The 72089-nt window shown below is 31.0% G+C and overlaps 2 protein-coding genes, 1 long non-coding RNA gene and 2 pseudogenes across 9 annotated transcripts; 2 read left to right on the forward strand and 3 right to left on the reverse strand.

Moving 5' to 3' along the window:
* The first annotated feature begins 6478 nt into the window (after positions 1 to 6478).
* On the forward strand, positions 6479 to 20423 carry LOC111300022 (serine decarboxylase-like). Its single transcript, XM_089757930.1, has 6 exons — positions 6479 to 6807; positions 7304 to 7342; positions 18529 to 18724; positions 18820 to 19011; positions 19109 to 19247; positions 19857 to 20423. Exons 1-6 carry the CDS (start codon positions 6537 to 6539, stop codon positions 20421 to 20423), a joined length of 1404 nt encoding a protein of 467 aa, XP_089614056.1. The 5' UTR covers positions 6479 to 6536.
* Positions 20424 to 26367: 5944 nt separating this feature from the next.
* LOC149519598 (uncharacterized) lies at positions 26368 to 27531 on the reverse strand. 2 transcript variants are annotated; one of them, XR_016340921.1, is made up of 3 exons: positions 27421 to 27531; positions 27170 to 27289; positions 26368 to 27064 (listed from the first exon to the last, which is right to left on the reverse strand). It is a non-coding gene; the product is annotated as an uncharacterized LOC149519598 (long non-coding RNA). The 2 variants fall into 2 exon arrangements; XR_016340920.1 differs by having other exon boundaries at positions 27170 to 27528.
* Positions 27532 to 37192: 9661 nt separating this feature from the next.
* Positions 37193 to 37666, reverse strand: LOC149519599 (lysine histidine transporter-like 8 pseudogene; annotated as a pseudogene).
* A 19747-nt stretch (positions 37667 to 57413) lies between these two features.
* Positions 57414 to 59140, forward strand: LOC111301866 (chalcone synthase-like; annotated as a pseudogene).
* Positions 59141 to 59737: 597 nt separating this feature from the next.
* On the reverse strand, positions 59738 to 67439 carry LOC111298850 (transcriptional corepressor SEUSS-like). 6 transcript variants are annotated; one of them, XM_022893584.2, is made up of 11 exons: positions 67211 to 67439; positions 66561 to 66745; positions 65343 to 66091; positions 65141 to 65260; positions 64836 to 64884; positions 64308 to 64522; positions 64148 to 64216; positions 63311 to 63408; positions 62342 to 62435; positions 61470 to 61539; positions 59738 to 60915 (listed from the first exon to the last, which is right to left on the reverse strand). In XM_022893584.2, exons 3-11 carry the CDS (start codon positions 66081 to 66083, stop codon positions 59951 to 59953), a joined length of 2421 nt encoding a protein of 806 aa, XP_022749319.1. In that variant the 5' UTR covers positions 66084 to 66091; positions 66561 to 66745; positions 67211 to 67439; the 3' UTR covers positions 59738 to 59950. The 6 variants fall into 6 exon arrangements, with proteins under 6 accessions (XP_022749319.1, XP_022749310.1, XP_089614507.1 ...); XM_022893575.2 differs by having other exon boundaries at positions 65343 to 66450; XM_089758381.1 differs by having other exon boundaries at positions 66544 to 66745.
* Between the last annotated feature and the right edge of the window lie 4650 nt (positions 67440 to 72089).

Consider the following 72089-nt stretch of genomic DNA (forward strand, 5'->3'; position numbering starts at 1 on the left):
GTTGAGGCATTACTTATGGTGGGCTAGTACGTGGGGTAAATAGGTTATAGGTAAGAAATATAGTTATTAAATTGTTGCCTTTCAAAACCCACAGCTAGAGTTTCGTTCTCCTTTTTCTTGGGCATTCTTTTTACTGTTGATGACTTTTCTCCTTCAAACTTGCCATTCTTGATGGCATTTTCAATGATCTCATTCAAGATCACTATGTCAGCAAAATTTTTAGTCTCATTTCCTATCACCTTTTCATAATAGGGCAATTTCAAAATGCTCATAAATAGAACCATTATCTTTTTTTCAATCAATGGTAGTTGGACCTGAGCAACTATGTCCTATCATCTTTGAGCATATTCCTTAAATGACTCGGTTGCTTTCTTCTCCATACTTTGCAAAAAAAGTCGATCTTAAGCTATATATATGATATGATGGTATTGATTAATGAAAGAGTGAGTCAAATCCTTCTATGATTAGGTATGGGTCTTGTCCAATTGGACATAGCACTTTACAACATAACTAGTTAAACTATCTTGGAATACATGCATGAATAACTTCTCATTACTGGTGTAAGCTGTCATCTTATGATAGTACATTATAACATACGTGATAGGATATTTTATTCCATCATATTTCTCAAACTCTATTACCTTAAACTTTAGAAGTATGACCACATCTGGCATTAGACAAAGCCAAACGTCATCCATGGAATTATAAAAATCAATACCTTTCACAGCTTGTAATCTCTCTTCGAGCATGTTCATCATGTAATCAGCTTTAAAGTCCTCTAAAAATTCAGTTACCTTCACTTTTACTTTTCTTTTTGGATTATCCAAATTAGGAACTTGGATCGATTTAATTACTTTTTTAGTGTAGTTTTGAATATTCTCTTCGCTGGGTGCAAGTAGCATTCCCAAATAAGTATAGCTTGTAGGAAATACGGAGGAAGCTTTGAGTAGATTGGGCTTGATATGGGCCATAGCTTGGAAGATATAAAGGATCAGTAACTTCATATAAAATATCTTCTTCTACTGCCTTCTCTTTATTCAGCTTACCCAAAGCTTTAAGGATTTTGTTCAGTTCTCCATTGATTTCCTCCTAAGCTTTTTCTAATTTCTCAACACGACTCATTAACTTGTTCCAATGTTAAGTTATCTTTGAACCTTGTGTACCACAACCTTAAATTAGTGGTCTTATTATAGACTAACATGATTAAAAATTTAATTATGAATGAATGAATGCAATGCAATGCATGAAAAAGAAAATATTTGCCCCTTTAAAGATTTTCAATAAAAATGAAGTTTATTTATTCTACAAAAGTCTATTTTACACTAAGTTTATTATTCTCCACTTGTAAAAATGTTTAATTTGCTCATACTGCTCTTTAACCTCTTCAATGAAATTCAACAAACACTGTTCATGTTCTCTTTTTAGTGTAATCACTGTTCGTAATGCCTTGGCTTCTTCAACCATTTCTTTTACCTTGATCACTGCCTTACTTATTGAGTTGCAAGATGCTCTATGTACCTTTGTCTTCCCAAACCTTCTCTTTTGCCAAACCATGCTTGGCATGATAGCTCCATATGCTTTTTTGTGAGTCCCATGATATGATCCTTTTGTTCATTGAATTTTTGCTTTAATGTTTAAGTATACCCTTTAAGTATCTCATTTTCTTTTTGAGTTTCAACACAATCATCCTCCTTCTGAGAACATTCTCTCTTCAACTTTTCATTTTTATAAGTCAAATCAGTGATATTTATTTCTTTAGCTTTCACCTGGATACGTAATCTTTTATGCTCTTAATGCAACTCCATTAACTCCTTGAGGGCATTATCACAATCTTTAACAATCTTTTTGACTTTACTTTTAGCTTTTAACTTTTTGTGTTGTTGATGAAGTTCGACCAAATCCTTAACTACTGTATCATGCTCCTTAGAGATCTTGTGGACTATGACTTTGAACTTTTCTGCTGTGTTTTTCCATTGCTCTATTTCTTCTTGAAGTCTTTGAATCTCTTACTTCATCTTGTCTTTCTTAACTTTAAATTCTTTTCTTGTAAACTCTAACTCTGAGGTTATCTTATCCAACTCCTGATTCATTATTTGGCAATGATCTTTGAGTGTAAATACAACCCTTTTGCCCTTTTTGGCTCTCCATACCAAATACACATGAGTAACTTTATTAGTGAATGATCCAAGACTTACTCTCTTGGACTTTTTCCATGCCTTGATCACATTATCCACCTTTTACAGTATTTTTTATTCACTATATAGAAAATCTAATTTAGTGAGTTTGTGTTTTATGAGGACAAATTGCTCAGCCCCAAACTGTCTTCAAACAATAAATGGTGCATAACTTGTTTTTTCTCATAAACCTAAAAGTAAGACTTCAGTCTCATCCCCACATTGATATAACATTGGTTCACGATTCATACATGGAACTAACCACTTCACTTGGCTACAAGTAAGGCATTGTAGCAAGACCATCCATTCCTTATGGTAGATGGAATGCAACAAAGTCTCCATCTAGTTCAAATGCAAAATACACATTTTAACCAATTACATTTTGTTTCTTAGTGATAAATGAGCCATAACTGTTTAAAAAGATATTCTCATTAACATTGAAAACATAAATAGAAAGCAAATCTTTGTATATGGTAGATGGAATCTATCACACATAAAAAAACAAAACATAAACTAATAATAAAACATTTGTGGATGAAGGAGCTAAAACCCAAATGAATAACACATTTAATATATCAACATATTTTCAATCAAGATCTAAATGAGATCTAAAAAAAATTTTAAAAAATAAAATATTTGAATGCAACAACTAATACAAAGTAGAAAATTAGGTAATAGATAGTAAACATGCCTTTTATTGAAAAAAAAAATAGATAAACTTAATAGTATGAAAATTAAATGATAGACATTGAAGCTGATGTTGGTTGAAATAGAAAAGTATTTACTTAAAGCTTTACTATATTGAAATAAAAATTGGAAAATGATCTTTGCTATTGAAATATGATAAAGATATCAATTATGACATTTCTTATGTATAAACATCACAATAGTTATTAAAAAGATATTCTTCTAAATTTGATTAGATATTATAACATTCATAATGTTAGAAACATGATTTTTGAAAAAAAAATTTAAATACTTAATTACAACATTTTAATGAAAAAACACAATAATTGACTTACTCATTTATAACATTTCTATGTGGTAAACACTATAATTACCATATTTTAATTGCAAAACATATAGTGATACAATTACAGCTATGTTTAAAAAAACACAATAATAGCTAGTTATAGAATATATGAAAAACAAATATATATATATATATATATACATCAATTACTACGTTTTGTTTAAAAGATACATTGTAATTAACTTAAAATAAATTTTAATTTTAATTTCAGACTTGCTTTTCAAAAAAATAATATAGAAAGAAGAAATCTTTTATTTAAGTTAAATGTAAAATTCAAGAAACTTTTTATCCAAAATCTTAAAATACCACAAGAAGAGATGAATTTCTAATTCTAAAAGTTTAGGTACTATCAAGAATCTAACATTTTGTTCAAAAATCAAATAACCCTAAACTAAATATAAGAATCAAATACCCCATCAAAATTTTAGAAATTTTTTTTTGGATTCCCTTGACGCTCGTTAAAAGGTTTTATAACACGAGCCAAACATATGAATTACAATTAGGCATTGGAAAGTAAGGCCAATGGCAACCACCTATAAATAGAATATCAACTCCTCATTCAATCTCCATAGATATCTACAATCATTTAACAATTATATTATAAAAAAAGAAATATTTCATCCAATACTTCGCATTTCATTTAACTTCACATTTATTCACAAATTTCACGTTTAGTTTTCTGTTGTGATATAAAAATTCATGGCTAGGGCCACAGAGATCAAAACAGTGCTGCCAAACGTGAAAGTAAAGATGGAGATCTTGATGGATAACTTTGTGTTGTAACGGTTTTAGAGCCACCTGATGAATTTGGTAATGAAATTAAAAAAAATTGAAATCGCCACCAATCTTTTTGGCTAGGTGCGATTGGCCACCTATTAAAATTTATCCTTTTAATAAGACTTTAAGGTTAATTAAAATTTATTAAAAAAATAATTTTAAGGTTTACGAAACAGTCTAGGTTTAGGAGTTGGTTACACGTTGAGAAGGATTAGAACCCTCACAACGCCCATTTGAAATGGTACCAATTAATTATGTGTTATCCACTGATTTTAATAAAACAGTCTTAGTTTCAATATTTGAAAAAAGAAAAAAAAATTTCCTTGACTTCTTTTGTTTACTAGATTTGTTTTTTTTTTATTTTTTTATTATTGTTCAAATTTTATTCCAGAAAAATAAACTAGAACTTTTTCATTGAAATAATTCTTAAAATGTTCCAATACATTGGCAACATTGAAAGAACTCTTTCTCACCTAGAGATTTCTCAAGTATCGCTTCTCAGAATACCTTAAAATCTTATCTTCGGAGGCTCAAATTTACTTTTCGTAAAAAACTATGTCATGTATACAATGCAAATGCTAACATGTTGATGCACACATTTTATTTTACTCTTTAGAAATTTTATTGATTTTTATTATTTTTATTATTTAAAACTTTGAAGAGAAAAAAAAAGTTTTATTATATTAAAAATTCTCTATAAATATTTCAATACACTGGTAATATTTAAAAAAATATTCTCACTTAGGGATTTCTTAAAGCATCTCTACTTTGAATACTTTCAAAATTTCATCATCGGATAAAATTTTCCTTTTCCTCATTTTTTATTACTTTATTTTTAATTTATTAGTTAATTTTTATTTATTATTTTATAACAGAAAGGAAAAATTTTTTATTATATTGAAAATTTTTTATAAATACTCCAATGCACTGGTAGTATTTAAAAAAATCTTTTTACCTAGAGATTTCATAGGTATCACTACTCGGAGTACTTTTGAAACTCATCGTCAAATAAAAAATTTCACTTTTTTTCTTTTTTTTTTCACATTTTTTATTATTATTTAATTATTATTTTATAAGGTTTATTTTTAAAAATAACAAAATTATCAAAAGTTTTAACTATATATTTCATTATTTATTTTTATTATGATTAATTATTTATTACAATAAAAATTTATTCTAGCAAATTTAAACTTTTTAACATGCATAAACATTAATAATAAAATTTAAAACAAAAAAATAATATTTAAAATTTTAAAAAAATTAAAAAACAATTTTTTTTACTTGAACCAGACCGGTCAACAGTCCGATCAACATGGGTCTAGGTCAATCTGGTGGGTTCAGTGGTTCAGCTCCAATTTGGTCCAATTTGGGCTGATTTAGCTAGGCCGATCAAGGGTTAAAGGGTCAGGTCAGGTGTGTAGATCCTAGGTTGAGTTGTGGGTTGATGTGTAGATCTTTGGGTATTAAAATGACATCGTTTTGACGCTTATTGAAACAATGTCATTTTGGCATTTGGCAGTTTCTATAAAAGCCCTTTTTTTTTTTAGATCATTTCCTCATTTCCCATAAAAAAAAAAAACTCTCTTTCCTTCCTAGACCTTCTCTTTTTACCTCTCTTCTCAGTTGGCTGCTGTCCACCTTGTCGAACCCCGTTAGTGGTTGTTGGCCATCATGCCAATCGTAAAAAATTCCCAAAACTCACCCACAAATTCTTTTCCCCTTCCTCTTTCCAGATCTTACCTCTCTTTTACCAAAAGAGATCCTAAGTTCTCTAGATTTGCTTTCTAACTTTCTACCAAACTTTTTTTTTTTGTATTTTGACTTGCATTTTTTAACTAATTTTTTTTTTTTTGCAAGGGCTCTCGGTCCTAGGTTCGCTATTCCTAGGGCACTGAGTTTTTTAGTTTGATTTTTTGTTTTTGTTTTTTTTTATAGAATACTTTTTTTGTAGGGTTTTTCCTTTTTTTTTTTTTGGGTCAGACATAGAGCTTTATTTAGAGAGTTCCAGCCATGGCTCTATGCTTGGACAAGTGGCATAGGGCTTGGCAGAGGGGGGTGCCACACCAACCTCCCTCTGCTCTTTTGTTTTTTGCTTAGCTTTGGCCCTATGCCAGGGTAGGTAGCATAGGGTCCTAGCAGAGTGTAAGTGCTTAAGGTGTGGATGTAAGGGGTGAACAAAGGTGAACAGGGGATGGACAGAAGTGAACAAAGATGGACAGGGGGTGGCTGGTGCTGTGCACGACAGCCACTACCTCCAACCCTTTTTTTATTTTTTATTTTTTTAGCTTTTGTTTTTCTTTGTTTTTGTATTTTTTTAATATTTTTTTATTTAATTAATAAATTAATATTAATGTAAAAAAATAAATAAATAAATAAATAATAGGCTTTGAGCTTAAAGAACAAAACTAGACCTCAAGCCTGATCCAAATCGAACCTTAAGCTTGATTAAAATGAAATTAGGCTTTGGGCCTGGGGACCTGATATAACTGACAAATATTAAATTGAGACCCAATTAAAAGTTTGGACAAATTTGGTTTCTACACTTTGATCTGATGACTGTGGTGGTGGAACCATTGCCTCTTGTTGTTACGACCGCCATTAATAGGCCTAGTGAATCCGAGAAGGAGGAAGAACTAGAATTCATGGAGAAGCCGGTGAAAAAAAACAAGAAGATTGTGTGGGGGAGGAATGTGCACAGCACATGTCTGGCAGTTATAGAGCCAGAAACTAACAATGAGTTCACCGATGACAAGGAGGCTTACATGGCTGCCATCGTGGCTAAATATTGTAGAAACCTCATAGAGCGGACCAAGCACCATTTAGGTATAATAATAATAATAATAATAACAACAATAATGTTTAACGCAAGCTTTAGTTTGAGTTCATTTTCTATTTCATTAGGAGATTCGATATGCATTTAGTTCACAAAATAAAAGGGTAATTATGTGCCTTAATTTTTTAACATTATAACTATTACCAAATAAATGGTGAAACAAAGAGAGAGGTTTAACGTTCTTTTTGTTTCTTAAAGGATTACATTCCCTTTTTTTGGGCATTTAAAAAGTTGCTAAAATGCAAAAGCAGGTAGTTGAAACTAAGCAAAATCGTAATCAACTAAAAATGAAGAAATGAATAAAATCTAATACCGATTTTATAATAATTGTTTTATGAAAAATGTAAAATCATGCATTTTGTTCTACAATTATAAATGCAGTTTTTGCTTTATATGTTAAATTGTTAACTTAATCTTCCAATGACTTTTACTTAAATTGATCTTCCTTGAAACATATGGATTATTAATTAAAGTAAAACTTTTTAGGCTATCCTTATAATCTGGACTTCGATTATAGTGTACTAGGTCACTACAAGAAAATGAAAGATTAGTGACAGTTTTGTAACTGTGTTTCACTTACAAATGCCACTAGCTTTCGTATTTTTATAAAACTTAAAGCGTTTTTTTTTATCAAATAGCAGTGTTTTTACTTATAAACGCCACCCAAGATAAAAATTAGCAGAGTTTATCTACTAAAACACCTTGAATAATCCTCTTTAAAAAATTAGAGTGATTACTGAAGACATTTTTTGATAAAAAAATACCTTGAATAATCTCATTATAAAAATGGATTAAGGGATTACTGAAGACGTATTTGGCAGACAACATCTTGAATAATCCCCTCATAAAATAATGTAGGTGATTATTAAAGGTATTTTCTATAAGAAATGCCTTCAATAATTTCGCTAAAAAATTGAAGAGGATTATTGAAGGTATTTTGTTAAAAACACCTTTAATAAATATCCTATCAAATTTTAAGGATCAAATGGTTGTTAACCATAAGGTCATAAGTTCGATCCCTCCCTTTAGCGTTTTTTGAGTTTTTGAAAGGATTAGTTATAAGGGATTATTCAAGGCATTTTCTAGGTAAAAATGCTTTTAATAATCCATTTAAAAAATTTTGGAGAGAGAATATTAAAGGCATTTTCGACAGAAAAATACCTTTAATAATCTATAGAAAAAGTTTGGAATAAATTCTTAAAGGCATTTTTAGCCGAAAGCGCCTTCAATAATCCATTCTATAAATTTTTATGAGGGATTATTGAAGGTAGTTTTGATAAAACAATGCCTTCAATAATCCATGCAAAAAATTTGGAACAGATTCTTAAAGACGTTTTTGGCCCAAACACCTTTAATAATCCATTCAATAAATTTTTATGAGGGATTATTGAAGGCAGTTTTGGTCAAAAATACCTTTAATAACATTTTGTTATGGATTATTCAAGGAATTTTTTGGCTCAAAATGCCTTCAGTAATCCCATCAAAAAATTTTTTGTTTAATTATATATGTGAAGTCAATTGTAGGTTTATGTCCAGAAAACATTTGGTTTATATATGTGATACTACGAATTACATTTTAAAATTTACATTATGAACATTGTTGTATTTCAATAAATTGACCACACATCCAAACTTAAAACTAATAATGTTGCTATATAAATATACTTTTCTCAAATAATCATAATCAATATATGTGTATTCATATAAACAAATATATACCATTAATAATAAACTAATACCCCAATCTACAAACTTAAATTATCCATTTAACATGGCATGTTAAAAATATTATAACAAATATTCTACACATATTTACACTCAACCAACAATGTCCAACCTGAAGGTTTAGCAATAAATGATAATACATACTCACACCACTCTTTACGAACTTCATCAAGTTCATCTACCGCGAGCTTTCTTTACTTTCCCACTAAAAAAAATCAAAAGTAAATGTTAATAAATGAGAACATAATTTAGCTTTTTTTTTTAAGATATAATGACTTTATGAAATTTGTACTAACCTTGAATGGTGTGGTCATAAAATCATATAAAATTATCTCCCCCATAAAATGAAGGACATAATATCCACATTCAGTATATCCGGGTTGATGAGGTACCTAAAATATAAATTTAGTGGGTTTAGAAAATATATATCTACACAAACTCAACATAAAAGAACAAATTTCACATTTACCGATAATAAGACCCATTTAATCTTTGCCTTCTTATCAAATGCAAATATTACCCTAAATTAAAAAGAAAAAAATTACTTAATACATAAATAAAATTACTTATGAAGAAACATAACATATATAATATAATAACAAGTAATACCTCTTTATAAAAATTTTAATTTTGGAGTTAGGCATCGCCATTGATTGAGCAAAATTAAGTATGGCATTAAGAAATTGGTATCAATCACAATAAGCTGCCAATGATGACTGTAAAATAATAAGAATGATATACTTAGATTAGGTATCATATTAGATTCGGGTAAGGTTCGAATATATATTTGTATGAATATAACTTACTATCCATTATACAGGAGCAAGTAATAATCAACCTATTTTTTCATGCATTCAATCACATGATTAGCATGAAAAGTGACTGTGCCACTCTGCTCAATAATGAAATTAGGGCCAATGAATCTAAATTTATGAGTCATTTGTCTCGCATTGACCTCTCTATATAGGAAGTTACATGATAACAATCAACAATACTAGTTAGTAATACACCGTAGTATAGATTAATACATATTGAGTTTGCATATTTGTATTTATAAGCTAACATCATATAAGCAACAATATCAACAACTGATATTTTATCCAGTTCACAAAATTCTTTAACCTCATCCACACCAATGTAAGAAAATGATGGTTTATCAAATACCTATCATCGGACTTAATGGTTATGCAGTTTCCTCTGGACAAATGATAAAGTGAATAATTAGATAACTCATCCATAGTAACCCAAGCATGGGTCATACTCTAAGTCTCAACATCCTGCTACAATATATAATGAAATATAAGTATTAATACCAAATTAATAAATATAAAAAAGAAATAAATACTAGGTGAATAAACAAAATCATACTTCATGGCTGGTACTGAGGGTTGGGTTTACTGTCTGACTTGCAACGAAAGCTTGTCTTAGGTGGATGATGCTATCCAACTGGCCTACAAGTATGTTATGCAGCATTGCTACCAACATGGCCTTCAAAGCAGTGAGTTTTTGTTATTGCTCATTGAGGCATTACTCCTGGTCATCAAGTCATTGCTGTTGTTATTCAATGATAGCTTCATATTGTGCATTTGTCATTCGAGGGGTTTTGGGTTGATTACTAAAAAACTTTGATGGCAACAAAAATTTACCAACCCTACGAACTTGACCATGCATTTCTTTAGCTCTTAATGCTAAAGACAATGGATCTTTGCCATATTGGGTTGCCAACTCACTGAATTTAACTTTACCAACATAATCATCCTGAAAGACAATAATAAGATGAGCTACAACAACAAATCTATACAAAGCTATAATATAGTCAAGCATACAACCATAATGCCAATCATATATGATTTAATGAGCAGTTATACATACAATCTTTTTAGCCAATTCTTCGATTGCTTCATCTGTAAAGGATCTAACCTTTCGAAGATGTCTTTGTTTTTAGACATCCCATCTAGAAACTTCAGTGTCAGAGCTTGGTAATTCCTAATAAATTACCTAATATAAGAATAAGAATCTGTGAAATGAATGTTCATAAATATTCATTTATGAGTATAAAACAAGTGTACAAATAGTTATAAGCTCAAACTTGCTATTTGCATATCCTTTTCTCACTGTTCAATGGTGATATATTTGTTTAGCCCGAATGTTCTTTTGGTTTTCTTTGATTTTCTACAAAAGAAAGAAATTATGTAAATCACATATGAAGATATCAAATATATTGCATAAAATCTTATAAACAAATTTTTTGTAATGGGTTTGCATACTAAGAAATCTTTCGATAGCAAATCTTGAACAAAATTTCTCTAATCTTTAACACTTATAACATCTGCATATGATGTAAGTAGAACAACCAATACATCACCTTGATCAACGAGTGGTAAAATATATTGAGTTGTCAATTTGCATTTAAAGTCTCTAAATGCTTTCCTAACAGATTGCAACACAAGCTTTTTACACTCAATTGGGACATCAAACCGTTCCTAAATAATTTAACACAATTAGTATGAACACATTGAATTTCAATTAAATGATCATTTAACAAATTTTATAAAATAATTGAAAAAACATACCACAATCAACTTCCCAATACCATCATTTATATCATTAGAAACTCATCGCCAATTGGTGTACGTAATTGAAATGCTACTACAGACAATGGTACTAATATGAGTAGCTAGCTTGGTAACTCCATCAGACACAAGCTGCCAACTTTGATTAAAGTCTACATGAATTTTTATGTCACTCACTTTTAATTTGTTTATTTCGTCCCCTTCCTTTTCTTTTTTGGCCTACATGTGTGTCTTATGCATGTTTAATAGAAAAAGAAGTATGTTGCTTAGAGTCATAATATCTATAATTTTGATCATAATTATATGAAATACACCAAACTATTTGTCTAAATTTCACATTTTATGTAATAAAATATAACTAATATCATACTACAAAAACACCATTCAGCAAACCAATTAGCAATATGTTCAAAAATACCATTCAGCAAACCATTCAGAAACATCATTCAGGAAACCATTCAGCAATATTATTCAGCAAACCATGCAGCAAACCAATATCATAAAATACCATTCAACAAAACAATATCATACAATATCATTCACCAAACCACAATATTTAAACTAAACTACACAAAAATACTATACATGCAATGAAAAGTGCTTGGACGACTAAGGTTATGATAAAATAAATAAAAAACATATATGCAAATGTAAATAGTAAGGAACCAAAAAAAAATACATCTATCAAAGAATATAAATAATACAATAAACAAAAAAATAAGGATATACCGATAAACAGAGAGGTGCACAGTGTTGAGTTGTTGAAGATCGACAACGACAATAGAGATAAAAAAACCAAAAGTCAAACTAAAAGTGTTTAGGGGGTTTGGTTTGGTTGATTAATACAGCTTTTAATCATTCTCTGTAATAGCAATTTGTGATTCCAAAGTTCAAGACAGGGGAATGAATATAAAAATAATAAGTAAAGGTATTTTTTTGGTAAAAACGTCTTCAATAATCCCCTTAAAATTTGACTACGAGCTTATTGAAGGCGTTATTACGAAAAAAAGCCTTTAATAATCCTAAAAAAATTTTAAAAGGAAATTATTGAAGATATTTTTTTAGAAAATACCTTCAATAATCCTATCCAAAAATAGTAAAAGGATTATTGAAGGCATTTTATAAAAAAAGCCTACAATAATTTCTTTTAAAAATTTTGAAGAGGAGATTATGAAAGGTGTTGTTAGTCAAAAACATCTTCAAAAATCTTTTCATTAAAATTTAAAGGGATTATTGAAGGCGTATTATGCAAAAAATGCCTTCAATAAATCCTTTAAAAATTTTGAGTCAATTATTGAAAGCGTTTTTGACATCTAATAGATTCAACTCATTCAAAATGATAAGTACTTCTTATAGTACTTGGTCAGTTGTATTGATTCCATATAATTTGACACCACGGATTACCATAAAGCAACAGTCATTTATCTTGTCTATGATAATTCTAAAAAAAAAAGGTTCAAGTAATGATATAAATATCTACTTACAATCTCTTATTAAAGAGTAAAAGTAATTATGGGAAAGAGTTAAGACCTATGATGCATAAAAAAAAACTTCAATATGTGTGCTACTTTATTATGAACTATTAATGATTTTCTTGCTTATGCGAATTTATCTTATTGGAGCACAAAAGATCGTTATGCTTGTCCATGTTGTGCTACGTAGACATGTTCAAAATAGTTACCTAATGGTAGGAAGTTCTATTATATGGCACATCATCGATGGTTAGATGATAATCTTCGATTTAGATTCCCAAAACATCTCTTTGATGAAACTAAAGAGTTGAGGAGATCGATATTACCAATTAGTGGGTCTAATATCTTGTTAAAGTTAAAAGATATCAATTTCACTTATAAAAAAATGACTCTACAAGAAAAATAGTGATGTAGATCTTTGAGGTGTCTGGCCTCATATTACACAAATTGGTGATACTAATACTTAAGTTGGTGATCTTAATGTTCAAAGTGATGAGCAAGACGATGAAAAAAATAACCCCAACGAGTTTGAGTTATGGAAAAAAAGAAATATCCTTTTTTAGTTGCCTTATTGAGAATATAATTTATTACATCATAATCTTGATTTAATGTACGTAGAGAAAAATGTTTTCAAAAATTTTATCGGGATAATTTTTAATGTGAATAAAATATCAAAAGATGACTTAAAAAGTTGGCTTGAACTAGTTGATATAGAGCTTTGCCTTGACCTTCATTCGAAGTTGCTTCCTAATGGCAAATGTCGATTGCCTCCTACCTATTTTGGGATTTTTAAAGCTAAGAAAGATGTTTTTTGCAAGGTTTTGAAAAATGTAAAAGTTTCGAATGGCTATGCGTCAAATATATCGAGATGTGTGAATCTGAAGGAGCAAAAACTTTTTTCATTGAAGTCACATGATTATCATATTTTGGTATAAGACTTACTTCTTATTGCTTTACGTTCATCAATGTCAAAGCAAGTCACTTCTATGATAATTAAATTGAGTAACATATTTAAAGCTCTATGTGGAAAATGTCTAAATGTGGAAGAGCTTGACAAACTTGAAGATTGAGCCATATTACTTTATGCCATTTAGAAAAGATTTTTCCTTCAAACTTCTTCACTATTATGATGCATTTGGTTATCCACCTTCCATATGAAGTAAAAGTCGATGGACTGGTTTATTATTGATAGATGTATCCTCTCAAAAGGTATTATTTATTAATAGCTTGATTAGGTTGTTGTGTTGATCATATCACTCTAGTTAAAAGTATATATGACAAATGTTTTATGCAATAGGTTTTTGGGGAGGTTAAAGTCTTATTGTCACAACAAACACTATCCGAAAGGTTCTATTCCTGAAGGATATTTAGCAGAAGGGTGTATGACATTTTGTTCTCGTTATTTGAAAGATGTTGAAATGAGATTTAATAAACCATTGAGAAATGTTGGTATGCAGCATACTGACTTTGCCTACAATTATCTTTTTTCAAGTTTTGGACAATCAATAGGCAAAGCTGAAATGGAGTTAGATAATAAATCTTGGGCAAAATCATATTGATATGTTCTTTTCCATCATGACTCAATTGAATCATTTCGCACGTAAGTTTTTTTACAAGGAAATAATTCATTCCATTGAGCATAATTTATTGTATTTTTTGTTATTGTTAATACTTTATCATGACGCTTTGTAGTGAGTATAAAAATAATTTAAGAGTTCATGCACATTATCGATGATCAAACCCTCGAGAGCTTGATAAGTTGTTCACCGAAAACTTTCATAAATGGTTAGGAGCAACTGTAAGTAATGCCATACTTCCCATTATGAGGAATCTACATAGAATGCTTACGTTATAACTGACATTAATAACATATATATATTTATTTCAACTAACATTAATAACGTATATATATTTATTTATTTCACCTTTATAGGTTTGGAGTGGAAGGCTTGTTAGTGAAGAGGTGAAGTGTCTTTCACAAGGTCTGAATAGGATTATGAAATGATACAAAGCTTTTATCATCAATGGATTTAGATTTCACGCTAAATCTCATGAAAGATTTAGAAGTACATAAAATTTAGGAGTTGTTATTACTTCATCAACTACTAGCTATGCTAGTGTTAGGGACACAAACCATTTAGAGGAAAATGTTGACTATTATGGCATGATTAATTACATCATTAAGTTGGATTATTATGGCAAGTGGAAAGTTATCTTATTTCGGTATGATTGGGCTGATGTGAATAGCGTGAAGGGTATTAAAAAAGATCAATTTGGATTTACACTTGTAAATTTTTTCGATTAATTCACATTGGACATCAGCTCATTGATGAACCTTATGTTTTTTTATCTCAAGTCAAACAAGTTTTTTATTTTGAAAACCCCAAAGAATTATGTTAGTTTATTGTTCTTCGAAACACACCTAGAGACTTATTTGATATGGGGTTAGATACAAAAAATGATGTTAAACATGGAATTGAATGTTATTCTTTTGCTAAATAAAACTTGGATGAAAACATCTCCAGTACCTCTGCTCATTGGGTCTGTAAAGATGTTAATAAAGACATTTATGAACCATGATGGATCATTTATATTTTATAATTCGAGTGATTAAGACATAATGTAATAAATGCTTGTATGTAATTAATATCGCATTCGCTATTCTATATTTATAGTATTGTAAATCATACATTATCTTTTGATTTAATTAAATTGATATGTTCTATATATATTGTTCGTTATGATTTCTTATTTTATCAATGTCTTTATATATGTTCTAAACTAATATCTTTTACATATTCATTTTAATGATGCAGGTAAGCTACAATGCGGAGGAGAAGATTGAAAGGAATACATATAAAATATATTAGTTCAGAACCGTCTACGGCACCTGTTGATATTGGCTATGGATTGAATCTTTTGGAGGGGAATGAACGTACTATCAGTTCTAACTCAGTCACTTCTAACCTTTTAACTGCTATTGGATCTAGTAATACGGGATGTCCAAATTTAGATAATATCCCGTCAATTGATTCTGCTTTAAATTTAAATGCAGGTATCATATACCTCATATTTAGAATTCAATTATAATGATTAAAGTATTGGCATTTTACAAATTGATTTTTTATTTTTTGCAGTTGACAACAATGGTCAACAGAAAGACCAGAGGCCGGACAATTTCCAAAGAATTGTTTGCATTGCCTCTGAACAAGCGTATTGTAGTGTCTGCAAACTTTGATAGGTAACTAATTGGTGAAAAGGCTTAACTGTTGGCTGGATTTCTAAACATGATTGCCGGTAATGAAATGAAATTGCCTATCATTATGAAACATGGCATAAAGCTCCAATAGAAGTTAAGGCCGATGCTTTAAACTTTAATGAGGTATTAGTATAATTAATTACATATAAAAATATAATTATTTTACATTTGGTTTATTGATTCAAACTTTTCTTATTGTATTATTACAATCAAGATTTATACTTAAAATACCAACTTTATTTGTGCTTAAGTCATTGGGAAAGAAATGAAAAGACTATAAGCATAATTTGAAGAATAAGTATTTCAATCGAAATACTACTGTAGAAGCCACAATGAAAAATTTACCTCATAATATGATTAGGTGGTAATATGAGCAATTAGTTAGATTTTGGTTCTCAAGAAAATGAGAGCTACTAATTTATAACTTTTAATATTAGTTTAAAATAATAAAAGTGTTTTATGTTTTAAGTTGGTAATATTTGTATTTCTACCATATACGTAATTATTTTTTATGATAGAAAAGAGAACAGATTAGGATTAGTAGCAAAAATCAACAAAAATATAGCCACATAAGTGGATCAAAAAGTTTTGTAAGAAATCAAAAAGAAATAATAAGTTTATGATTTTAAACTTATTCGATTGAATGAACTTTTTATGCCGTTAAAAGGTAAAAATGTAAATTAACAGTTATTGTTCTGTTTTAATAGTTTTGATAGTTTCAATACATGATATTAAACTTATCAAAAGTATTGAACTTAGTTTCCACGGTTGATATACATGAAAAAGTTATTGTTTACATCTATTTAGGACTTTTTGTACCGTTAAAGGTAAAAATACAAAATTGTTGTTATTGTTCTATTTTAACAGTTTGGATAGCTTCAATACATGATATTAAACTTATCTGAATGATTGAACTTGGTTTCTACAGTTGATATGTGTGAAAAAATTATCATTTACATCTAGTTGGGACTATTTTTGTCTTTTAAAGGCAAAAATACAAATTAAACTTTTGGATGGCTTTTCCCAACAGATGGCTTCAATCCATAATATTAAACTTGTCCAAATAATTAAATTTAATTTCCATGATCGATAGGTGTGAAAGGCCAAAATGCTTTTATTGTTTACATTTGTTTAAGACTTTTGTGTCGTTAAAGGGCCAAAAATAATTTTATAGTTATATTTCTATTTTAATAATTTAGATAAATTAAATACATGATATTAAACTTATTCGAAATTTTGAACTTGATTGATAGGCTTGATATGCATGAATAAGTTGCAGTTGATATGTATTTAACAATAACATATGTTTTTATATAGGAGATTGAGATGGGTAATAAAATTGGACGTATGAAACTATTTTGCCTAACACACATAAAAAAAGAGGGATCTTACTTGAATATCGAAACACAAGAAATTGTGATAATTTGTAACATCTATTTTAACAGAAAGTAAATATTTATTATCTTTAACATATTATGAATTAATCATTAAACTTGATAGTTTTATCTGATTAATTTACAGGAGAAAGCTAAAGAGAAAATGACTGCTGAGATTGAATTAGCATCTGCTAGTTCTATCAACATGCAAGAATTGAAATTTTGAATTTTCACAAAAGTTGCTAGAAAAGAAAAGCATGGACAAGCCTTGGATTGCGTCCAACATCATCTACCTACTATGGATGTAGCTCTCAATAATTTACATTCTAAACAAGTTAATCTTCACGAGACATTTCCATATTGAGAGAAGAGTTGCAAACTATACAACAACGTTTCCAGCAAATAGAAGCAAAAAGAGAACAGAAGCGTGCCAAAATTGAAAAACGTGCTAAAATAGATCAAGAGCATGCAAAATTTCAACAGTTGCATGATCGATTCGATCATCTTATGAATTTTGTGTAACTACAATTTCTAGGAACTAATCTCGGTGGTTCACCAACTCAGGTATTATATTTAGTAAATATTTATATTTTTTTAATATAAAAAATAGCTTATTATTAAGTGTTAAAACTTGTATGATATTATTCAATAGGTTCTTGAACACACTAGTGACTAAGGTGAAAAAATTCTTTCATCAAATGGCAATCTTCCAAATTTATGTAGTCATCAATTTAATACATTTTAAATTTTTTTTATTAATGTATTAAAATAATTTGAATGTTATTATACTAATTGTTAAACTTTGTATTAATTACATGCATATTTGAACGTGAATTAAGTATTTATTAATTTCAATTTTTTAATTTAAGTTCGTTTTTTTTTTTAACATTTTTTATTAATGAAAATAATAAATATTAAAAAAAAAGTAAATTTCTTAATTTCAAGGCGTTGGTACCATAAAACGCCATTAAAAGTAGCGACATTCTTACAAAAAAACACCGTTAATATAGTGGTGTTTATATCAATATGATACAAATGCTGTTAATTTAGTGGAATCTTATGATATAAATGCCACCATATTAGCGATGCTTTTCTAATACAAATGCCACTAAATTAATAGTGTTTTCTAGATACAAACGTTTCTAAAATAGCGACATTTTATAAAAAAACGCCATCATTTTTCCCGACGCATATATAGCCGATTCTTTTAGTGATGTTTTTTACAAACGTCGCAAATCTTTTGTTGGCATTTATAAACACCACTAAACTTTTAAAAAAACACCACTAAACACCTAAACCCTTATAGTGACTCAGTTACAGCATTTCTCGATCAACAATCTTGGAGATCCATTTATTAAGAGCAACTATGGAGTTCATTCAAGGCAGTTTGAAGTTGGTGTGTTTGATTGGTTTGCCCGTTTGTGGGAAATAGAGAAGAACGAATATTGGGGTTACATTACAAATTGTGGCACAAAAGGAAATCTTCATGGAATTTTTGTTGGGTTAGTGCTTGTTTAAAACTTGGTTACTTACGTTTCAAACATTGTAATCTTTTTTTAATTGACAAGCGCAAGTGACTGATGATTGGTTTTTGCAGGAGGAAAGTGTTTCCAGATGGGATTTTGTATGCATCACGGGAGTCACATTACTCTATCTTTAAAGCAGCAAGAATATATCGAATGGAGTGTGTGAAGGTTGATACTCTAGTCTCGGGTGAGATTGATTGCAGTGATTTCAGAGTTAAGTTGCTTGATAACAAGGACAAACCAGCTATAATCAATGTTAACATAGATCTCTCTCTCCCTCTCTTTCTCTTGCATATATACATCCTCACACTGTCACAGATTTCAAATAAGAGAAATAACTTATTAAATAATGTTTACTGCAGGAACAACTGTCAAAGGAGCTGTAGATGACCTTGATCTTGTGATACAAACCCTTGAAAAATGTGGATTTTCACATGATAAGTTCTACATTCATTGTGATGGAGCTTTGTTCGGACTCATGATGCCTTTCATCAAACGGGTAAGTTTCACACGTACAGCCTCTATTTTAATGTGGATTTGAGGGAAGATAGCAAAGCTCGGTTATCAACCATCCTTTCCATCACTCTTACCTTGTGAGGCATAAGCACACTGCTTTTGTTATGCCAATTTATAACTTTTTCGCGAGTAAGTTGTAGAATGTAATATGGCACTTGTCTCCTCTGGATTTGATTATGAAAAACTGAATTAGGCTAGATGAAGTACTTCAGGATTTGGCCTGAAGAACAGAGATGAAGTACCATAAGAGTCTTTTATCACTGTTTATAGTCCGTCTATATAGTGTTGCTTAGATTATTAGGACTTTGTACTTCCCACCATAGGTCAGTAGGAAAAATTATGTGATTCCTTTTCCTGCTTTGGGTGAAACACCACTAACTTTCTAGTAAGTTCAATGTTTGTTGACATGTTTAAAAGAAGCATGAAGGAATGAACATGGCTATTAAGCTTGTACCCTTTCTGCAAGTAGATGATGAGTTTGTGCATAATCTTATAAGTTTGTTTCTCAAACTCTTATCGTATTACGTCACATGTTGTCCTGTCTTATGGATGTTATTACCTCTTGAACCTGATTTCATTTGGTGGTGAACAGGCACCAAAGGTTACTTTCAAGAAGCCCATTGGAAGTGTAAGTGTTTCAGGCCACAAGTTTGTGGGTTGTCCAATGCCTTGTGGTACTCAGATCACAAGTATGGAGCACATCAATGTGCTCTCAAGCAATGTTGAATACCTTGCATCAAGAGATGCTACGATCATTGGAAGTCGGAATGGTCATGCTCCTATTTTCCTGTGGTATACTCTCAACAGAAAAGGTTACGAAGGATTTCAAAAAGAAGTTCAGAAGTGCCTCAGAAATGCTCACTACTTGAAGGACCGATTGTGTGGGGCTGGGATCAGTGCTATGCTAAATGAACTCAGCAGTACGGTTGTGTTTGAGCTGCCCCGGGATGAGGAGTTTGTTCGAAGTTGGCGACTTCCTTGTGAAGGGAATATAGCACATGTGGTGGTGATGCCTAATGTGACCATCGAGAAGCTGGATGTCTTCTTGAATGAATTAGTTGAAAAACGATCAATTTGGTATCAAGAAGAACATGTTCAGCCTCCTTGTATTGCAGCAGATATAGGGAAAGAGAATTGTGCTTGCACTCTGCACAAGTAACGAAATATTCTTTATTATGATTGAGAATTATTCCTTTGTTTTCTTTTAACTTGACATTTGATTTTAGTGCAATCTAGATTTGATTCAGAAGTTTTTCCTCTTAATATAAGGCTTTTGCATTATTCCTCTGTTCCTTGCATGTATCGTTTAAATGTTCAGGTAAATAGCAATACCTAACAAATTTCTTGTCTATTGATTACTGCTTTGTGTCATCCAAACTATCATACCGTATGCCAAACCTGATTATTTTAAACATGACAGACGATTCACTAAAACAATACCAAAGAAGATGTAAAAGCAATACGGGTTACAATCTTAACAAAAATTGTACGAGTTTGGCAAAAATTAAAAAAAAAAAATTTGTATTTGATATGTCATAAGATTTTGACATAATAATTTTCCGTATTTTATTTATGTTTGACACAATACAAGCACAATAAAGATACACAAATTATTATGTCCACTAGATGCACTTCGAAATAACACTGCTAATATTCTGTTTGTGATCCGAGTAGTAGTACTGTGAAATTTATGTTTGAAGACTGCTAGGACTTGAATTTTTAGTCAAGCAGATATCCAGATAAGCTCATGTAATGATATAGATTTCCCTTAAGAACTGATGTTTACGTATGAACATTGCTTGTTGCTTTTCATAAAAACTTAGGACCCAAATTTATGGGCGGTAAAAAAAATCAGAATTTGTTAGGGTGACAACTTTCTTATCCTTGCCGTGTAGTCTACCATTATTCACTCCTAGTCCTAGGTTGAATTCCAGGTGTGTCCAGTCCTAGCCTTGTAATCTGCCATTGTTAGGCTGAATTTCAAGTGTGTCCGGGTTAAAAGCATTATCATGAGATTATCGTTTCTTATGCAGAGGCTCATCTTTATAGGTACTAATGAACTTGTTTATATCACAAAGATGGATATACTCGAAACAAACTGCAATTACTTGAAAATTCTGTTCTTGAATCCATTCAATCATGCTTTTTACACTTTTTCCTGCCTTTCATCTGTTTGCTTCATTCTTGATCCCAGTATGAAAAGTTTCACAGTGGCTCAACCATAATAGGATACTTGTTTTTTGGCTGCACAGAATCATCTCTCTCCAGAGGTCTCTTCCTGTGATATTGAATACACTGTTATAATTCAGAGACAACTCTTTAATAACAAAATGAACAAAATGAATAATGATTATTCAACTTTAAGTTCTATCTCAAATTGGTTTACTTTTTTATTTAGTGCTTTTGTAATTCAAAAGCTTCTGATATCAACCTACTACTCTTCCTTATTAAGCATTTAGACATATTAGAGTTTTATTTGTTAAGCATTATATCATCTTACTTGTAAGTGCAGACCATGTGATGGATGGAGATGCAGATTTCCAGTTTAGCCTGGTTCATTCCAGGGCACATTCGCGGTCCACAGCCCAATCCCAGAAAGCTGAAAGGCGTTTATAGTTGCCTGTAATTGAGTAGTAAGTTTGCATCTGAGAAGAAAAGAAACTTCCGCTGTTGATTGCTTACATAAAATCTGGAAGGATCCAACTTTTGAAGATAGGACAAAGTTTCAGGGTCATGGTGGATGGAAACAACATCCAGGTTAACTGACCAACCTTTCCTGATGTTGTAGCCTGGAAATCAAGCAAAATTAAGCGGTATAATTAGCAATCTGGCACCAAAATCATACTTCTGTTCATTTGTTACATTCATAATAAAACAATCAATCTAAAAGTCCCGGCCAGCTTTTCTTGAATACCAGGGTAAAATTGTAGCCCTTGATGTAATAATTATTTCAAACTTAGTTATTTGATAGTACAAATGTAATATCATTATAAAAAGAAATAAAAAAGAATTATATCATATATATGCTTACATTATTTTTTTAATATTTTGATCGATATGACAAAAAAATATGAAATAAAAAGTTTTCTGTAACATAGATAATGAAATCACTGAAATAAATTTTTAAGAAAATATGTATTTATTTAAAAATTATATAATATTGTGCAATATATTTTTATATATTTCATTTTGTCAATTTCTATTAAGCAAGAAAATATTATAAAAAAATATTATGACATTAACATCATTGACATAAATTTCTGGTTATACTACCGATATATCAAACATAATTATGAAAAGATAATTTTATATTTTATATGTGTTTCATGATTTCAGGTTGTATTATTTAAAGTCAACTATTTTTTTTAGGTTGAAGAAGTTATTAAGGGATTTAATTCGTTGAGAGAGAGCTTTGGAAAAAAGTTGAGAGAGAGTAACGCAGTGATGTTGCAACAATTGAGTGAACTGGAAAGAAGTAAAGTGGGTATCAGGATTCAAGAACAATAATAATGATATGTAGTACGAATAGTTAAAAACACATGGAAGTGGTAGTATGTTCCAAAAGTGTTATTTTTGATAGAATCGGACAAACAATAAAAGGAAAGGAAAGGGTTTGGGTTCCAAAACACATGATGTGATGGGTTAAGCTTATTGATTTTTTTTGGGGTTGCAAAAAAGTTTCCCTAAAAAGGAAAGGAAAGTTCCAAGCCGTCGCATTGCCCTTTGGATATTTTATGAGGCAGTAACATCAAATACAAACAAGTCGACAAATTTTGGGCAACATGGGGATAATTATTAAATAATTAAAAATACAAAGAGCCGTTTGTTTCACAGACAAGCAACCAACCACATGATTCCATCTCAATCCAATAGAGAACCTTCAAATTTCCCCCTGGTGGCTTCTTTGCATGTTCACAAAAGATTGGCTGAATCAAACGCCATTGCCCGGCCCTCTTATTTGATTTGGCATGACAATCGATTGATTGAATTTGGTTAAATGTTTTGAACCCTACAATCCAAAATATTTGTAATGCCACGCCTCATTGACAATTATAATGCTTTAGTTGAGTTTGATTTCGATTCTATGTTTGGTTTAAAGATATAAACAAACAAAATTTTTGATGAATTATTCGTGAATATATTCGATTTATATTCGTTTATATTTTTTTATTAAGCTTAATAAATGATTTTAAATAATATTTATATATTCGCTTATTAAACAAACTAAATATCAACAGAGGTCTATTTGATTCATTTATATTCGTAAATAAAATTATTTAAAGTTCATTTAAAGCTCATTCATTTATTGTTCATTTGTTGTTTATTTGCTGTTTATTTATAATAATATTAATAAAATTATATTTTTATCTTTTACTTTAATCCTATTTTAAAATTCATTTATATTTGTTTAGATTTGTTTATGTTTGTTTAGGATTTATTTGTTTAAATTTATTTGTTTATAATTTGTTTATTGTTTATGAATATATTCATTTATATATATTCGTGAATAAGTTCATTTAATATTTACAAATAAACTTATTTAACTTAATTGAACACATACGAACCAAATACGAACAATTTATTATTTAAACAAATAAACATGAACAAACAAAATAATTTTCTTAAAAAATATAAACCAAACATAAACACTTCTAAAAAATAAACTAACAAACCACAAATATATTTTCATTTATTCATATTCAATTTATTTATATTTCTAGCCAATTTTGTGTTTCAAATAAGATGGTTTGATGGGAAAGGTCGGACTTTGAGATTGTATTGTCTGTCAATCAAACACTATTCTTAATAATCAGTAGCAATTTTTAAAGTTAATATTATAATTGATTTGAATTATAATAAAATATTTAATGTTATATATAAATTTTAAAAAATTTTAATATGATATTTAAATTATATTTTAATTAATATGATACTTATTTTAATATGATTTGTTTTCAAATAATGACATGTAGTTGAAAAGATTTTTTAAATATTATATCAATTAATAAATTATAATTTAAATATTTTATTAAATATTTTATTATATTTCAAAAATTATTCATAACATTTAGATATTATTACTAATAATTAAAATTAATAAACAATCAAATAAATATTTTTTATATGGATATTATAAAAGGGTGTTTGGTTCACAAAATCTTGGATTTCAAGAAAAATGTAATATTTGAAAAAGTATGATACCCAAAGAAAAGTTTGATTTTTAGCACATTCCATTTTTAGATTCTTGTATTTGGTTGGGAAGATTCTGCATTTGTTAAATCATGTATTTTTATCATAATATCTTTGACAATCTTATAAAAAAAATTCATTTCATTTAAAAAAGTGACAAACGATGCCTTTATCATCAAATGAATGGAAGATTTTATATATTTTTATAAAATTGAAATTGTACCAATTATTGTATTTATATAAAAAAATGCAATAATGGATGTGAAATTTTAAAAGATAATAATACACAATTACAGCCTTTAATTAAAAGAAACATTGTAACTGAATTCATTTAAAAATTTAAAATACTTAATTACAATGTTTAATTAAAAAAATGTCATAATTAAGTATTTAAAATTATTATTTATCTCAATTACAGCATTTTTTTAATTAAATGATGTAATTGTGTATTTTTAAATATTACCATTACTCAATTACGACGTTCTTTTAAATAAATGATATAATTAACTACTTTTTTAAATAATTACTTAACTCGATTACTGCATTTCATTTAAATAAATGCCATAATTTACTCTTTTTTAAATCATAAACCCTTTGACTTTTAACCATTTTATTTATTCTACATCTAAACCCTCAACCAGCAAACAAAACGCTTGAACCAAGAATTACTATTTACATCGTCCAACTACCATTGCCGTCGTGTCTCCCTCACCATCACGACTGTCGCGTAACATAACTCTAGTAAGTGATTTTTTTTCTTTTACTCTTTTATTAATGGTTTGATGCGTTAGTTTGGATTATTTGTATTGCATTTGCAAAATGATTTTTTTCATATTTGGATTATGTCGTTTGATGCTTTGTTCTCTATTTTCTATTGTTTGGATTACGTGGCTTGATGCTTTGTTCCCTTTCCTATTCGCAACATGTAATTTTAACATGAAGTTTTTTTTTTCTTCCATAGATATATGTTTACATGTAAAATATATTGATTATTTGGGATTGGATGCTTTGTTCCCTTATTGCAACATGTAAAATATATTTGTTAATTTGGATTTACATGTAAAATATATTTATTGATTTGGTTAGTTGTTATACGATAATACAATTATAATCAAAATCGCAAGATAGTACAACTCAGAAAAAATATATCTCCTCCTGTCAAAATTGAAGAAATCTCAACTGACACATTCACCTTAAAAGAGAGAATGTAAACACTTTATTTAATCTTGGATTATTCTCAAATCTTGAGTTAATTTGGGCTTTAAACTTAATCCGTTTGATTTGATTTGGATTTATTAATTAAATATTAGGCTCGTTATATTTTTGGACTCAATGTAAGCCCATTTATTTTTATTGTTTTATTTATTTATTTTTGTTTTTATTAAAAGATAAAATGGGGATAAATGAAATGATAAGATTGGTGTTTGAAATTTGGAGTTTGGATGAAATTTTTGAAATTCCATTGCTTCTTGAAATTAAAATTCAGATTGAAAGGGATAGGATACTCAGCTTTTGAATTGAAATCCTATCTTCGTAATCTTTATAAACTGTTGTTCACAGATGGCAAAAATGAGGAAAAGGAGAAAAACTCAGAAATTAGAGAGAAAATACAGAGAGCAAGAACAAAAATAGAAGGCAATCGACCAAAGAAAAAATCATCTCATCATTTCACATCTGCCAGCAATAATACCTCCAATACCTAACCCAGTCACCTAAATCGTCCTATTTTACCACCCATGAACCACCAATGCTAGCAATTTAGCCTGGAACGATCCATCAACCTAGTTTCTAATCCCAACAAACCAATTTTCAGAAAAAAAAAATCCAACATTCAACAAAGTCTCAATCAATAGCAAACATAGTCACAAGCCTAGAAAGCTCCATAATTACACAGAAAACATAAAGCAACAAGAAACCAAACACAAAAAAGCAAAGTAAAGCTCCACAATTACACAAAAAGCATAGAGTAACAAGAAACCAAACACAAAGAAGCAAAGTAACAGAGAATCGTGAGAGTTTATCCTCTACCAAATCTGCTACAACCATAGCCATTGAAGCCAACTCGCACCTGAAAACAAAAAAACACAAAGCCACACACAGAAAACATCCACACTATTGTTTCTTCAAACTCAGCCTATAGTGTCTTGCTGATCATCACAATCGCCATCATAACCTGATAATCACTACAATAAGAATCAAGCCCTCAATCACCATCTTCACACCATTGCCCAATCTCACCATACTTCAACCATCACACCTTAACACGAGCATCACCATCAATTAAACCACCGTGGCCAGTAACTTAATCCTAAATCACCAAGTCAGTCACATAGAATCATAGTCTACACAATAAACCATCATACAGCAAATTCAAAGAGCAACAATAAACCATTGATACAACAGGACACCATTATCTCAAACCACACTGCCTCTCCAGACCCAAGTTCATAATTTACCGTCATAGCCAACCCACGTCTGCAAATAGAGAACAAGGAGAAGCCAATCATCAACCCACTTCCTAACAGTGGAAGCACCAATCTTCACCAACAGCCCATCTTGTCATTACCATCATCAAATCTCTAACAAACACTTAACTAGTCTCAGTAAGCCCTGCCAACGCCAAGCAAAAATAAATAAATAAAAAGGTAAAGTCAAAAACCAAAGGAAACCTAGAAATAAAGAAATTTTTTCTGGGTTTCGGTTAGGTACTCCTACAGGGGGTTTTGGGGCTTCCAAATAAGCGACAAAGCAGCCAAGACAAAGGGAAAGAATATAGTGCGAAACAGTAGCCAAAGGAGCAATAGAAAGGGAGATTCGAGCGGTTGAGTCCATGACCTGCAAAGCCCGATCTACGAAGTTAGAGACATTTTCACAAAAAAAACTAATGGCAATACGTGAAAGAGGAGGCCGAAACAAGTTTCTGGGTGAAACTTGGGTCTCAACGGTGGCTGATGGTGATGGCATACAGCGACGACAGCGGTGAGAGGTCATCGTTTCTGGGTTTTGTCAGCGGTGTTCATATGCTGTAGAGAAAGAGAGAAAAAATAAAGAGGACACAGACCAAATGGAAATCTGATGGAAAAGGCAAATTTTTAGACTTTTATATTCATGTGAAATGATGCCGCTTCATTTGTTACAAAGTCAGCTGACCCGCGTGTTTTGGTTGACCCGACTCGAATCGATCGCCACCCAAGCCTCTAGTCCATGTCCTCAAGCCGACCTAAGCCGATTGTGAGCCGTTCTTCAAACTTTTTCATTAGAGTGGAGCCAAGCCGAGCCAACTTCTTGAGCTGAGCTGAATTTTTTTGGTAATTTTTTCTTTGTTTTTGTTATTTTGCTTATTTAATATTTTTTAAGTTTGTTTTTAAATAAATAAAAATAATTTCAAAAAATAAAAAGAGTTAAATGGGTAACATTGTCGGTAAATGTAAAATATATTCTTTTATATTAAATTGTTTAAGAAAATATTCGACTACAGACTCAATTTCATTTTCAGATTCTTCATCAATCAGGACTTATAGAATATGGATATTATATCCTCAATTTCATGAGAGAGATTGTTATGTATGATCTAATAAGAACACCATACAAAGTTACTATAAATATCATTTACTAACTAATATGTTTCAATTAAACATATATATAATTATGCAAATTGATTGACATTAAGTCCTTATATTTTGTTAATATTGGGTGAACAAGGAACGCTTCATGCAAGATGAAATTGATTAAGTCTATAAATAATGGTGTGACTACATATCCACATTTGCACATTGAGGATTACGGACAACCAATCAATTGTAAATTTATACAAAAGCTCAACCCTTAAGCTTGAAACATTAATCTTAATAGGCACCACGGCCTCTGTTCCAAATGCCAAATTAGAAAGAGTTTCTCCTATATGGACTTTTATGGTCATCCTCAGAGCCTACATGACACCAAGAAGCTCATCAACTTATCTTTCATTGGCTTTATCTAGTCTATTTTTCAAAGCTTTCAATATCACCTTGTTAGTCACTTTAGCCTAGGAATTAGACTAAAGGTGGACAACCAACATAAACCTCAAGTTGATGTGAAAATTAGAATACCACTCTTTGAACCTCAAATTTTCAAACTACTTGCTATTGTTTGTTATTATGGATCAAGGTAAGCTAAATCTATAGATTATGTTCTTCTTGATGAATTTTTCAACCTGAGTTTTCATTGTTGTAGCAAGGCCTCGGCCTCAAGCCACTTCGTTAAACAATCAATTGCTACTAGAAAAAATCTTCTCTGTCCTATGGTCAGGGTGAAAGGTCTGAGGACGTCCATTTTCTATCATATGAAAGGTCAAGGATTGATGATAGGAACTAGTTTGGTTGATGAGAGATGTTGCACATGAGCAAATCTCTGGCATTTATTATACTTTCTCACCAAGTCGATCACATCTTTCCTAATAACTTGCTAGTAGTAACCTTATTTGAATACTTTTTAAGTGAATGGCCAAGGTCTGAAATGATTTACACATTTCTCTTCATGTATTTCCTTGATAGCATAGTTGGTTTTCTCATCATCTACACATCTCAGGTAGGACAAACTAAAGGATCTCTTATATAATTTTTCATTAATCATAGTTTATTGATAAGCCTTCCCCATCAAGACTTTAGCTCAGACTTTATCTTTAGTTAATTCTCCCATTGTCAAGTATGCTTAGATCAAGGTTATCTACGATTCTTTCTTCTCATTTTGTCTGAACAATTTCTTCTCAATGCTTTTTTGTGCTAGATTTTTTACTAGGACATGGACTGAGCTCTCCATTATCATCTTCGAAACTAGCTTAGAAAAAGAATCTATGAGTGTGTTTTTTGAACTCGACATTTTTTTTACCTCGACCTTAGATATGGTGGAAAGGTGTGTCAATGTTTTCTCTAAGTATGTTTTTATCCCCTTTTCTCTTACTTGAACTCATCATTTATTTGGTCGATCACTAACTGCGAATCACTATATACAATAATGTTTTTCACATTCAGTTGGGCTACCAATCTTAGACCAACTATTAATGCCTTATATTCGACCTCATTGTTTGAAATTATAAATCCAAAGCTTAAAGGCATACTAGAACTGTAAGTTTTTCAAGCTGATCAAGATTTGGCCAGCCACACTTATATGGCTAGTGGCTACCCGTCAACAAAGAGTTTCCATATTTCTTCTTCTCTAACTTTCTTCGCCTCTTCAGGTTTTTCATCGATCCTAGCCAATGTGCATTCCACAAGAAAATCTGCTAGCACTTGTGACTTCAAAGCCAATTTAGAGAGTATGTGAAGGTCGTACTCACTAAGTTCTACTACCTATTTGATTAGTCTTTTTTACAATTTTAATTTCTACAAAATTTGCCTAAGTGAATGATTGGTCATTATATAAATTATGTAAGCTTGGAAATATGGTCTAAGCTTTCTAGCTGATGTGACTACAACGTAAGCTAATTTTTCTATATTAGTATAGTTATTTCTGACCTTATTAGTTCTTTACTTATAAAATACACTGACCTCTTTCTTTTTCCTTGACCATTACCTAGTTGATTGCCTAGTCAGTGGTAGCCAAGTATAAATATAGTATCTCGTCAGATCTTAACTTAAAGAGAATAAAGGGGGGAAGAGAAACTTTTTTAGCTCTTTGAATGCTTTCTGACATTGATGTGTCCATCTGAAGTCATAAATGTTTCTAAAATTTTTAAAAAATGGTAAACAACATTTTACCGATCTAGACATAAATCTACTTAAAACAATTATTCTCCCTATTAATCTTTGATCCTCATTCGTTGAGGGTAATGCTCTCATTTCGAGGATGGCTTGAACCTTTTTTAGATTTGCCTCTATGCATCTCTTATTAATCATATAGCCAAAAAACTTACCTAATGTGACTCTAAAAGCATATTTGCTTGAGTTAAGCTTTATGTTGTATTTTCTCAAGGTGTTAAAGGTCTCTTTCAAGTCTTTTAGGTGCTCATTCGGGCTTTTGTTCTTCACTATCATGTCGTTTACATTCATTTTCATGTTTTGACCAATCTGATTTTTGAAAACCTTATTAACCAACCTATGGTAGGTCGTTCTTACATTCTTCAAGTCAAAGATCTTTTTCAATAATAAAGGTAATTTTTTCTCATATTTTTTCAATATTTTGATTTTGTTGTAGCCTAAGTAAGCGTTCATGAGACTGAAAAGGCTATGCTCAATACTATTATCAACAAGCTGGTCTATGCTGGAGAGAGAAAAGCTATCTTTTAGATAGGTTTTATTAAGGTCAGTAAATCAACGCACTTTTTTCATTTTTCATTGTGTTTCTTTACCATGATCATATTAGCTATGCACTCAGGGTAATACACTTTCTTGATAAAGCCTACTTGTAGTAGTTTGCTGACTTCTTCCTCTATAACCTTTTATCTCTCTAGGGTGAAAGTCTTCTTTTTTTCTCAAATTGACTTCATGTTTGGGTTGGTATGTAACTTATAGGCCATCACTTTGGGGTCAATCCTTGGCATATCAGATGGTGTCCAGGTAAACAGATCGACATTATTTCTTAAAAGTTGAATTATCTATTTTTTATGGTCGAGTTTAACTCTATTTGCATATATTTTTTAGGTTATTCTCCCGAAACAATATAGAGATGAGGTCTTTCATTGGTTCTGGTCTGTTTCGTCAATCTCAGGTCTTTAATTAATTATTTTTTTCTATTCAATTAGGTCAAAATTATTTCTTATGAAAGGATAGATCCCAATGTGGCAATTAGTTCATTGTTAGTAAGAGGGTGTGTAATAGAAATGTAAAGCTTGAACAAAATAAATATTTTCATTTCATTTTTCTTTGGCTGGCTTAATAGCTCAGTCCCGTTGACACTTATATGTGCCAACTTAAAGGCTCGACCTTTGGAAGATCAATTCAAAAATTGTAAAAAATCCATGGCTTGTACAAGTGTAGAGCTTAAGAGCTCAAAATGGTTCAAAAGTATACCTTTTTTAGTTTGATTTTTTTATATTATTGCTACTTACCCTTACTTTTTTTATTTTTTTCTTGACTTTAACCCCTTCGACTTTCTTTTTCCTTTTCTACCTCTTTAGTCCTAGCTGGTCCATTAGTTTGCTTCTCAGTCTTATCTTTCATCATTGTAACATAACATTGTCGTGCTGTGAACTAGTCTTCCCTAACTTCTTTGATCCCATTGTGTGTTGGGAACTTTATTTTCAAGTGGGGAGCCAAGCTTATGAGATGCATAACAAACTTAGTTGGTTAGCCTAGTATTATTTATAAGCTAATGGAATATCTACAATCAAGAACTCTATAACTGAGGTAACTATTTTCAATTCTATACTTAAGGAAATCAGTAGCTTGATGATCCCTTTGATCAACATTTACTTATTTCCAAATTCGATCAGTGTAGTGGTGATCGATTGTAATTTATTTTCCATAATTCTTATCATCTTTATAGTAGCATAATACAAGATGTTAGTCGGGCTCTCATTGTCAAACAAAATCCTTCTAATCATATAGTTATAAACCACTAATGTAATTACTGTGGCATCATCATGAGAATGTTGGATTCCCTTTAACTATTTTTGATTCTGTACCTAGGGAAATTAGTAGCTTAATGATCCTATCGACTGGTAACAACTCATTTTCAAATTCGAACAGTGTAGTGGTGATCAATTGTAAATTGTCTTTCATAATTCCCATATTCTTCATGATAGCATAATATAATATATCGATCAAGCTCTCGTTATCAAACAAAATCTTTCTGACCACATGGTTATAAACCACTGACCACATAGTTATAAACCACTACTGTAATTACTATGACATCATCATGAAGATGTTAGATTCCCTCTAAGCCTTTCATATTGAAGCAAATAGGTCCATCATTTCAATCTTTTTCTATTTTGGTTGAGAAGCCAACTACTATAACAAGGCTTTAAATAATTTTTTTTTACTGAGGTAGAGTTTACCCTAGTAATTACATTGATTATGCCTACAATAGGTTAGTTATCTACAGCTTGGCTTTCATTTACCTCTTTCTTATTCCTTTAATTTTGACCCACCCTATTGCCTTATTCTTAACACTCTAGGTTTTTTCCCATCTTTTTTTTTTAATCCCCCCTTTTATACTCCCCTCTGCCCTGACCTTGTTTTGCTCGGTGAACAAATCTGCCCATCGACCTCTTCTGATTAGATTTTTTATTTCATTCTTTAGATTGACATAGTTTTTTGTATTGTGACTAACGTCTTTATGAAAAGTATACCTTTTGGTCAAGTCTCCTTTTGTGTTTTGTCTCAATGGCTTTGACCTTCTAAGTTTTAGATCTATTTCTATTTACATTAAAATTCTCTCTTGAGAAGTATTCAATGCAATGTAGTTCCTTTCTTTGTTTGGGCTCTCGGCCTTGTGTCATCTCTCTCTTGGGGGAGAAACATAAAATTTCTTACCTTTTTTTCAACTGCGAAAGTGGGATGAGCCTTTCTCACCTTAGTTGTGTTTTATAATAGCTTTAGCATTTATTTACTTTTTAATCACAAGTAGGATGTCACCTAGCATCTTTGATGGCTCTAAAGACAAAGTAAGCTTCAAGTGGTACTCTCTATCACTAAATTCACTAGTTCGAAAGGCTATAATAGCATTTGCTCTAAATCTTTCACTTGTAAAACTTTTGCATTAAAATGCATAACATAGTATTTTAAAGACTCATTTTTGCCTTGATGGATTGACATTAGGTTTATGGTAATTTTTTTGGTCTACTGCTATTGATGAAATGAAAAAAGAAATAATGCTTGAGCTCTTTGAATGTGGATTGAGGCCACAGTACCAGGACTAAGCTATCTCTTTAAGGATTGTGGCTAGTTTTTTTACACATTAAGGCTTCGTCTACACCCTACATCATCATGTTAGTTCTATAGAGTTCAAAATGATCAAAGGATAGGATGTACCATCATATGTTTCCAAAGTCAACATTTTGAATCCCTTTAAAGGCATGGTCTTGTCAATCTCCTCGGTGAAAAGCGAGATCTCTAAAAACTTTAACTCATCTTCAAAAGCAATAACTTTCCCCTTCAATTATTTTTCCATGGCTGTATTTTGGCCTTTAGGTCTATGTTCGATAAGGGTTTTAGGTCAATCTGTTTGGATTTTTTTGTGGTTGTACGAGAGAGTTGTGACTAGGATAATGGTGATAAATGAATGGCGTGGCATGTTCTTCTTCCTTAGAGGCTGAGCAAGCCTTAACTTTTTTATAGCTTGGTTATCTTTTTATTGGTTGTTTGCTATAGGTAACCAAGTTAGGTACCTTTGCGGCTTGAAGTAAAGTTATGGTTTGCAATATTTACTTTAGGGCTTGAATTTATTTGGTCAAGGCTTAGAATTGTTCCATGATTGATCATGCTTGTGCCAACACAGGTCGATCTATATGTTTGGCTATTGTGGGTTTTGGTCTCGATTAGGATGATTATCTCTCTTTCATTAGCTCTCTTTCTAAATGGCATGGTATTTAGCTCAGCTGAAAAAAAAAATGCACTATCTGGCACACCAAATGTTAATGCTGAGCTCTGAGCTAAAAGTTTAAACCCTAAAATTACAAGGAAAAAAAAAGAATGGTTAAGGCAAAGGTAGAGTGTGTTCCCCATGTTTGCATTCCGATGCTTAAGTCAGAGGTCGATATAATGAAGGTCGAAGGAGAGAAAGTAAGAATGCAAGGATAGAATAAGATCCCTTTTATAGTACTTTAATGGCTTCTATTTATAGGTAAAAAGTGAAGGGTTTGTGAGGCCAAATGGTGACATAGCTAAGCTGACTTGGCACTATACATGTTAGGTCGGCCTGACATCTCAAGTCAATCTAAAAGTCAAAAATATCCTGAGCTATCTGCTAACAATCTTTAATGAGGGAGATGATCGATATGCCATTTAAACCCAAAAATACCCTTAATATATTTCTTAGGACAAACCTTACATGAAATTTTTTAGGTAAAGTTTGTAAAGTTTTTTTTTTTAAATGATTTAATAAAAATTTTAATAAAAACTCCAAACCAATAGATTGATAAAATTTAATATGAAAATTAATAACATGTAAAAATATTATTAAAAATATTTTTTATATTTTAAATTTAATCGATATTTATTCAACGGTAAAAATTTTATAAATATTTTTACTAAAAATTTTATAAATATTTTTCTAAAAATATTTATCTAAAAATATATATCAAAATTTATTAAAAAATTTTTAAAGTTTATACACTTAAATTATATAACGAAAATTTTTAATCAATCTATTTTGATTTTGATTTTAATTTTGATTTAATTATATTTTAATAAAAAATTTTATAAATTTCATTTAAAATATTTTATCTAAATTTTTTTCGAATTTTTTGTACCCGATTATATTTTTCATGATCTTGTTTTGTAAAAATAGCTACACTTTGATGACTTCTGAAAATATTATTTTTTACTGCATCATTTCTGCTATTTGTTTTGCAAAAGTAGCTACACTTTGATAGCATCACGCAAAAACAAAGCAACTGCATAACAGCCACACGCAGCTAAGGTAGTATTTATTTTCTATAGTACTGCCTAGAAAATAGATGGTAGTAATTTATATGTACTGTTTGCGGAATCGTAAATTTGTTTTCTTCTAAATTCGTATTTAGGCGTCTGCTAGGTATGACCAAATTAGTTAAACAAACCTAGAATTTAATTTTCACTTTTTTAAACTGACAACAAATTCACATATTTATACATGATTGGAGATTTTTTTTTTTTGACTCATCTTTAACTTTCTATTTTTTTAATAAATTGGTTTATTTTATTCAAATATTAATTTAATATCTATGTGATGTGTGAATTATTTTTATTTATTTAAATGTGTATAAATATATTTAAATATAACTAATAATATAAGCACGGGTAACTCAACACGACAATAAACACGATTACCAGTTGAACGTGATCGAAATTCACATTATCAAATTTTGATACTCCAAAAGCAAATAAGAATTACTGGTTCCATCAAAAGCTTAATTAGATCAACGGTCTGCCTACTTCATCAATTGGGAAACCAAAGCCAATAACAATCCTGAATATGTCGCCAAATTATATAAATATTTTTTAAAATAAATTTCACAATAATTTAACTATATTTTTTTAAAATTAAAAATTTCAAATGAAAAGATATACTATTTTTTAAGTGAATATTTTCCATGCATGTATGGAAAATATTCATGGCTTCTTTCTATCATCTTTTAATTTTTGTACTTTAGTTACACCAATCGATAGCTAATTCCGATCACAATTTGAAAAAACGCAGTGAAATATTTCATTTTCTTTTCCTTAATGAAAGTTCTTTCTTTCTTCTGATTGCCACCATTGCAGTCTACTTTTAACTCTAAAATTCATACGAATCAGTGATTGAAAGATGTTGATTCAAGGGGTTGACCAAAATCAACTAGAATAAAAAAGTTGAGATATTGTGGAGATATGGATATGCGAGATATTATCTATTTTGATATGAAAGTTTTACAATTTTTTTTCATAAAAAAATATCTCACAAGTTTGAATTTAGATCTTTATATATATACAATTTCTTATCCACACATATTTCCAATGACGTTTCTATCAAGTCAAATCTAACCACAGGAGTAAAATCACACCAAATCATCAAGTAACACTTAATAATTCTCACGATCATTGACTAGTGACAGCTTTGATATCATTTGTGAAGACTCGTATTCAATTTGAGAAATATTGTCCATTTTGACATGAAAGTCTCACGATTTTATCTCATAAAAAACGTTTCATATGTTTGAGTTTAAATCATTACATATATATATTATTTTTATCTACACATTATTTCAATGTGAGATTAAAAGCATTATAGATATTGCCAACAAATTTTTAGCAACTTAAAAGTTGTATCATATCTCCATTACAACCTTTGCTCCTGCAATACCCCAAGGCTTGTCTACTTTCTTGGATTCACTTTTATTTCTTGTACTGAAATCACTTTTATTTTGAATAATTTTCTCTGCCTTGTTGGTAGTATTTTTTGTGAAATAATACCTACCATTAAAAATATATATATTGATTTTTATAGTTAAAAATAAATTAGTAAAAAGAGAGATTAAATAAATAAATAAATATGTTTAACTCATATATTTCGTGAGATATTGAGAAAGTTATATAACTAAGAATTAAAAAAATTTTCTTGAAATTATTCTGATTTTTTTTTTCACATTTGGTTAATGGCATTAAAGAGAATAACCATATATTTTCCGTATCATTTCCTTTGTGAAAGTTGTTCTGTAGCTTTCTCTTTTTCCTTCCTTTCGTAAAGCATCCCCAATTCTATTTTCTCTACTTTGTTACCTGGTCTTTTGCTGAAGAGGATTTTGACAGATTAATACCCTTGTTTAAAGTCGCGGACGGCGGTAATGGATTTCTTTTCATTTATTTTTTATTTCAAAGGTTTAGGTACATAATAAAAGTAAATTAAAATATCTGTCACAATTCAAAAACTGTTATACTTTTAAGATTCGGATAGCTGAAATTTATAAATAATACGAAGTAGTTATAAATTAACTCATTGGAAGTGAAAACATACTTTGAAAACCTAATGACAAACATGAATATTGACATATATTATTTGTTAAAATAAGAAGTTTTTCCAAGTTGACAGAGTGAAATCTGAAATGAAATAGGTCTATACCTTCCTAAGTAATGATCAGTTTTAGCGAGGCTTGAAAAAGCTCACTTCAATACCTGTGTCAGTCACAACATAAACCCCGGCAGCTATTAGTACAACGCTAAGAACAGTGCCTGAGAGCCCCAGCCCCAAATTCAGCCACCACGTTAGGCTATACTTCTTAGGCTTCTTAACTTTTAGCCACGTAAAACATGGAAAAGCAAAGGTCACCGGCACTGCAATTCCTCCTATCAAACCAGCTAGACTGCCCAAGAAAGGGATTGCCACTGCCACGATAAAACAACCGTATCCGAACATGGCCCTGGACACTGGTTGGAGCCAACATGGACATGGCTTATTCTTCCTTTTGGTGTACTTGGATTCCATGTCATCGAACATCGGCATCCCATAGATTTGGAATGAGCTGGCAGCATTGATTATGACAAATAAGCTTGTTAATGCTGGGACAGCTTGTGAAGTGCACGTCCGTGGTACTGATAAATTGTGTAGACACCTCATTTTGTTTAAAAATTCTTTTAAATTTAAAAACAGACTTCAATCATAATTGAAGAATTTTTTAAATTTAATATCAAAATCAATTGGCATTAAAAATGATATGTAGAGATTTTTTGGATTTAATTTCAGAATCAATTCACATTAAAATGATATTGAGAGATTTTTAGGATTTAATTTCATAATTAAATCAAATAAAATCATAATCTTAAGGAGAATTGATTTAACATAAATTTTTATATAAATCTGTGATCAAAGTAGAATGAGAGGTAAAAAAAGAAAAAAAAAGATTTTTTTTAGGTTTCTAAAAGGTTTTGTTTTTTTAGAAAAAAAAAAATCCTAGGGATCTTAGTTTTCTGTTTTTGGGAGGAATCATTCAAGCAAATTTTGATTCTTTTTTTTTGGGTTTTATGATTTTTATTTCGTTCTGAGTTTGATTTAATTTGCTCTTGGGTTTCCTAAATTTGGGTTTTAATTTTTGAGTTTGATTTCATATTTTGTTGAATTTCTAAGACTTTTGTTGGGGTTTTCTGTTAGTTTTGATATTGAAATTTCTATTAGGTTTCAAGAATCTAGACACTTTTTTAGGTTTTTCTGGGTTTATAATGAACTTTGCAAATGAAGTTTGAAGTTTTTGCTTGAACCCGACGACTCAGATGAAGATTTGCGCTTCAAACCTGACCCGATTGTAGGTTTTTCTTTTTTTTTTATCTTATTTTTTGTTTTGATTTTATTTTATTTTATTTTAAGATTTTTTATCTTTACTTATTATTATTTTCATCTTTATCTTTTATTTTTGATGATTTTCTTTATTAAGCAATTTATTATTTATATTTTATAAAAATTCCTTTCATTATTTTATTTCTGAAAAAAATAAAAATAATTAAAAAAAATCTTTTCAAATAAATGCATAAATCCTACCAAATTATTAAAGAATTTTTATGGATTTAAATTTTATGGAATCCACCAAATTATTGAAAAATTTTGTAAATAAATTTCAAAAGAAATAAAAAATAATTTTTATTTTACCAAATTATTAAAGGATTGCTTCTTAAATTAAGTCTTACCAAACTGTTAGGAGATTTAATGATTTTTTTCGAAAGAATAAAATTTTCAAAAATATTTTCGAATAAAATCTCATCAAACTATTAAGAGATCTGCTTCAAAGTAAATCTTACCAAACTATTGGAAGACTTTACTAAATAAAATACATTAATAAATCTGACGACAGAGCCTCCTCAAGGTGGGATACTATCTCCATGAATACTCCTAAGGTGAGAGAATTATCTTAAATTGCTATCAAACTATTAGGTAATTCTAAAATTAATTCTCAATATTAAAATTTTGGTAAAACATAAACATTTTAAAGCTTGGATAATTGGAAATCAAACTGGTACAATCCTTTGGATGGGCGCTGTGGAGGTGTTATAACCTTCCTCACCCGTAACCATACTCCTAAACCTAAAATCTGATTTTATTGATCAAAATCTATTATTTAAAGATACTTAAGTCAATCTTGAGACTCCTTTTTAAATAAGATAGATTCGAACAAGTGGCCAATCACACCTAAATAGAAAATATTAGTGGCGTTTCTCTAATTCATGTCTAGCAATAGGTCTATAGATCTACATTATAACAGTTTGGTGACTCCACTAGAAAATCGAGAGTCAAGTCAGTAAATGATTTTTTATTATCCAAGCCTTGCCTAATAAATTTGGGATTATTTTCTTTCTTTCCTATTTATTTCTTTTCATTACTTATATTATGTTTTGTTACTCTCATATATATATATATATATATTATTCAATTACATGAGCATAACATAAGCTCTCCACCTGAGCTCTACTCTTATGAGGGAATGAAGTGCCTATACCTTCGTGAGATTTCATGTCTCAGCATGGGCCTACAAAACACTCCCATTCAAATTGAACCTTTTTAGCTTATAGCTATGATAGGTGAAGATCAAGGTGCCTTGCTAGTCTATGATGGATAATAATGTAAGAAACAATTTAGGAACCTTTTGGAAGTAATCCAAACCATATATAGTTAACTTTAAGAGCCTAACCATAGGTAAAGCCATGTCCTCTCACATTTTATAGTTAATCCCAAATTTAAGGTCATGTTACTTGTTTTATGGTGTTTATTCTATATTTTTTATTAAGGTGGCTGATCGATTTCTTGTCTTGTTTATTTCTTTTCTTCTTGTGCATATTCACAAACATACATACATTGCATTACATTCATTCATGATTTATTCATTACGTCAAATCATGTCAAAATCACTTATTCTAGATTGTGGTACTAAAGTGCAAAAATAGTTTAACATCCTTATAACACCCGAGCTAGAGCTAGAAAGATGGAGTAAAATAATGCAAACTATTTTGAAAGGTTAGAAAAAGCTCATGAGGTACTCGAGGAAAAACTAAGCAAGATCCTTGAAGCTCTAAAAAAGATAAACAAAAAAAAAGTAGTAAAAGAAGATATCCACATGAAGTTACTAAGTCATTATATCATCCAAATTTTGGTCTACATTAAACCCAAACCACTCCAAGCTTTCAGATACAACAGATCACGTTCCCAAATTATAGTTATCCAAGAATGCCTTATGCACCCAATCAAGGGAATGTTCAGAGTTATACTAATTCTGTCTTTGCTGAAAAGGTAGTTGAGCACATTTAAATCCTCGATTTGGATAAGATAAAAGAAAAAGTGATGTTACAAATGGCAGCATCCTTAAAAGACTATAAGACTGATCAAACCATGAGCATGATTGAAGAAAGATTGTCGACGATAGAAGACTTTGATTTCTACAAACCATGGATATTGTGCGACTTTGTTTAGTGCTAGATGTGATGATACCCCCAAAATTTAAAGTGTCAGAGTTTGAAAAATATGACGAGTCTAAGTGTCCCATTACACAAGTCACAACGTATTATCATAAGATTGCAACACATGCCAGTAATGAGAAACTGCTCATACATGTTTTTTGAGACAGCTTAACTGGGTTTGCTGTAAGGTGATACATTCACTTGGATAGGATTCGCATAAGATCATAAAAAAATTTGACTCGATCTTTCATCAATCAGTATCGTCACATCATAGATATGGCTCCTGATCATCTTTCATTACAAGGAATAGAGAAAAAAACATCTGAGTCTTTCAAGAAATATACATAAAATGGTGGGATATTATCGTTCAAGTGTAGCCTCTCTTAACCGAAAAAAATAATGATTTTGTTTGTAAGTACTTTAAAATCGCCCTATTATGAGAAAAAAAATAATGAACGTAATAAAGAATTTCGCTAATATGGTGATTTCTAGGGAGATTATTGAAAATGCCATCAAGAATGGCAAGCTTAAGGAGAAAAAGATCAACAGCGCTAAGAAATGTAGGATGCCTAAGAAAAAATAAGATAAAGCCCAAATGATGAGTTTTGAGAGCCAGTAATCCATAAGTTATGCTTCATATCCACTATATGTTCATCATGCTTACTACCTAGCTATCAAGAATGTTGCACAAGTTCCTTACCAACCTTATTTCCAAACCATGAACAACATCGTTCTAAGTTCTCATCAACCAACTTTTTAAGCACCTACATATGGGCTTAATCTTGTTACTACACTAGTTTCAAAGCCTAACAATCAAGCGAGTGGTTTAGAAAGGTCCAAAGGCAATCAAAAGAGAGCTCACATTAGTCCTATCCTTATAACCTATATTGAGTTATTTCTAAAATTGATCAAGAAGGACCTAATATTTTTAGTCTTTTTAAAACTATTGAAGTCACCCTATCTCAAATGGTACAATGTTAATGCCACATGCGACTACCATAATGGGAATGTAGGTCATTCCATAGAAACATGCCATGTTTTCAAGCATAAAATGTAAAGTTTGATTCGAGTAGGCTCTTTGAACTTCAATGAATCAGGAGAGCTGAATATCCACAAAGGCCTTTTACCTAATCACACATGGGCATTGAAACTGATTATCATCTCAGGATTTCTTAAGAATATAGATCTCTTTATGTACTTGAATTTTATCTTATTTTTCATCGTTTTAATAAAAGTAACAAATTTGATGCATTTTTATGACATTATTCTTTGTGTGAATCACTATTATTTATTTTTACCTTCTCATACTATTTTCTCATATATATTCTTTGATTTCAAATAATGAATGTTCAAACAGTTAGGACAATAATTCGAGACTCGATGCTGAAAACATCATTCATGATGATCTAATTAATAGATAGAGATTGATGATTCATTGAAACTGCTAAATAAAAAAAAAAGATAAATCTGATGAAAAGTTTTGAAAGTGATGTAACAAATGATATTTACAATTGTTCATTCACAAGTCTGTTTTTAATCAATAAATATTCTTTATTAAGAGTATTCATGTTTGATATGAGAAATTGTCATCTTTCTTCTATCCTTAAAAAAGAGAAATTATTTTTTACTACTCCATTTGAGCCTGTTAAAAATTTCTATTGAAGAATCCTAACCAAGGATACCCCTACACTGGAGGTAAAGTTTGAAAAGCTTGTTTATCCTTAATGGTTTCGGGGGTGAAGCCCTTTTGTACTTAATTTTTTTAAAAAAATGATGAAAAAAGAGGAAAAAAAAAAGAAAAAAATGAAAGAAAAATTGATAGGGTAAAATACCAATGTGCTGCACATCAAAAAATAATTCTTAGTTTGATAACCCTTCAAATACAATTTGGACCTATTTTATCTATTTCTTTCATAACCCCTCACCCTAGCCTACGTTACATTCTTTAAAAGTTCATTTTGATCAAATGTGAGTACTCGAATTGGATAATCATGAATTAAATTAAGGCAAATTTACTATTGGATTGTTTGAAATTTTGATCAAAGTGTCATTGACGGATAAAGGGGAAAGAGAAATGAAAAAAAGGTGTGCAAAAAAATGAAAAATGAAAAAGAAAAAAAAAGCAAAAAAAAAAAAGAAGAGAAACAAGGGGACTTAAACTGAAACCCCGAAAATGTGGTTTAAGTAAATATGGAAACTAAAAAAAACAACTTCATGTAAAAGTCCCAAGAATGAGGATGATTGTCTCAAAAACTGAAAATATTGATGGAATGTATTTTTGAAAGAGAATTCTAAGTTGGAGTTCAAAATTGCCTAAAAAGTCATTATTTTGGATGTTAATATTCCATTTATACAATCACAGCATTTTGCTCTCATTTATCTTTAAGTTGTTTTTAACCATACCTTTTTTTTTTCAATAATAAAGATCCATTTTTCTTATTCTTTACCAAGTGTTCATCCTCTGAATGAATCAAGGAAATGTATCATATTTGTCATGAATTAGAATAATGGTAACTAAATTGAGGATATTATTTATAAAAGATTTTTCCATTCTTTTGAAAGAAATCTAGGATGAAAGAAGTGAAAAAAACTACGAAAATGCTTTAAAAATGGGCAAATAAAGTTACACAGGTGACCCAGTGATAAATTTAATGATAGATTGGTTGACATGACCTATGAGATGAAAAGAATGACATAGATCAGCTGATAGAATTTGTTCTGAGATTATTAATATTAAGAAGCTAAGAAGGAGTGAAAGAATCTTGAAAATCTTATTACTAGAATTGAAATTTCATGACATTGATTTAGTAATATCTGCACTACATATAGTGTGTTTACATTTGCATCCAAGATAGGACATACATTTGTATCATTGTATTATCACTTATTACTCATTTTCGATCTCGGCTCAGTCTAGATTACTTTTTTGACTTATGGTTTAATCTCGATAGTTTGATTTTAGCTCAATTCAGATCATTTTTTTTACTTGTGATTCAATCCTAGCCATTCGATCTCGACTCGGTCTAGATCATTTTTATTTTTTTGACTCGCGGTTTGATCCCAGGCACTCATTCTCGATCTCAGCTCAGTCTAGATTATTTTATTTTTCAAACTCACGATTTAATCACTGTCACTCATTTTGATCTTGGCTCGATTTAGATCATTTTTTTTACCTCTGTAAAATTTGAAATCTTACGAATCTGAAAGTCCTTGCGAACCTAAATTCTTTACGAATCTAGAACCTTTGTGAACTTATAATCTTACAGATTTTTCATTCTTACGAATCTAAAAGTCCTTGTGAACCTAAAATCTTTGCAAATCTAAAACCTCTACGAAAACTAAAATCTTGTAAATCTTTCATTTTTACGAATTTGAAAGTCCTTGTGAACCTAAAAGCTTTACGAATCTAGAACCTCTGCGAAAGTTGAAATCTTGCAAATCTTTCATTCTTACAAATCTAAAAACCTTTGTGAATCTTGAATCTTTGTAGTTTTGTTAAACTTGGAATATTGGGATCTTTCAACTTTTGTTATGGAACCTCACAAATTTTTGAATGTCCAAATTGCGAATCTTTGGATTTATAGTTGAAATTTTGAACTTTATTTTTTTGACCTACGGTTCAATCCTAGTCGCTTATTTCAATCTCGGCTCAATCCATATCATTTTATTTTTATGACTTGCAGTTTAATCTCGATCATTTTTCTATTTTGGTATACTTCGATCACTTTTTAAATCTCAGCTTTTAGACTCGAACAAAATGGATGTTTTTTGTTTTTACGTAATTCTTGTTCCATAAAAAATACAAAAAAATAGGCAACTATAGATGCCCTATTTTATCCGAGAAATTTTTCGGATTTGAAAATAGGCTTCAACAATAATTGAGGGATTTTTGGGATTTAATTCCAAAATCAATTGGCATTAAAAATGATGTGGAGAGATTTTTAGGATTTAATTTCAAAATTAAATCAAATAAAATCATAGATTTAAGAAGAATTGATTTAGCATGAATTTCTATATAAATTTGTGGTCAAACTAAGAAGAGTAAAAAAAAAAAAAGTTTTTCCAAGTTTTTAAAACTTTCAAAAAAAAAAAAGAAAAATTCTAATGGTCTTAGTTTTGTATTTTTGGAGGAATCATTCAAGCACATTTTGATTTTTTTTTTTTTTTGGGTTCTATGATTTTTATTTTGTTCTGAGTTTGATTTGATTTTCTCATAGGTTTCCTAAATTTGGGTTTTAATTTTTGAGTTTGATTTCATATTCTGTTGAATTTCTGAGACTTTTGTTAAGGTTTTCTATTAGCTTTGATATTGAGATTTCTGTTGGGTTTCAAGAATCTAGACATTTTTCTAGGTTTTTCTAGGTTTATGATGAACTTTTCAATTGAAGTTTCAAGTTTTTACTTAAACCTGATTACTCACGTGAAGATTTGCATTTCAAGCCTGACACAATCGTAGGTTTTTTTTTTTATTTCATCTTATTTTTTTTATTTTATTTTTCTATTTTATTTTCATTTTATTTTTAGATTTTTTATCTTTACTTGTTATTATTATTTTCATCTTTATATTTTATTTTTGTTGATTTTCTTTATTAAGCAATTTATTTTTATATTTTATAAAAATTACTTTCATTATTTTATTTTTGAAAAAAATAAAAATAATTAAAAAAATATTTTCAAATAAATTCTTGATACCAAACTATTTGAGAATTTTCATGGATTTGAATTTTATGGAATCCACCAAATTACTAGAAAATTTCGTAAATAAATTTCAAAAAAATAATAATAATAATTTTTATTCTACCAAACTATTAGAGGATTGCTTCCTAAATTAAGTCTTACCAAATTGCTAAGAGATTTAATAAATTTTTTCAAAAGAATAAAATTTTCAAAAATATTTTTGGATAAAATCTCACCAAACTATTGGGAGATATGCTTTAAAGTAAATCTTAGAGGATTTTACCATATAAAATATATTAATAAATTCGACGACGAAACCTCTTCAGAGTGGGACACTAGTCTCTATGAATACTCCTAGGGTGAGAGAATCATCTTAAATTGCTACCAAACTATTAGGGTAATTCTATGATTAATTCTCAATATTAAATATTTTGGTAAAACATAAACATCTTAAGGCTTGAATAATTAAAAATCAAACTAGTACCATTATTTGGATAAATGTTGTAAGGTGTTATAACATTCTTCATATGTAACTATAGTTCTAAACTTAAAATCTATTTTTATGAATCAAAATATATTATTTAAAGATATTTAAGTCAATTTTGAAACTCTTTAAATATGACAGATTCAATCAGGTAATTAATCACACTTAAATAAAAATAATTAATGATAACTTATCTAATTCATGTCTAGCGATAGATCTACAGAATAAATTGCCGTTAACATTCCACCATTCGAAGGTATCTAAAATTGAGGGACAGCATAAAATTGATTAAGCAGTAAGTATAGTCTGTCCCAGTTACCTTAAATTTATTCTTGGTTGGTGCTGAGGAAACGAAAATAGTGCATGAATTTTAATTTACGAGGGCATACATACATACCTTGTGACCGTAAGCCCAATATCCTCCAATTGCGACCTTGTGACAGTAAGCCCAATATCCTCCAATTGCGAGGGGAAACAGGCACATTGCAATGATCAAATATGCAACTTTTAACCCCTCTCCACATTGGCATCTTAGATGGCTTCTTTTCAGTGGATGGCATGGTCGCCTGTGTCAAAGGAAAGTCAAATCATCAAGGAAAGCCTTTTGACTGATAGAGATATAAAAATCAATGCACAATCTCTTGGTTTTGTAGAGAAAAAATCCTATATTAATTTACGATGTCTGAATTATTTTTATTTTTTAAAATTTAAATAAATATATAAATTAATATTATTAAATTTTTTTATGTTTAAAATATATGTAAAATATAAATAATATAATTAAAATATCAAATCTTAGTAAAAATAAAATTTTTAATTAAAAAGTTGATAAACTTTAAAATATACAATAAATAATATTGAAAGAAGAAAAAATATCTAAAAAATATTACAAAAAATATTATTAAGTACATCCACAACATATTAAAATTAAAATTAAAAATCTTGTTACTTCAAACAAAAATTTAGGGGTATCCAAAAGAAATTTTCTTTTCAAATTTTTTTATTTTTCAATTTTGAAAAATCATGGACATCCTTTGCAACTTATTGTCTATGCAGCGGTAACAAAAGCTAACTCAACTACAAATAACCTCAAGTCAAAATTAAACTAAACTAAAATTAGCAGTGAAAACTGAAGAGATAATAGAAACCCGAGTCCTGCACAACACGTTAAGCACGTTATGGTCCTTACTTTGCTGTTCTTGAACACAAAAAAGATATAACTGAAATGAACCTTGGAAAGTAATTTTCGGAATATTACAATTTAGAGTAATAGCTGGGTCTGGTGGTCGTGGGGTTCACGTAGTTCTTGAATGAGAATTCTATAAATAGGTAACGTTAACGAATGAAGAGAAGAAGAAAAGAGGTAACGTTAAGCGAATACCCGGAGTCTAGGAGCATGCAAGAAGGAAGTTGGGCAAGCAGTTCACAGGATTTGGATTTTGGATGCTGAAACATAACATCCCTGCAAGGTAGCACAGGAGTAACAAGATTGACGTTCTCCCCCGCTTTCTATACTTCCAGTTCCAGCAAAACAACAATCCACCCACTCAATAAACCTAATATATATATATATATATATATATATATATATATATATATATATATATATATATATATACACACACACACACACAAACACACACATTGGTGTGAAAGAAAAATATGGATGTAAATATTTATACTTTGATCCTCATGCAGTTTATGATTAACTCTAACCTTTGATCATCACTCAGTTTTCAGAGAACGCAATAATCCCATCTTTTGAGACCCACGAGCTGTCTTAGTCTCTCCTTGAGGTTTTGAACGATGTTCATCCTAAATGACCTTGAATGATTCACAGAGGATAAGGGTTGAAAATATAATACTTTCACAGGCTTTAACTAAATCCCACTGTCAGCTAGCTAGAAACTTGTCAGAAACTCAAGAAAATGCATGCAAAAAGAGAGAAAAGAGAGAAAGATAAACCTGGCAGATCCAATATCGTTGTGGCTGCTTCTTTTGACTGAATAAAATAGGAAAAAGAACAAACGAATAATGAAAGACAGAACCAAAAAAAAAAGCAAAGGTGCATACAAGATTGAATTGATAGCAATGGCTGCATCATCATTATTACCTCATCCTTAAACTCCCATCAGATCAGTAAAAAAGCATGAAACAAAAAAACAAAGTCTTGATTTCTATGTTCTCATTGAATGAAGAATTCAAATTTTAATTGACTCCTTGTCAATTATGTTTCATTTTATATGTAGAGAGAAGCTTGGTTTGTTTTTGTTATTTGGTAGGTGAAATGCAGTCCTAAATATTATTTAAAATAATAAAAAATCCAAAAATTTTAAATTAAATCATATTAAATATACAAAGTATTCAAATATTGATTTGAATTTAAATACATTTGTATCTGGATATATCTAAATTCAATTACATATTACTTAAAATAATAAAAACTTTTTTATATATGCCTCTCTTTACGTATGTCTACGATAAATATTGATTTAAATTTAAATTTAAATTTTATTTTAATTCAAATATATCTAAATCTATTTTTTAAAGCCGATAGATTATTTATCAAAATTATCTTTAACTATAGCTAAAATATTTAAAAGCTGAAGATAATACAATGATTATTTATCAAAATGTTAAAGACAGCAAATAATATTTTTAAAAACTATGATAAATTTAAATAATTATGTTACCTGCAGATAAATTGAAAAAAATAATTATTTTAAAATTAATTTTAAATTGAGATAAGGTTATGTACAGGAAAAAAGAATTTCATTGGAATTTAAATTGGTTTTTAATTAAATTTTAAAATTTTTAGAAAATTTAATAATTTTTTACATTTTTTTTATAAATAATTTAAAATTAACAAATATCTTATGTGTCATTATAATGAGAAGTTTTAAAAATTATCTTACATGTTGAAAAAAAAAATTATACATGTAAATGTCTACGTCAATAAATACTATATGATAACTATATATATTGTAATATAAATATATGATTTCTTCTCGATATACATAAGCGAATGGACTAATCCAAGGGACCAAACTAAATATTAATTAGTGGGATCAATTGGCTTACTCAATTCTTAAAAAATAAAAATTACAAGCTTGTGACAGTAAATTTTGTGTAACTTTTATAATGATCTCACTGAAGTAAATAAAAACCTTAAGAGAAAGGTCAAACAAGTAATCTTTTCATCCATTTTATTATAATTTAAATATTTTGTTTGGTATAATATGACTGTAGGCATTGAAACAAAAGATTAATTCAACTTTTTTTTATTCAAAATATATTTAATTGTGCTAAACACATTTTTTTAAAAATTTACTTTTATAAGAAAAAAGATAAATAACAAAATAAAATAAAATAAAACTCTACTTAACTATTAAATTTATGGATAATTATATTAGGCATGAGATAATTTTTGTAACTTGACTTATACAATATCTCATAGTTATAGTATTTAACTTTTTACTCAAGTAAGGTAACAATATACTCTACTACTACAATTTAAAATAAAAGTGAATTGTTTTAGAATACGTCTCATTCCTAAATCTTCTGAGAGCTTGTGCTCTGTAGAAGTGAGTCTTGTCCTTTACAAGTAAGCAGGTCTCAAGGTTATCATTAGGGTGATATTTGAAAAGTTCAATGCAATCAAGCGGAGTAAGTTTGTTAAAGGATCGTTATGAACGCAGAGAAGGAGTTAGATGAACTCTGGCAAAGTTTACGATTGACGAAAGAAGAAAATGATGGTGTTGAAACCACCATGATTGAATATGGTAATGAGTCAAAACCTAGGGAGGCTTGGACGGTAGGAAAGCTATTGACCAATCAACCTTTTAACAAAAAGGCTTTGAAGTCTACCCTAAAGTTGATCTGGAGGATTGCTAAAGAAATGGAAATAGCAAATCTGGAAGAAAATCTTTTCTTGTTTAAATTCTTTTCAATAGCAAATAACATAAGGATGTTGGAAGGATCCCTATGGAGCTTTGATAAACATCTAATATTTTTTCGAGACTATGATGGAGGCATGAGACCGAATAAGTGTTAGATCAATGCAGTCCAGTCCCATGTAATTGGTTTTGGACCAATCAAATGCTATAGGCCTTGATCTTTCTTTTTACATAAAGCCCTAGCTACTTAATAAAAAAAAGTTAGGGTTTTTTTAAGGTGAAGAACAAGGTAGCACCACAAACCAAGAAAAGAAAAGAGAAAAAAAGAAGCCAAAAAAATAGAGAGAAAAAAGCAAAGGGAGAGTTGGTTGAATGGAAGTCGATCCGTAGTTCGATTGAGTTTAAATTTTATCAACAAGTTTATGATTCAAAGTTTTATATTCTGAAAAGTGAAGATTGAGTTTGAAGCTCTTTATGAATAAATCCATGGTGTATTTGTTGAGTCACCTATTAGTAAAATTTCTCTAATTGTCTCTTTAGTTGTTGATTTGCTTTAGTTTTAGCTAGAGAAAAATTTTGTATATCTATTATTTAATAGTGAAGATTTTTCTGGTAGTCCATAGATTTTTTCCTCTACACTAGAGGGTTTTTCACTTAAATCTTGGTGTGTTTTATTTTTTTACATTGTTGATTGTTGATTGTTGTCTATTACTGTGGATTTATTACGATATATTGCTTCTATGTTATTATGTTTATTACTTCAGGCCCAATAAGTAGTATTAGAACAAAGGTTATTTTGAGATATCAATACAGAAACAGCCCAAGACAGAGTAAATTTTATTCGAGATCATAAAAGGTGATACAAGTTTTATGATAAAATTGACAACATCAAATTATTCAACTTGGAAGCCTATGATGGAAGATCATTTATATTGTAAAAATTTGTATGAACCAGTATTGGATGATTCGGCTAAACCAACAGATATGAAAGATGAAAGCTGAAATAAGTTAGGCAGAAAGACACTGGTTGCAATCAAAAAATGGGTTGATATCAGCGTGTTTCATCATGTAACGCAGGAGACAGACGTCCACATTATTTGAAAAAAAATTGACAGCATTATATGAGAGAAAAATATGTATGAATAAAGTTATGCTTGTTAAAAAGCTTGTAACTTTACAGCAAAGGGATTGACGATAGATTATAGAGCACTTGAGTGATTTTTAAGATATATTTAATCAGATGACTACTATGAAGCTTAAGATGGATGATAAAATGAAGGCGTTATTTCTTTTAGGTGTATTGTCATACAGCTGGAATACTCTAGTTGTGACTGTTCTTAATTCAACTCCTGATTATAAAGTGATATTAGAGATGGTAAATGATAGTATGCTTAATGAAAAAGCAAGACGAAAAGATTTAGACCCTAAAAATCAAGTATTGGTCATAGAGAACAGGGATAAAAATATCGATAAAGGTCAGAACTCAAAAAATTTTAGTAAGTCTAAATATAGATTCAAGTTTAGAGATAAAGTAAAGTGTTTTATTGTAATAAAGCAAGTTATATAAAACAATACTGTAAAATCTTAAAGCAAGAGTGAAAAGATGAGAAAAGTAAAAGTTCAGATGATGGCAATGTTGTAGCAGTGAATTCAGATAGTGATTTAGTCATTTTGATTTGTACACATGGTGATTGTAATCATGTTAGTGATCCTGGCATTTAGTGGATAGTTGACATAGAAGCAGCATATCATTGTATTTTTAAGATAGAGTTGTTTACAACTTACAAAGTAAGAGACTTTAGTTGCACCAAGATGAGAAATAAGAATGTGTCACAAATTGTTAGGATTTGTGATATTATTATACAAACTAGTATGGGCTGCATATTGACTTTAAAGGATGTCAGACACATTTTGGATATAAAAATAAACTTGCTTGCTATTAATGTCCTTGATAAGGAAAGATATTAGAGTCGACAAAAGAATAAATTATTAAAGCTTTTCAAAATATCTATGGTAGTTACAAGAGAAATACTATGCTGCACAATGTACAAGGCATGGGTGCAATTGAATGATAACCAGACAAATGTCGTTGAGGATAATGCTTTAGTAAACTTATGGCACAAGAGACTGACACACATGAGCTAGAATAAGTTACAGATTTTGGCAAGGTAATCTCTCATTCTTTTAACTAAAGGTATGTTTTTCGATTCATGTTATCATTATTTGTTTGGTAGGCATCATAGAGTTTCTTTTCATAAGAGTTTTCAGAGAAAAGAAAATACATTGGAATTAATTTATTTTGACGTATATGTTTCCATTGAGGTTGAGTTATTAGGTGGTAGCAAGTATTTTATTACTTTTATTGATGATACTTCATGTAAGACTTGTGTGTATATATTGAAAAATAAAAGTTAGGTATAGCAGTATTTTTAAAAATTTTATATCATGGTGAAAAAGATGATAGGGCTACCCTTAAAATGTATTCAGAGTGATAATGATAGGGAATACACATCTAAAGACTTTAAAGAATACTATTCAAAATATGAGATAAGGCATGAGATGACAAAACTTGAAACATCGCAGCATAATATTGCAGCTGAAAGGATAAACCATACCATTATGAAAAACAAATGTATATTAAGGATAGCAAAATTACCAAAACCATTCTAGGGTGAAGCAGTCAACATAGCTTGTTATTTACTTAACAAATAGCCATCAGTTCTTTTGGGCTTTGACATTCTATAAAGAGTGCAGATAGAGAAAGATACTTTATACTCTCACTTAAAAATTTTTGAATGTAAAGCATTTATGCATATGTCAAAAGAACAGATGTTAAAGCTTGACAGTAAAGCCACACAATATGTGTTTGTAGGATATGGTGATGAGGAATTTGGTTACAAGGTATAGGATCCAGTGAAGAAAAAAACAGTTAAAAATAGAGATGTGATCTTTCATGAAAAAGAAACCATAATAGATCTTGAAAAAAATGAGAAGACTACACGGGTTACTATTAAATGTGTTGTTCAACACTAACAGGAGTTTCACAGGAAAAAGTCACAAATGGTGAAAATGACCAAAAAATAAAACTTGGGGATATGAATGAGCCAACCACAGTTAATGATGAGCCAGATGTAATTAGTTTTAAGTAAAAAAAGCAATCATCTCTACCTGAAAGTGTTAAGCAGGAGGAGTTACCTTCGATATCAGACAATGTAAAGTCTCAATGTAGAAGACTATTAGAGAGTACAGGGTATATATCAGGTATCTAAGTTCAAATTTTATTTTAGTTACCAGTGAAAGGGAGCTAAAGAGTTTTCAAGATGTATAAATTACTCTAGATAAAGAGTATTAGTTAAAAGCAATGAAAGAAAAAATAGAGTCATTACAAAAATATAATACATATGATCTTGTTAAACTTTTAAAAAAGAAGAGGCTGGTGAAAAATAAATGGGTGTTTAAGTTGAAAAATGATGGTGACAAGCTAGTAAGATACAAAACTCGACTAGGGGTGAAAGATTTTTCTTAAAAATCAGGTATCGATTTTGATGAGATCTTCTCTCCAGTTGTGAAGATGAGTTCCATTTGAGTAGTACTGAAATTAGCAGCTAGTTTGAACTATGAGCTTAAGCAACTTGATGTAAAGACTGCATTCTTGCATGGTGACTTGCAGAAAGACATTTATATGAATCAGCTTGAGGGTTTTGAAGTGAAAGAAAAAAAGTACTTAATTTGCAAACTAAAAAAAACCTTGTAAAGCTTAAAATAAACTTTGCAACAGTGGTACAAAAAGTTTGATTCTTTTATAGTGAGTTACAGCTATAAAAAATCGTAGTAAATCTTTGTGTGTATGTCAAAAATATTTTTGATGATAACTTTATTATTCTCTTATTATATGTTGATATTATGTTGATTGTGAGACAAGATATTGATATTGTTTGTAGGTTGAAAGAATAATTGTCTAAGTCTTTTAACATGAAAGATTTAGGTCTAGCAAAGTAGATTCTCGATATGGATATTATCCAAGATAGAAGAGCTAAAAAATTGTGTTGTCACAAGAAAAGTATATTGAATGGATTCTTAGTAGATTCAACATGCAACATGTAACATGCTAAATCAATTAGTAGTCCTCTTGCCAACCATTTTCATCTAAATAAGAAATCTTATCTTGTGACTAAAAAAGAGCAACTAACCATGTTTAGCATTCTTTATTCTTCTACAATCGATTCTTTGATGTATCTTATGGTTTGCATACGGCCTGACATTGCTCACATAGTTGGTTTAGTGAGCAGATTATTTTTAATTTGAAAAAAGTTCATTAGGAAATAATGAAATAGATTTTTAGATATTTAAGGGGCACTTTAAAAATGTACTTGAGTTATAGAGTTTCACAACCAATTCTAAAAGGATTTACTGATGCTAACATGGTAGGTGATCTTGATGGTAGAAATTTTATTTTAAGGTATTTATTCACTTTTGCAGGAAGAGCTATGTCTTGGTGGTCTAAGTTACAAAAGTGTATTGCTTTGTCAACTATAGAGGTTAAGTATATTACAGCAACTAAAGCAAGTAAAGAAATGTGCAAAGAAATGCTTTGGATAAAACATTTTATTCTTGAATTAAAGTTGAATTAGAAAGAGTATATGGTATTCTGTGATAGCCAGAGTACTTTAGATTTGAGTAAGAATGCTATATGCCATATTAAAACGAAGCATATTGATGTTAGATATCATTGGTTATATTTAGTAATTGAGGAATAGTAGATGCTGTTAAAGAAATTTTATACTGATGAGAATATAACAGATATGTTAACTAATATACTTCTCAAAGAGAAGCTTAAGCTTTGTAATAACTTGGCCAGAATTGATTCTTTGGCTAAGGTAAATTCTAAATTAAACTGCTTTGATGATAAATCTTTTCCTAATGGGGTTGAAGGGGGAAATTATGAGGAAAGTAGAGTCCAGCCCCATGTAATTAGTTTTGGACCAATCAAATGCCATAAGTCTTAGTTTTTATATATATATATATAGAGCCCTAGCTACTTAATAAAAAGAGGTAAGAGTTATTTTAAGGTGAAAAACAAGGCGGCACCGCAAACTAAGAAAAGAAAAGGGAAAAAAAGAGCTAGAAAAATAGAGAGACAAGGGAGAAGGAAGAGTTGGTTGAACAAAGTCAATATGTGATCCGATTGAGCTAAAATTTTATTATCAGGTTTATGATTCAGAGTTTTATATTCAGAACGGTAAAGATCGGATTTGAAGCTTTCTATAAATAAATCGAGTGTATTTGTTAAGACACCTATTTGATGAGATTTATCTAATAGTCTTTTTAGTTGTTGATTAATTCTAATTTTAGCTAGAGAAAAATTTTGTATATCTATTATTTGATAGTAGAGACTTTTTTTGTGGTACATGATTTTTTTTCTCTACACTGGAAGGCTTTTCACATAAATCTTAGTATGCTTTATTTTTCCTGCGTTGTTGATTATTATCTATTACTATAGGTTTATTGCGATATATTACTTCTGCATTGTTATATTTATTACTTCATGTCCAACAATAATTACAAATTTTCACATGCCCTCTTTTAGATTAAAGTATAAGGGCTTCCTCTAGAAATGCGAAACCAAGAAACGGCAAGAAGTATCGCGAATAAGATAGGAACATTGAAGTCAATCGATGCAAGTCTTAAGAATGGCGGATGGGTAAGGTTTTGAGAATGGGGTGGAGTTGGATATTACCAAACCACTAAGAAAGGCAGTCCTATTAAATACGGGGCCAGGAACGAAAGATGTCTGGGGACGGCTGAGCTACGAGAGGCTACTAAGCTTTTGTTACAATTGTGGGAACTCAGGCATAATGAGGATGTTTGCAAACAGAACGAAAGAGGGGAGGAATCTACAACGCAGAAGCCAAGATAATAATGTAGTTGGCTCAGAGCTCCGCCATTAAAAAATAACCCATCCTTATGAGAAAGGGGTTCGGCAGGCATGAGACATCGTCGGGCGGGAGTCACGGTAGAAACCGGTGGCGAAATAGCTAAGAGATTGAGTATGGAAAGGAATCCCGATGATAGTGAACTGCATGATTCTCGGGATAGGATAGATAACAGACGCAGGATATCTGACGTTATCCATGCAACCCAACATGTTTTTTGAGGCAAAACATGAAACAATTTAATGCATGAGGGGTTGGAGGAAGCAGTGGGCTCAAAAAGTGAAGCCCATAAGGTAGGTAACGAACGCGGGCCTAGCAAGAATAGTGCAGCTGGATTGCAAACTATGGAGAATGTTATGAGCTGTCAAAGGAGGAATCCAGATGTTTCTCATATTGTGAATACAAAGGCTGGTTCCCATAAAGTGGCAAAAGAATGTAATGAGATACAGATAACAAAAAAAGAACCCGGGAACGATGAAAAAGATGGAACCGAACACATGCATGGTAAACAGATAGCACATCAGAGGCAACACACGGGTTTGCAAGGAACTAATGCTACCAACACAAAACGTGCAAAATGTAAAAAGTTGGCACACGAAATAAATGAAGCAAGAGTGGGGGAGCAAATTGAACGAGCGAAAAGAAAACGTGGGGGAAGGATGTCATAGAAATGGAGATCAAGGCACCTGTTAAGAAAAGTAAGGCAGAAGAGAGTAATTCAAACGAGACTGGAATTATTGAAATGTTAGTGACTGGGACCAGTCCCACCTAGCTATATGAAGTGTTTGGCATGGAACTGTCGTGGGCTTGGGAACCTATAAACGGTTCGTGCTCCTCAAAAGATCCTAAGGAGAGAAGGCCCCGAGGTAGTATTCCTAATGGAAACCATTTCTAATAATGTAAAAATGGATAGGGTTAGAAGACAGTGTCGTATGCAAAGGATGTTCAACGTGGAGGCTGAGGGTAGAAGCGGTGGGATAGTGATGCTGTGGAAGTAGGATGTAGAAATCAGCCTTCGAAGTTATTATAAATATCACATCGATATGAATGTTACAAACGCAGAAGGTACAAATGAGAGAAGGGTTACTTAGGATCTATTGCAGACTCTTGGGGGCCAAAGTGATCGAGCATGGCTCTGCTTAAGGGATTTTAACGAGATCCTGTGGAACAGTGAAAAAGGAGGAGGTGGGGATAGGCCACAATAGTAGATGGTGGACTTTAGAAATGCACTGAAGGAAATGGCTTTAAACGACCTTGGATTTCAAGGACCAAGTTTCACGTAGGAGAAAGGTAGAGCTAAGCAAAATCGGATACAAGAGTGACTAGACCAAGCTGTGGCCAGTACTGACTAGTGTGAAATGTGTCCATTTTACCAAGTTAGAAATCTAACAAGCCCAGTCTCAAAATCATGTACCAATTATTGTGGACACGGTAAGGACAAAATCGAGAAGATTTGGCAAACAAAGAAGAACACATGGCTTCTGTCTCCACATATTGAATGGAGGGGGGAGTAGTAGAGGGTATCACTGATACACACATTGTTCTGATCCCGAAAATAAAGAATCCTAGAAAAATATCTCAACATAGGCCCATCATTTGTGCAATGTTTTATACAAAATCATAGCTAAGGTTCTGGCCAATAGATTAAAACGGTTCTTAGTAGTAGATTAAGAATTTAAAAAAATATATTAGATTTGACATTTTTTTTTAGTAATATATGGTAATTACAAAAAGTATTATGTTTACATATAGAGAGTTGGAATATGATCAAGATGAAAATTTTTTAACCAATTCTAATGTCAAAATGTTCGTGAAAATATGATTTTAATCAGAATTTATCTCCTTTTTAGCCTTAAAAAAATAATTTCTAGCCTTTTAGAATTTCAAACTCAAATCACTCTACTTTTCTTTCTTACCTTAATTATTATCCTTTAATTTAACTGCCCCCATAAAGGAAATTAGGCTAGAAAAAATAAAAACAAAAAAAGGTAAACACTTCGACTCTATAAATACCAAGAGCCTGAACTTTGTTCATTCGTCAAACCAAACCGCCGGCAAAATTCTCTTCTCAAACACTTCTCCCTCGCCAGCAACTACTTGGTCTAATTCGAACTTTCACTCGGCTTTAAACGCAAGGTCTCAATTAACCAGATAATTAGCCAATGGTATCTCTGCAGAATGTCTTGGAGACCTGCCAAGCTGAGGGACTAGCCAATGTCCTAGCCATTTGCACCGCAAATCCACCCAATTGCCTTTACCAAGCTGATTCTCCCGAGTACTACTTTGAAATTACTAAAAGCCAGCACATGACAGAGTTGAAAAACAAGTTCAAACGTATATGTAAGTATACGCAATGAATTTGTTTCATGAAATACGTGACATTTACATTTTTCAGTGGAACTACATATTTAACTATGGTTTTGGTGTTTAACAGGTGAGAAATCTGCAATAAAGAAACGTTACATGCACTTGACTGAAGATGTCATCAAAAAGAATCCGAACTTAACTATCTACAAGGCTCCATCTTTTGATTCTCGTCAAGAAATTCTAGTTACAGAAGTACCTAAGCTTGGAAAGGCAAAAGCATTAAAGACCATTGAAGAATGGGGTCAGCCCATAACAAAGATCACGCACCTTATATTTTGTACATCGACAGGGATAAACATGCCCGGTGCCGATCACCATCTTATTAAGCTCATTGGCCTAAGACCTTCTGTTCAGAGGTTCATGTTTTATCAACAAGGTTCCTTTGCTGGTAGGACTGCTCTTCGTCTTGCCAAGGATCTCGCAGAGAAAAATGCCGGTGCCCGAGTTCTTGTTGTGTGCTCTGAGTTCACATCAACGATGACGTTCCATGCACCCTCGGAAACCCACTTAGATATTCTTGTTGGGTCAGCAATTTTTGCTGATGGGGCTGCAGCTGCAATTGTTGGTGCTGATCCTGACGCCATTATTGAGCGCCCATTGTTTCAAATTGTATCGGCAACTCAGACCATTATCCCTGTCTCCGAAGATAAAATAGTAGGTAACATACTTGAAATGGGCATGGCCTATTGTTTGGCCAGGATGCACCAAAGGTCGTTGCTAATTACACTGAGCAATGTTTTCTAGCATTGCTTGAACCTTTCGGTACTATTGCAGTTGAACATAATGACTGGAGTTGGAATGGGTTTTTTATGTATTCTATCCTGGTGGCCTAGCTGTTCTCAGAGGAGTTGAAGAAAATCTTGGGCTGGTAAGAGACAAGCTTAAGGTGAGTTGGCATGTGCTGGATGAATATGGAAACTTGGAGTCCAAGCGTGCTATTTGGTCCGGATGAAATGAGGAAAAAGTCACAGGAGGAAGGCAGGGCCACCACTGGTGCAGGGTTGGAGTGGCCGTTTCTCCTCGGCTTCGGACCAGGTCTCACAGTGGAGACGGGGCTGCTTTCATAGCTGTGCTTTTATGTTTTGATTAAGCAAAATAGATATGGCCTATTACTATGATTTCTCATTATTCCTAGACTTGGCCTCTAAACTGTCTGGCGTGGCTTACCGTCAATATAAGCAGGGGTGGCGGTCAAGACTGTTCCCTTTCAAGCCAATAATGATGAATAAAACTAGTGTGTTTTAGTAGTCAATTTGCCAGGAATTGTCGATTTGGTTCCATCTCCGAAGTCATGAAATCACTAACTTATAAGTTGCAACACACCACCTAACGTATAAAAAGTGCGAAGAAGAAGCTCGAAGCTTTGTTTAATATATTTATATAATCAATCTTTAAAAGGTGATATCTAATGTGAAATTTAAATTTTAAATTTTGTTATCTTTTTTTTTTATTTTTAAACTACACAATCACTTTTAAAAATTGATATTTAATTGTATAAAATTTAAATTTTAAAACTTACATCCTTTTTTCTTATTTTTAAATTACAACCTCCTTAGTAATACAAATAATGCAAAGATGGATTAAAGAAACTCGAGAAAAAGGCAGATAGCAAACTCCATTTTGCAGGAACTCATATCCATCCTAACATGATGTTCACGGTACGAGCAATTGATTTTCAAAAATTAACCATTGTAGAATATTTTACGCTTGAAAGAAATTGAAATTAGCAAAATAAGCAGCCTTTCACTCAATAGCATGCAAAAAAACGAGTTTTCGGGTTTACAAGAGCTTACACATTTGTCCCTTCGAAAATTCCATTCAAGCGCCACTGGCAAGGGCCAAGGGGTGCGCACTAACAGTAAAAAATCAGGGTAAATAAATTAGTAGGAAACTGGAGCAACTTAAAGATGCTTTTAACATTTCATTGATAAAACACTGTGCTATATGTTTCACTTTTCTGAAATCAGTACAAAGTGGGAGGGAAGGCCTTGATCTATCTTTCATATAGTGTACCATGATCTGCCAGAGCCACAAGCAATCTTGCCGGCTCTCATGCTGCAAAAACAGCGCAGCTATAAATGAACCATCTGCTTTCAGATATCCTTTCATGGCGAAGGTTTCCAATCAAATTGAAGATTATTAAAACCATTAATAGCTCCTAGCCCACTAAGAAGCTGGCTTCCCAAATCCTGTTGTTGGTGATTCAAACCTTGATTCCGAGCCATTGACGTCATGCCTACCCTTCCATTCATGACAGAGTTACCCATAACAGCTCTGATTCCGTTTACCATAGCAGATTGGCCAAGCCCACCACCCATTGCACCAAACCCACCACCAGCAATACCTGAATTATAGTTGACAGTTCCGTTTCCCACCAAACCGTTGCCACCATTGAGAACTGTATTGTTACTCGTTGGCAACATTCCATTTACACTCTTCACATCATTGCCTAGAGTGCCAACGCCAACCATACCACCTGTGCCATTAAGATGGCCAGACATCATTTCTTGAATGATTTTGTGAACAGAACTTTGTGATTCACTGGGGTCAGCCTCACCAGAAATAGTTGGCTGCCGCATGGGCATATTCACAGGAGAATTTGCGGAACTCACTTGACTAGTAGCCGCTAAGGCACCGTAAGGAGCTTGAGGAGGATTATTAGATGAGGGTGTTGGTGACTGAAAAGGAGAAGGATTTGCTTGTGCTTGCGGCATTGTACCAGAGGAACCAGGGGAAGAAATCTGAACAGAGTTTCCACCATAGGGACTGCTTGCATTATTCATAGAATTCTGCTGCCTGGAGTTCACAGAATTCTGATGTAGAAGCCCAATAATGGTGCCGCTAGATGTTGAAGCAGATGCTGCATTAAGAGAGTTATTTACATTAGCCACACCATTGTTAGAAGTGAGCAGCATCCCAGAAGCCTTGGCAGAACTTTGATCACTATTAGAGCTCTGAGCCATCGTTTGCTGTTGTGGTGTCTGCTGCTGTTGTAGCTGTTCCTCAGGCTGTTGAGCTGGAGCATGAAAACCAGATGAACTTGTTCTTCGAGGGAACTTAGCCAAACTCTCTGAGGAAAAACAAAATAAATGAGATAACAAGCCTGCTCACATATTGTTGAGCCCAACATTAGAAGAAATAAATCTGAAGCTACACATGTGCATAGTTCGTATTTCTGTCTAGACTGCAATCATTATGTTGCAATCATAAGAGAAAAAAAGAAAACCCCAATCACTACCCTGGAAACAGGGTAGTTTGCATCAGATGGACCAACTATTTAACATACTTAAGTTCATATCAAACTAGAAACAAACACATTGGGCTGCTAATAGCTAGAAACAAAGAACCCTTAACTGCCCAAAATTAAAAAATCAGAATAATATTAAATGATCCCAAGCTATCAAAGGGCTATCACATCTACTGCCGTCAACCAGCTTATAGAACTCTCAATGGAAATTAGTTTAAAGGTAAACAAATACAAAATCGAGGGGAAAAGAAACTCTCAAGAGCTGTTGCAGGATGCCTGGATCGGTACTTTCAAGCATTTAAAAAATGTATTTAAAAAACCTCCAATGATAAAAATAAATAAATAAATTTAGCAAGGGAAATCTTGTCAAAACTTACCCATGGGTCCAGTCCTTGTTTCTCTACTGTAATCAATCAAGTCTTTCATACTATTAACCACTTCAGATATCTGTTCAAAACCCCCAATAAAAACAGAAACAGCGCATTAGGAGGCTGTATAAATTTCAATAGCATAGTTAATCAAAAAGGAGATATGACTACAAAACTCATCTTCACATTTTAGTTTTTCCTGTTGTCATACCATGATAACAAACATTTCACTCATTACAGTACATCTTGATAATATAGTAATAGACTTAGTCTTCATAAAGTGCAATTGCTAGAACACTTTGATGATACAAGTACATTCAACATGGATCCACAAGGACTTCAGAAGATTATGGAAATTAGTAAGTTGTAGAGGAGGAAAAACTGCCAAGTAACATGAAAGAATTTAAAGGACATCAATCTGCATTAGAAACAAAACAAAATTTTGGGAAAAAAAGGTAGAGCTTGGTCTTTGAACCATTGAGTGTCAAGAAAAACAACTAAGAACAATTTCAAAGTGTAGAGAAATAAAAGAAGTAACTATCAAAAGCTTAGTTAATGTCAGATTCTGTTCTCCCAAAAAGAACTAGAAAGCATTTGCTGGCAAAGTTATCAATAAAATCTCTGTATGGATTTTTTTCAAGCCGTTATCCAGCAGCCACTGGGAGAAAGACCTCATTATCAATAAAATCTCTGTATGAATTGCACAAATTCTCAATAACAGATAAAAAAATGTCCCAATATGAAATTCAAGAAATCAGAACACCAAGAAACACAAAGCAGATTAATAATGAATATAACATAGTAGAGAGGAAAATATCTTGCAAAAAAAATTCAAATATCTGCCATATCCAAATTTATTGTAAGCAGATGCAGGAAATCACCTGAAGACATCGTACATATCTCTTTGTATAACCCAAATCATTTACCAATGGCACTTCCAAGGCTTTTACCAATTGCCGAGCTGATGCCACAAACCTAAAGTTTGTTAATAGCTTATTAGAAACCCATGCAAGCAGTAGAGGTCATACATATAGATCTATTATTCAAATGAAAAAAAAAAAGAAATAGATGAAATACTGCAAGTTGATTTTAGATGAAGTTTCCCAAGAGTGTCTGTGTGACCTAGATTCCTAACCAGAATCCATCAACATGGTGCATCTAACATAACTGTAAAGAGACTAAAGCACAAACCTTAGGCCTATGAAACAGACAATATTGATCACGGCCTTTATTTGATGTTGCACTAATTTAGGGCCTTATTTAAGCTACAAAAATTGTTATTGCTAATTCATATTTCTATGATCTTTTAAGATGGAATGTGGTTGCTTTCATTCTATATCATGTTTTCTTGATTCCAAACATCATTATTCTGGTAATTTTCAGGTTTGCTAGAAGTTGCAGATTTGGAATTAGAAGTTCCAGTATGCCACCTTCACTGCAAATCATCTAATTAAGAACACCAAATGTCCTCAAGGAAGAGTAGCTGACAACCAACCTCAAATGTTGTTACTCAAGCTTCGAAACTTATGTAGGATTGGAACAAAACAGGTTTCAATATGTATATATTTTCAAAACTGCAAAGCTGTTATCTATTTTTAACTAACAAGATAATGTGTATTAAACATAACAAATGAAACCGGAAGAAGAAAGAAAAAATGCTTCACGCAAAAGAAAGTGTATAAGTGACTGACACAGCACATATACACCTAGGTAATGAGCAAGAGGAACACACATGGCACGCACACTCTAGAAGAAGAAAAAGAAAGGGAGAGAGCTATCAATCTAACAACCAAATAAAATGGAAGGAATGCTCCATTCAATCACAAAAGGCACAACGATAAAGGACATACAAGTTACAGTTATCCTGCAACTCTGGAGCAGATAAATTTGTTAATGCATTTTGAGTTGCTGCTTGATACTTCTGAGCTGCGGCCCCAAGCTGACTAACCTGTACAACCCAAATTACTACCATCAAATACGATTAATACCAGACAAGCAGCAATCATACTCTTACAATCCAAAGAATGCAACATAACAACCAGTAAATATTCTAAATATGAGAAAGGATTTACTCCTAAGTTAGGGAAAATATGAAGAAAAAAGAAATGAAAATCCTGCATCATCATTCATATGATATTTGAAGATTACAAGAACAGTGCAAAAGGAAAATTTCAAGCAGCCAATCATAAAATAGAAAGGCATCCCAACTTCTTGAGATAAAAATCTTATAAAAGCAGCATAAAACAAATAGTACAAGTAGATGGATCTCGTATTCTTCATCATATCCTACGATGGAAATTATAATTCCCAGAGCAAATGTAAGCATAAAATAGCAGTGAAAGCGATGACATCATAACGGTTTTGACCACCACAGAGTCATAGACCCGTATTATCTTTGTGAGGATGAAAATGATGAAATGGTTATATGCTGCTATGAAGAGTTTTACCTCATACCACTCAATATAAAAAAAAAGCATCAGATGTAACAAACAAGATATACAAGATTGCACATGAAAAAAAAATTATCCAATGCGGATGACCTATTTATTGACATGTGGATAGCTTTGAAAAATCAACTTAATCAACCAGGCTCTGTAGGTTTCATACAGTTCAGGCATACCATGCACACAAGTCAATAGCATATATGTCACATTCTCAAGCTATAGAGAAAATTATTTAATCACAACCTGCGGTACCAACAATCTTCTAGGGATGAGTTCTTCATGTCGCCGAGCACAAAATTCCCAAGAACATATCTGATGAAAAGAACGAAACAGAAAGAAACTAAGTTCATAAAGGCCTTAAAAAGTTCAAAGTTGATAAAAAGCCATTACTTCAATTTGTAACCTTCAGATCGGGTGAGAAAACTATCCGAAGCTGACCATCACGAACAACACGAAGCTGATCAAAAACACTCTCTTGTATTGCTTTTGCATAGTCCAGGACAATTTGACCAGATGAATTCTGATACTCACGGGGCATATCAACATAAAGAAGTTCTTCTAAAGTACCACTTTCATATTTAATTTTGAAAAGCCTAGGGAGAACCTCGACAGTCGCCTCTAAAAGCACAGTAGAAAGATAATAGACATAGGAGTGATGGATATATTAGTTACATGAAACCAGTATATACCAATTCAGGCTAGAATAATGAACACCCCAAAAAATAACTAATACATATTAACCGCTCTAATATAAGATGGCAAACTAGCTAATCGACTGTAGGAGGAACAACAACAAAAAGAGACAATCTAGTTCGTTGACACCCCAAAATATAACTAATACATATTAACCGCTCTAATATAAGATGGCAAACTAGCTAATTGACTGTAGGAGGAACAACAACAAAAAGAGAAGAAAAAGAAGAGGACATACCAAAACCACGTCCTGGCTTGCGATTGCATATTTCACAATGCCATACATCCTGTAACATTTTTAAAACAGTTTAATTATCATTTGCAATAATAGTTGCTACTAAAAACAGAAAAACACAAACAAAGATTCTGAGGACATCTGCAGGGCACAAAGACTGAGGAGAAATTCCATCTACAAATATTAATGGGGGATGCAGCAAAAAATATTTAAGCTTCTAAAGACAATTGACCTCATTCAATTACATGAGATACCAATTGAATGAGGTTGAGAATTGGGAGTTTCAGCAAGTTTTTCTCAAAAAAGACCTGAGGGAAAACACCGGTTGTTTGGCGGCCACTTCCATACATAGAAACACACCACTTCTTTTTGGCATTTGGAGCAAAGTACTCGGCAACAAATTTTCTCCAAAATTCAATGTTGTTGTCCTACATGAAAAACAGACATGTTACATCCACAAAGCCACTGAATACTTGCGGAAAATAGATCTTCACACCATGGAGATCTTACTTCAGGTCTACGTTGTTGCTGATACATGTAATGTGTCAGACGCCGGGCACACATCCCAGGCTCATACACTGGTTTCACAGGTGATCTCGAAGGCAAGTTCTGCTGTTGAAACTGCTGTGGTAATTGTGACCTTCGCTGAGGCATTGCTTTTAAAAGTTGCTGTTGCTGTTGCTGTTGTAGCTGCAAGAGCCTTTGTTGATGCCAAAGATTAATTGGGGCAGTGGCAGTTTGTGAGGGCTGCCGTGACATGTGGAGTAACTGCTGCTGCTGCTGTTGTTGCTGCTGCTGCTGTTGTTGATGCAAAAACAATGACTGATCTGAATATTGGGGCTCCATTTTTACCTGTGCCAAAGTTCTCATAGGTGGGATTTGTTGTGATTCTAATTTCACTGGAGCAAGATTCCTCAGTGATTGCAATTGCTGTTGCTGTTGGCCATGCTGATCATTAGTCACCTGTGGCTCCAATTTGACTGGGCCGCTAACACCAGACAAGCCTCCTCTAATAGATTGAAACTGTTGCTCCTGCTGCCCTTGTTGGGTGTTGTGAGGTGCACAGAACTGTTGCATTGCTTGTTGACCTTGCTGAAAATGTTGTGACTCGAGTTGTTGGGACTGCTGTTGATCTGGTAACATATGGTTACCAGAAAGGTTTGAAAATTGCTGACTTTGAACTTGACCAGATGAACCAGGGTTTGCCATGTTTGATGGCACAAACGATGATGAGGGAGCATTAAACCCCATTCCATTACCTACATTTGAAAGTGGATCAGATTCAGCCCCAGAGTTAATTCCTCCCCGCTGGCTGCTCCCATGACCAGAAAGCAGAGGGTTTGGAACCCCGTTTCCAAAAGACTGACTAAGAAGGGAAGACATATTGGGCACATTCCCAAGCATATTCATATTATTAAACTGAGTGCGAGGCGACATTAATGAAGGGAATCCAGTTTGAGAAGGAAGACCACCCCCTTGGGCTCCTAGCATCCCTGAATTCGACCGCAAAAGAGATGGTGTAACAGACTGTGTACCGCCTATAGAAGTAGAAGGCCCCGATGGTACCATATTTCAAGAATCACTATCTAACACTCACTCACAAAACTGCAACCGCTATCTAAAACAACATGAATCAGACTAAATAAACTACAGTTACAAAACAAAGCACAAAAATACAGCCGTTGAGCTCAACGCAATCAGCAATTTATACCCGACTTGACTGCTTACATCTTCACACTTCTCATCGTGCACAAATAAGAAGGGGTAAGTTCTGTGCCTGAGCATATAGCTTTATGTTCTATAATACAAGAGACCAAGAACATAGAAAACCAAAGCCAAGGAAGCAGCTCTGATTCTGAGCATTCTAAGATTGCCCTCTCTTCACAAAGCAAGCAATGGCTTTCGCATGTATCCTAGATTCAAAACAAGAATTTTCAGATCCATTATGCCATAAATTTTTTTCAAAATAATTTTAATAGCAACAATAACAAATTAGCACAAAAATAATTAAAATTTTCACCAAAAACCAACTCTAAAATCCCAATAACCATAAAATCAAACTCCAATCCAATCTTAAAAGCAAAACTCATAACACTAATAAAAACCAACAAAATTCTAGTTAAAATTAAACAAAACATATCAAAATCAACTTCCAAACTCAAATTATTAACCTTCCAAAAACCAAAAAATTATAACTTTACTATATTAAAACAAAAATTAATACTCAAGACCATAAAAACCAACTAAATCTCTCTAGATCGAGGCTTAACAGCACAAATCAACGATCCAAAACTTAAAAGAATAAAACAAAAAATGATATTAAATTAAACAAAAAAAGAGCAAAAAGTTAAAGTTAAAAAGACTATAATAAAACTTACCAAAATTTAAAAATTCCCACACATTCAATCAGACCATATTCATAAAAAAAAAAAACCCAAATTTTTATCTCTCTTTCCCTTCAACACTCCTAGTTTTTGCTTCAATAAACCGAAGCAATGAAAATATCTTTATATCTCACTCCACCCAAAAAAAACTTTTTTTTTGCCCTTCTCTATTCTCTCAATCAAATCTTCTTCTTTTTTTATTTCACTTACAACTTTTTTTCTTGTCTCATTATGCCCCGTTCTCCTTCCCTATATCTAAAGAGAGAAGCCGTAGAAAAAGAAAGAAAATTTTTAGGGAGAGAAAGATGACTGGAAGAATAGTGCCTGAGCTGTCCTTGCGGACGTCAAAATTGTATTCGATGCGATTGATTTTTTTTTTTCTTTATTTTCTATATCTAAAATTTTCAGGATTTAAATTTTATTATTGAAATTAAAAGGTTTAACATTTTATCAATAAATTCTATTATTAAAATTAAGAGTACATACTCTATTCGACAGACCTAGTACACGACGCGGCTCGACTGCTGGCAATTCTTTTGTTTTTTTTTTTTTCTTTTCTTCCTTCCCCTTCCTCACTCTTTTTGCGAAATCAAGTCAAATGCTATTCTTTCTCTTCACTTGTTCTAGTTTCTTTTTATGGGATGGTGATGGTGACATGTGCATGCATACATCAACTACATCCATGCATCATGAATTATGTATGATGGGGTGTATTAAACTGACGCAGTGATTTCGAGTTTTATTTTACTATGCTGCCCTCTTTGCTACAGATGTTAGAGTTCGTTGTATGTGCATGCTCAGACCCAATTATACTACATTATTTTTATTTAAAATTATTAAAAATTAAATATTTTACGGACATATCATATAATTATTAACAAATATTTTATTTTTAATAAAAGTGCAAGAGCATTTGTTAAAGATTCATTTTCATCTGTCACTATTTAAAAATATATATTCATTTTTTATATTTTTAAAAATTATTTTAAATTCATCTATTCAATAACATTTTTTCATAATTTGAATGAAATTTGTTACTTATACATCCAGTTATCCGTAAACCAATAAGCTGACCTACTACGTGCTAGGTTTGGAGTTTCTACTTTTAAGCTAAAGTTATGTTAAAAATATGAGTATTTTATTAATTAGTGAGGGCATTTTTATATATTAAAATATAAAAATGGTATAAAAATATTTTATTATTATTTTAAATATGTGAATGAATAAATATTCCAAGTGGAATTGATCCGAATCACGGTTACCTCTAAACATCATCTACTAAATATTAATAATGTTAGTTTTATTTATTTATCATATACTTTTAATGAATTTTGTGTTTATTAACTCTATTTTAATTATAATATTTATCATATGTAATAGATAATTAAGTTTAGTATCACAATTTAACCTTTATTAGGTGTATAGAATTTTATGTTAATGAATAAAGAAGACAATTTGTGGACCAACTACACTTTATAAGATTTTTGTAACTCCGTGACTTACGGCCTTACAATTAAAAGACAATAATGACACCTTTTTCTTTTTCCAACTATTTTTTCTCAATTCCATTTTCAACAAATTTCACTACTAATATACTTTATTTATCGTTTTTCCTCCATATTTTCTTATAATATTATACTAATTTGATCTTCAGAGAATTAAGCTTACACTAAACTTAATTACAAATTCACATTATCAAACACTTTACAATTAACTTTATACACATAATTTTCTTAAAAACTTTATGCATTAAAAAAGTTATGATAATTTTTTTAGGAGTGGAATCCATGTTTAAATTTTCTTATACAAAGAAAATAAATAATGTAAAATTAAAATATATCAACATAAACGTGACGTTAATTAGGCAAAAAAAAGTTATGAATATTGCAAGTCAAATTTAAAAGAAAATAAGTGAGAAAAACGTTAATTATGAAAGAATTAGATCGATTTCAAAAATTGAGGATTTAACAATTTCAAATATGATAATACGACATAAAAAAAATATGAAAAATATATAAAAATAATATGATTTAAAATTTAATAAAATTATTATATTAGTTTAAAAAAATATATATATGTTTCATATTTGACGTATCAATAAAAATTATAATACGATAATTTTTATATTTACAAGTGTTTTAATATACGTGATATACATAACATAAATATATGAATTATCAATTCTATAAAATAAGTTAAATTGTACGCTTCAACTTCTAGAATAATTTTTAAAAAAATTATCCATGTATATTGGCATAATAATTGTAATTTTTTTAGTGAACAAAGTCTAAGATTTAAATTCTTTCTCCTTTAACTTAATTTAATTAAAAAAAAAAAAAAACTCTAGAATGAAACAAAGGCATGAATACATTTAGAAGTAAGATAAGTTTTATAAATTGTACCCAAAAGAAAAAACCAAATCTGTTCAATTTTATTGTACCAAAAAATAGTATATAACAACAACTAAAAATCAAATTCTTATAAAAATACCATTCTTTGGTCAATTCAAATAAAACTTACGTGTCTTCTATTTTTGAAAAAAAAAATCAAAGTTTTGAACATGGACAAGAGGATCGGATTAATCTTTAAATTTAATGTATATTTCTTTTTCAATATAATCTTTTTGTTACGTGCATTTCTTCGAATCTGAATTAAAAATCGACAAATAGGATGAAAATTGTTAAAATTCGATATTTTCTAACCTGCATTGGGTGCATTAATTAGCAAATCTAAAAAATTTTTTGAACATAAACTTGATCTGTTCCAATTTAATTTTAAAAAAAATCAATAATTTGAATAGAACAACCTAAAAAATTAACCCAAAAGAAAGGACAATGCTATGGTATTGCATTCAAAGGACTTGTATATCTATTTTCTTATTTTAAAATTTTAAGTAAAAAATATTAAATCTTCACGTGTTATAATAGAATTTTCAAAACTTATGTATTAGATAAATATGTGAAATGTGTGCATTAAATAAGTCTATATAAATTTTTTAATTTAAATTATTTAAATTTTATTTGATTTGATTTTATAACTCAATCATTTAAATCTAAATAATCTGTAAGCATTTAAACACAAATAATACAAACCCAAAATTACTCAAATACCAATGGTCAAAACGATCCGATATGAAAGAACTTGACCCAAATCTGAACCAATTCTCTGAAAGTCAAATCCCACCACCAATTGAAAGGCACGATTATACTTTTTATTGTTCGTTTAAGGGTCTCAATCATGGCCGTTGAGGAGTCCTAGGCCCACCGTCGCTGCTTTATGGGCAATTTTTTTCTAGCCTTTTGGGACACTAAGATGCATCTTCGAGTAGTATATACGGTATTGTCATAATGTCATTTGATGCTTTATGTTTGCCATTCATATAAAATTGGGTTATCAATATATTTGAAAAAATCATAATTTTCAGTCATGAGCATGCCAGATTGCCATGACCACATAATTCTTCTATTGGTTTAACAGAACTTTATAACGATTTTTATTTTTGGTTTTTAAATGTCATGCTCACATTTTTATTTTTTTAATAAAAAAGTTGTAATTTAAAAATAAAAAATTTTATAAGCATTAGATTTGAATTTTAAAATTTTAAATTATATTTTTAAAAATAATTGTATAAATTAATTAAATTAAATTATAAATTCCATGATGACACTTTTATATGATAGCCATTCAAAGTTTTTTTTTCTTTTATTTGATGAAGCCATTTCATTTTTTTTTTATTTGGGATACCCAAAGGTTATTTCAATTTAACTCAACATCACAACATCTTTTCGAAGAGCTATGCATTTAAATTTATTCTTATATCCTTCTAATCTTTTCACTAAAATTTAGCACTTTGTACAGAAGAAAAAGAAGCTTCCATTCCCATATTAAATGACCCAAAAAAGTTGAAGAGCAAACAAAAGGATTAAACTGATGCAACCGCACTTGGTGATGGCCCGACGGGGGGGTAGGGTTCGTGCAGAAGGGGGCTGAAACACGAGAGGATTTTATGCATGAAATGACAAAAATGCCATACAGAAACTGACAGCTGATCCGTCACCACAGTTTGCTGCGATCAACTGAATCATTTCGAATGATGAATATAGCCCACATATCCCCATATCTCAGCAGATATTATATTATTTTCAATTCACCTAGATATCCCTACCCTAAAATCTATCAAAAAAACAAAATCAAAAAATGAAAATGAAAATGGAAACTAGACCATGGAGGAGCTTACTATTGAGTATGAACAGAGAACAAATATCGAGATTTTTAATCACAATTTATCTTGTTTGACATTTGGGTTATTTAGTAAGTTCATTTGCGGAGATAATTAATGGCTTGATTTCAATTCTAATATTATTGGTATTCTTCATGTAAGTTAATCTCAAAAAAAAAAAAATTTAAAAAAATCAACAACTCAAACAATATTAAAAATTATTTTATCGCTTATAGAATTTTACCGATGAAAAATTTTTGTCAATAATTATTGACAAATTATCGACAAAATTTAAGTATAAAAAAATTTTCAAAGTCACCAAAAGAATACCAACAAAATTTATCGACAAATTTTATTCTGTCGATAATCTGTAGATAAAATTTTGGTGAGAATTTATATCGACAGATTATCAATGAAAAATTCTCCAGATAAAGAAATTTATGAAAAAAATTTAAAAGTTGACTGATTACCGATGGATTTTTCGTCAATAATCTATCAAAAATTGAAAAAAAAATTAAAACCCATAATCCCTGAATCGTGAAACCCCCAATCCCCATCTTCAAATCCCTAATCTCTCTTTCTCCCCCTTTTCACCGCACCTCTCCACCGTTCTTCCTAGTCGCCAGCCATTCGTTCAATATTTTCACCAACCGT

Source organism: Durio zibethinus, chromosome 3 (genome assembly GCF_047325235.1).
Source record: "Durio zibethinus cultivar Kanyao isolate XHJ-2024 chromosome 3, ASM4732523v1, whole genome shotgun sequence".
Lineage (NCBI taxonomy): Eukaryota > Viridiplantae > Streptophyta > Magnoliopsida > Malvales > Malvaceae > Durio > Durio zibethinus.

What these genes read in the sequence shown, in the direction of transcription:
- LOC111300022 (XM_089757930.1), top strand. Translation starts at nt 6,537, where the DNA reads ATGACTGTGGTGGTGGAACCATTGCCTCTTGTTGTTACGACCGCCATT. An exon ending in GCTATAATCAATGTTAACAT is followed by an intron (nt 19,012 to 19,108) that starts AGATCTCTCTCT and finishes AATGTTTACTGC; the next exon opens with AGGAACAACTGTCAAAGGAG. An exon ending in TGATGCCTTTCATCAAACGG is followed by an intron (nt 19,248 to 19,856) that starts GTAAGTTTCACA and finishes GGTGGTGAACAG; the next exon opens with GCACCAAAGGTTACTTTCAA.
- LOC111298850 (XM_022893575.2), bottom strand. Translation starts at nt 66,401, where the DNA reads ATGGTACCATCGGGGCCTTCTACTTCTATAGGCGGTACACAGTCTGTT. An exon ending in TTGCAGGATAACTGTAACTT is followed by an intron (nt 62,436 to 63,310) that starts GTATGTCCTTTA and finishes AACAAACTTTAG; the next exon opens with GTTTGTGGCATCAGCTCGGC. An exon ending in AACAAGGACTGGACCCATGG is followed by an intron (nt 60,916 to 61,469) that starts GTAAGTTTTGAC and finishes GTTTTTCCTCAG; the next exon opens with AGAGTTTGGCTAAGTTCCCT.